This window comes from Tachypleus tridentatus, chromosome 8, assembly GCF_004210375.1.
Source record: "Tachypleus tridentatus isolate NWPU-2018 chromosome 8, ASM421037v1, whole genome shotgun sequence".
Lineage (NCBI taxonomy): Eukaryota > Metazoa > Arthropoda > Merostomata > Xiphosura > Limulidae > Tachypleus > Tachypleus tridentatus.
Genome location: NC_134832.1, coordinates 35,206,363 through 35,258,298, shown reverse-complemented (window position 1 = coordinate 35,258,298; position 51,936 = coordinate 35,206,363). Strand labels below are relative to the sequence as shown.

At 32.9% G+C, this 51,936-nt stretch overlaps 1 protein-coding gene across 2 annotated transcripts; it reads right to left on the bottom strand.

The window, feature by feature from the left end:
- Window positions 1-635: 635 nt before the first annotated feature.
- On the bottom strand, window positions 636-43,275 carry LOC143222160 (transcription factor Sp3-like). 2 transcript variants are annotated; one of them, XM_076448224.1, is made up of 8 exons: window positions 43,081-43,275; window positions 42,004-42,972; window positions 36,857-37,240; window positions 27,154-27,346; window positions 25,520-25,739; window positions 20,288-20,481; window positions 11,593-11,831; window positions 636-1,506 (listed from the first exon to the last, which is right to left on the bottom strand). In XM_076448224.1, the coding sequence occupies exons 1-7, from the start codon at window positions 43,141-43,143 to the stop codon at window positions 11,605-11,607; spliced, it is 2,250 nt and encodes a 749-aa protein (XP_076304339.1). In that variant the 5' UTR covers window positions 43,144-43,275; the 3' UTR covers window positions 636-1,506; window positions 11,593-11,604. The 2 variants fall into 2 exon arrangements, with proteins under 2 accessions (XP_076304339.1, XP_076304338.1); XM_076448223.1 differs by lacking the exon at window positions 636-1,506 and having other exon boundaries at window positions 3,184-11,831.
- Between the last annotated feature and the right edge of the window lie 8,661 nt (window positions 43,276-51,936).

The window sequence follows — 51,936 nt, the reverse complement described above, 5'->3', positions numbered from 1 at the left end:
CGACATTTGAAGTTTATCTAAATTTCCTCGCCAATTGTAATTGATATAAATTCAACCAGTTCGTAATATATATACAGCGACTTTCGATTATAAGCGGAATACTTGTGCTGGATTTTAGATTGCAACCTTTAAAACCAGAGAAATATGAAAAGGAATGAAAATAAGAGTAAAATAAAGTAAAACAGTGAAAGAATTACAACATTATTAAGACTTAAATATCTATGTTTGTCAGATGTGTCATGTACTATAATTTATCTCGGAAGAGTTTCCGATTTCTTATGTTACATATTACAATTTCAAATGGTTTGAAATTTTAATTTAGAAGTTAATTTATGTCGACATGTGTCAAATTTATGATATTTGTCAACAAGATTGATATACACAATTTCCTTCTTAACACGAATATATTTTAATATACAAACCATACAATTTATAATAACAGTTGTTACAAATAATAATTTATATAAAAACAATACTGAGTTGTCTATTTGATCTGGAACTGAATATTTTATGGACGATTCACGATAAACGAATTAATTCCATGTTGATATCAGTGCAGTTCACTTTAAACGGATAAGCAATCTCCCGCTGCTCACATGCTAGGTTTCCACAGACGAAAATACGTAATCTCCTCGTAGAAATATTAAGTCTGAAGTTAATTCACTGAATTTAAACGGTTTGTAGTGTTCGAAGTCTATAAACGTTCCTGGTCAAGTATCTGCACCTTTCCGACGAATAAGTGTTTATCACAACTATAGTTTCTGAGATTTATAGTATACTAATTGTAGCAAAACAATATTTTTTAACATTTTTTCTTGGCGCGTCGATTAATAAACTTTAGGAGAGTTTTCCGAAAGCTCAGTTATGAGGATGCACAATGGCCTCTATATTTATCTGATTTCAATTTTGTTACCTCCATACTTCTTTTCATGGAGTTATCTAAAAGATAGAATTTATGCCATCCCAAACCCTCGAACTCTTAATAAGTTCAAAGACAAATTTCACCAAGATATTTGGAACATTCCCCGAAATGACGAACAATATGGCAGTCCTATACTGGCAGTTTTGGTAAAAGTGGAATCTACATTTAGCATATGGTTTGAAAAGGAAATTAAAGGAACAGAAACTTGCACTGTCAGTAGTTTAGTTTGAAAGGAAAGTAAACTTTCCTATATGGGATGTTAAGCGGTAGAATTTTTTTTTATTTTCGTGATTTTGAATTTTAGTTGGGGTTGTTTTTTGTTTTTTTTGCTCAGTTGGTATTTGAAGCTGTAGTTATTTCAGAGAAGTGTGGAGAAAGAGAGAGAAGTCCAGTAGAATCAAGGTAGCCGAGAGAAGGCTATCAGGGCCAGTGACATGACAATGGCTGTAGAAGATCGTTGACATGGCTTAACAGAAGAACGAAAGGAAACAAGACAACGAACATTCAACAAAACATCCATCAAACGTCACGTGATCAGGATCACGGAGTGGCTGGAATCTGTCAATCCAAAGCCTTAGAATTTGCTGGGGGATGAGAGAAGGAAGCACCCTGAGAAAACCTACGTGTACATTTTTTTGGAACACCTTATATAAAAGAAACTATGAGATAATTATAAAGTTACAGTAGAGAAATGACATGTTGGTTTACAACAGCCATTTTGACATCAAAAACAACTAGAAAATCTGAGCAAAAGCAAAAGTCATAAGTTAAGTGGAGTAGCTGTTTGGCAACTACAAAGTCACAATAAAATAAACTAAAATAGCTAGTACTTAACAATGTGTCAGAAAATCATTATTCAGTAAGTTAAACCTTGTTTTTTAATCTTCTACAATTTCCAAACAATCTACAATCAAATTATAAAGTTTTTCGAGACTAATGAATAAAAATACACCTCCCAGTATTAAAAACTTATGGTAGGGATTATTTTACTATATCAAATGGTTAAAAGGGAACTAAGAACTGTTACTAAACTCAAGGTCAGCAAAGCATTTGTGAAAAGTAGGAAGTCACTGCAACTGAAAAATTAACCTAAAGAGATGATGAAATTGCAGGTTAATTAAGAAGTTTGTGTTTATTTTTATCATGGGAACAGCTGGAAAAACTGTTATTCTGAAAACTTAAAAAAAACAATAAATCTGGTTATCCCAAATAAACTTGTGTATCATTTATACCCGTTAAACAGATGATAAAATATTTCACTGTTACTCAAATTTCCACAAAAAGCATATAAACTTGTTGACATTCCAACCTTTGAAGATAGATGGTAAATAAGTTTCATGTCACTTTGTCTTATATTTTTAATTACAAAGAAAAGCAATTGCTTACTGAATTCTAGATTTTGAAGTCATAGAGGATTTTACAATTTTGGATAAAAGATTTGGCCATCTCAGTGACATAATGGTAAGTCTGGAGATTTACAATGCTAGCAATTCGGTTTTGATATCTGTGGTTGGCAGATATCCCATTGTGTAGCTTTGTGTTTAAACTACAAACAAACAAAATAAAATATTTCTAGGAATATGGAGATTATCTGATTACTTCAAAGTCCTCTCATTGTTTGTTTTTGAATTTTGCGCAAAGCTACACAAGGGCTATTTGTGCTAGCCATCACTAATTTAGCAGTGTAAGACTAGAGGGAAGGCAGCTAGTCACCACCACCCACCTCCAACTCTTGAGCTACTCTTTTACCACCAAATAGTGGGATTGACTGTCAGATTATAAGGCCCCCACGGCTGAAAGGGCAAGCATGTTTGGTGCAACAGGGATTCAAATCCGCAACTGTCAAATTACAAGTCAAATGCCTTAACCCACCTGGTCATGCCAGGCACCTCTCATTGTAAAACTACACATAAATTTAAATATGATGTTAGTAAAACACACAGGCATGCTAAATCAATTAAAGAAGAAAATAAGATGTGCAGTAACCTGAATTGTTTCAAGTGGTAAATCTCTCTTTAATAGTTTTCTCTTTATGAAGAAAGGTCTACTTTTTGAAAGTGCTTAAATTATGAATTTTCTTTTTTTTTACCAAGTTCAAAAGTTTATTTAAAAGGCCAACATAGCTTTAAAATGACCACTTCAATGCAAATAAAGTTCCTGAAGTATACAAATGAAAACATTTTAAAATAAAGATATCTAATTTTGTTTAGATTCCAAAAAGTCTCATACAATGTTCATAAATAAAACACAGGTGAAGTATATCATTGCAAATAACATCCTTTAATGTACAGTCTACAAGCAAAATTCTGCTTTTAGTCGTAAATCTCTGTTTAATATACATTCTAATTCCAATGAAATATCTCTACGGAATCCATTTCATGTTTGACAATTAAAATTTGCACATATTGTTTGACAACAAGTTATTATAATTGTTTTTAAATTTTACAATCAACTAAAAAAGAAATTCAGTATTTTTATCTTTACATTCATTCTCAAATATCCTTTTGTTAGTAATTTCTGTTTTACTGATATATTGGATATACCTAAATATTCAAATTTTCATAAAAATACACTTTATTTTCATGCAGGAACACAAAAAATGGAGTTCTAAAAGCATACACATATTAAATCTAAAAAAACAAAAAACATATTTTTTTATTTTACATTTCTTGCTCTATAAAAGAATGTCAGCTTCTTTATTACTTGCAAATGTATGAAAGTTATTTTTCCACGTACATGCAGACGAACTCACAGATTAAAAAAAAAAGTGTCACTCTTTGGTTAATTTTATCTCTAACAAACTGTAATCAACAAATGACTAAATTAAGTTTTTTTAAATGTAACACATAACAATTTGCAAGTTACCTTTACAACAATGTACAAAGTGGGAATTGGCTTTGCAATGAAAAGCTTGGTCACAAAATCATTCATTAACTTCTGGTTATTGGATAAAATTGAACCATGTTTAAACTTTCCAAACCGTACATGTTTGGTTTTCTCCTGTACAATCACAATTTCAAATAAACCCACCAATACTTCTGTCTAGTAACTGCATTTTCAAGTTTTCATCTACTCTTATGTTAAGTTACAAATCTTTCATATTACATGTGAATACTGCATCTATGAAAACTGAATTAACGCATCTTTAACATTATGGTTGTTACTGAATTTTCACTTGTAACTCATGATCAATTTAAAACAACTCAAAATATAAGTGTTTGTTTATACAGTTGAAACAAAATATACATAATACTAACTTCTTTAAATTTATTTTGTAGGTATGTTTTTACCTGGCCTTGTATCTATACTTTCCAAACCACATGTTCCTGCAGAAGGTACTTCCAAAACATTTTAGAGAAATGACAAAATCTAGTATATACATTAAATAACACAATTACACAGGAAGTAGGTTCCTTTCGCTTATAGAAGCGGAAAACCCACGTTACTATGTAAATACATCACACCCTACAAAGTGAGACACAAAAGTGCATTCAACTTTCTTTAACTTACACTAAATTCTCAACAAATCTTTCAGCAGTCTAAACAAAACAAAAAACAAACTTGTACAGAGATACAATACATACAGCGTCTAGTAAAATAAATTATATTAATTTTTCTCCATTGCTTTCAAAGATTTCCCAGAGTTTTAGTATTTCATAGACACACTCCCTCTTAAGTAATTTATGTTTTTCAAATCATTCTGAATTTAGTCAGATGGAAATATTTCGAAACATCACACTAATATTAACTTCAATTTCTCCATTTTTTCAATAATTTCATATTCTAGCATGTGATGTTAATAACTGTAACAGAAAATCCAATACAAAATATTTGACCACAATTCTTTTTATTATAAAAATATTCTTATTATTGAAACTATTAGTATAAGAAAGAGTAGAACCTAAGTAAAATAATTTGTATCAGTAAATTTTAATGTACTACAGTGGCTTATATTATAGATAGATGAATGATTCCAACACACTCAAGGTAACAATGATTACTTCAAAAATCTCTTGCATCAAACAAACAGTGTAATTACTTACACTCAAAACAAACACATCATCACACTTCCTGTCTACATTTCTTGTTCATCTTCATATGAGGCTGATTAAGTACACTACAGTTTTAAAAAGGATACTCAAACTATTAAACTTTACAAAAAAAAACAATATTTTCACTCTTTAAACTGTTTGGACATTATCAGGGATGGTTATCAGACTTTATATTATCAAAGATATACTGTATATATGGATTTGACTTTGTATTTTGTTTCTTGTATATTGTTATTGTTTGTTCATGTTTTTATCATGTTAGATTTCTGTTAAAGAACAAAAATCCTCTTTTTTAGACAGGCAAACAAGCTCACTTTCAAAGTAAAATTTTAAAAGTTTCATAAAATTCCTTCTAGTGCTTGACATCCAAGCAACAAAAATAATCTAAAGGCTTATCTAGTTGTTTCATGATTATAGGTACTGACATGTTTAATGGTAACTTAAAAGGAATCAAAATATTTTAAATCAGTTATATTTCTATTGACACATTAGAATATTACACACCATGTTAACAAACTGCCAACAAAACACAGCATCCTTGTGAATGTGTTAACTCAAGCTTAAAATTCATGTCATTTGTAAGTGTGAATTCTTTAAATGAAATGAAACAATTAACACATAAGATATAAACACTGTAGTCAGTAATACAGAAATGAATAATCATATATATACTAAAAAAGTAAAAGTAGTTGCATTATTATTAATGTTATCCATCAGTATTTCAAGCGCAGACAGTAAATGCCATATTGTAATCAGAGCATAGGCAATGTCTACCAACACTCTATACGTATTAGTACAAAGAGTAAGTAGACACTTGACTGAAATTTAAAGGACTCTGTTGTTTAATAATAGAGCAAACTAATTATACAGTTATTAAAGAATTAGTATTTTTAATTTTAGAATTGATTTTTAATGGGGAAGTTACATGACAGAAAAGTATCAACATCAAATTGTAAAATTGACTATACTTAGTTTTAATGTTTACATTTCTTATTTAATTAACATCAAATATGGTTTATAAACGTTCCAAATGTTTTATTAACCCTTTGAACTCTACAGGCTAGAAAATCTAATGGAGAGGAATATATACCTGAAAGACTGTTTTCTGGCCTGAAAATCTACCAGTATCATCCAGCAGATTGGTTGTTGGTTTGTTTGTTTGTGTTTGAATTTTGTGCAAAGCTACTCGAGGGCTATCTGCACTAGCCATCCCTAATATAGCAGTGTAAGACTAGAGGGAAGGCAGCTAGTTATTGCCACCCAATGCCAACTCTTGGGCTACTCTTTTACCAACAAAAAGTGGGATTGACCATTACTTTATAACACCCCCATGGTTGAAAGGGCAAGCATGTTTGGTGCAACTGGGATTCAAACCCACGAACCTCAAATTATGAGTTGAACGCCTTAACCCACCTGGCCATGCCGGGGTAACCAGCTGGTTGGAAAAGTGGCTAGTGCTAAATTATCATTTACTTAGCACACACTTCTGAGTCTGCTGGATTTTCTGTTCTAAAAAATAGACTGACTCTTAGTTGTTGTTGCACTTACAGTGTGAAAGGTAAAATAAAACACCAGATATTTTAATACAGTTTTGATAGCACTGTCATGCTGAAACATAAAATTTTAATCAAACAATCAAGTAAGACAGAAAGATAGGGTAAAAAAAACAGACAACAATGATGCAAAACTGTGAAAAAAACAGATTTATGGCCACACAGGCTAGGGAACTGTTGTTGAAGTCTGATCCGGAAAATATTCTAGACAGTAATAATACTGGCAATGATGCTGAAAGTGAATATAGTAATATCAAGACTTCTGATAACAAGTTAAATGTTTGTCGTCATATTCCTGATGACTGTCAGTCAACTTGGTCAACTAATATTATTTCATTTTCAGCTGCAGATACAGAATTTAAACCATTGAAAAATGTAGGTCCAAAAAATGTCCTGAATTGAATTTCAAGCATGAGTACACCACTGTATTTTTTGTGCTATTTTGGAACGAATCCATATGGAATCTACTCACACAGGAAACAAATTGTCAAGCTGAATATGTAAAAGAAGAAAACCCTAACAACTTCTATGCTAAGTCATTTGATACATTCACTGTTCCTGAACTAAAAGCTTTCTTCAGGTGTCAACTTTCCACGGAGATCCACAAAGACAGGTACGAGATCTACTGGAAGAAGAAGAATATCTAAATTAAATCTACACCTGGATTTTTCAGTGAGGTTTTCATTTCAGATTGATTTCTAGCTATCTAGTCAGTGTCGCACAGTGTAAATGAAAGAGATCCAAATGTTGACAAGTCAGACAAAATACACAAGAGCAGACCAATTTTTGACATCATTGTGACTAACTTTCAATGACACTATATGCCAGACTGTGAACAGTTACTGGATGGAGGAATGATACCCACAAAAAATGAGCTGAGCATAAAGCAATATATCAAAGAGAAACTGATCAAGTGGGGCCTAAATACATTTCTTTTATGCAAAAGCAAAAGTGGATAAATCATGGATGTGGAGGTGTATATGGGGAAATTTAATGTGGATCAGCCATTGGAGACAGTGCTGGGTGTGGCTCAGTTGTGCAAACCATTTGAAGGACACAGTCACTGCATATTTACTTATCAATTTTACACTTCTGTAAATGCTGCAGAGTACATGCTGGAGAAACAAAGGTATATGAATGTGCAGTACAGCTTTGACAAGAGATGCATTGTCTGAGCAGAGAAATACAAGCAGGTAAAGAGAGAGAAACCAGAAGCTAAGGAAAAGGACATGCTAAAGTGTACTAAAACAGTTTACTGATGTAAATAATGTGAGGTCTTCCTGTGCAGTAAGAACTGCTCTAAGGCTTATAATTTCACAGTTCAATTCTGGTGATAAATCACTGAACTATAGCATAAATGATGATATGCTACAAGAAATGTTATGAATAAGTAAATTCATTGTTTTGTACTATAGACCCAAAATTATCCGTTGTAACATTTTGTGATGTCACTTTGTAAGATATTCTTAGTTTTCATATTAAAAATAAACGTTTTCCAGAATGGTCAAAATTTTTGGGGGAGCCCAGGGTAATGGAGCTGAAAAGGCAGGGAGCCCAGGGTTCAAAGAGTCCTATAATGCATATTTATTGCAAAATAAATATATACAGCAAAACTAAAAACAAGATATACAAGTATTCAGATACTTTACTTTTAAAGTTAGCATATTCCTGCATTGAAAATGTATTTCTGATAGATTCTCACCTCTCTCACATATTAGCTTTCCTGATCCAGTGCTGCCCTCTATATGCACAACGTTTTCTCACCACTAACCTTTAAAACTTCCATTCAAACTCATAAGTTTCCAGGTGATACTGCTGTGTTGTTGCATGCAAATGAATATGCAACAACCCTCTACCAATAAGAACAACTTAGTACAACTCTATACTGATTGTTCAATTATCACTTCAAGATTAATCAAAAAAAGATGCACCAGAAGTGGGGAGATTGAAAGAAAAATGTAAGAGGTGGTAAATATCTATTGGAAATATATTTTCAGAGTAGGAAAATGTCAACTTCAAATACAATACCTTATTTCTTACATATTAGCTAGAATCCCACACTGAAGCAATAGAGAAATTGGAGTAAAAGTTACCAAGATGAATCCTCTTCCGAAAGCAATGAAAGACAACCAATGGAGTGTGAACATAATGAAAATGTATATTGGCACACTCGTGAGAGACAGTACCTTATCTTTACCAGGGCACACACACTGCTCATTTTGATTATGTGTCACTAGGCTGGATGGAAAATAAACACACTCTAAAACCTGAGTATGAAATATTGATATGCCAAATGGTGTAGTATGGCTCAGGCATGTCAGACTGTATATGGAAGATCAATGCCAGCCAAAAACCAGTGCCATCAAGTATTACTTGTCCAGTTCATGGTAGGAGGAGAGTTCTTAACAATCACATGAATGAGGACTTATGTTGGTTGGTTCTGGACTTATCCAGCATCAGAACACATAGGAACCAACATCCAGGTAGCAGTATAATGGAGAAACTGTTCTTGGTGAGCCATCTCCAGTCCAAAACTATGACACCATTGGGAATTTGGCATTTGTTCCACAGTAGAAAAGATTTTCCATATCATCTACATGAACAGAACACCACTATTCTAATCTCTACTGAGAAGCTAGGAACTGGTGAGTGGCAAGGACTTCTATACTTCACTAGAAGAAAAGAGAGGGGAACTTATTGGTAAGCCCATAGGAGCACAACACAGAAGACAGTGCAATAGGTGACCACATTTGTAAGCCCTATTTATTAAAGCAGATAAGACTTAGTTTATTCAACTACGACTGAAAGGATGGACAACTGTCCCAATGCTACTTTATTCATGGTAGACCACAATTTATAGGTCTGGATTGGACCTCATTTCGTAAATAAAATATAATACAAGTATTCTTCTATCAGTCTCGTGAAACACCTCATTTTACCAGTGAATGCTATCATGCCTAAAATGACCCTACAGTTCAAAATTATGTAAGAATACCCTGGCAAACATCACCTGTCAACTAGTAGGATCATGTGACACAGAAAAGGCCTGTAGAGATAAAAGAAAAAGAACTTACGCAGTCATAGCTGATAGGGCGTGTGGAGAATGGTAATAAGAGGAAGATTGTTAACATCTGACAAAGAAGAAACAGAAAGATAATGAAGATAATGTTTGATTAAAGTATGTGATGCTGTCCACATGCCAGCCTGGACATTCCTCTCCAATGAATAATGGAATTGAGTAGCCAGAAAGAAAGTAAGGTGTCAGACTTGGTGAAAGATTACTTTGAAGTGTTCACACAAATCTTTATTCAATGAAGCATAGGCTAAATATGCAAGTTGGCATAGCCACCCTGTGATAGTAATGGGAGATATATCTTGGGTTATGGAATAAATAGATGGGGGTAGGAACCTCAAAAAGGAACCATGCAGGCCAAATAACATAGAATTACATTAATAGGACAGAAAATGTAATTAGGATCAGATCAAGAATAAAGACAAGAAATGGATGGAAGAGAAACAAACTGAATATGCTGTCTCCTTCAAGACCTGCAGGATGTTTTAGGTAGAGAAACATGATCAGGATTAAAAATATAAGAAAACAGAAAATAATATGGGAAGAATCAATGGTATGGATGTGAAAATTTTGATGGCCTAAGCAGAAAAGTAATAAGAAACAGGTTTTAAATGAATGATGGTAAAGTAACAAAAGGCTAAAGGTAGAATAGATAAGGGTATGAAGAACATCATTCAGGACCTAATTAGGAAATACAGCAAGACAGAGAGGACGAAATTGTTGAAAAGAATGGAATAGAATAGAAAGAACAGTAAAGGGAAGAGCAAAATGTATTAGGTAGTGTTGCTCTTGTAGCTAGTGAAGGTTGATAGAGATAAACATTGGTACAATAGCTGGAAAAAAATTCAGAAAGATGCAGGACAGAAGTATAGACATATAAAAAATGGTTGGACCAGTCCTGACTGACCACATCCACACCTAGAGCTTTTGGATGAGATGAGCAGCCAGATGAGAATACAACCACATGAGCATGTGAAGAAAGAAACCACTCCATAGTTAATATCCTGTTAAGCCTCAAAATAAGGTTCAGGGCACTCAGAACATGACAAATCACTAGCTGTACTTGTAAAGAGGGGCTCAGAAAAGGAAATAGAGTGTGTGAAAAAAAAGATAAATCAAGACTGAGTAGTGTCCTAATAATTGATATGAACTGAAGAGTTGTTAGTAAAGATCATTACAAGATATCCACAAACCATCAGAAGAAAATAACCCAATGCTTAACGCACCACCAACAGTTCTAAGGGATGATTTTTTATGGGACCACTGACATGAAATCTTGAGTTGAGAAATGTTCTACGTACTGTTAGGATCACATATATAAACAGATGTAGGTCCAGATGAGGACGTAGAGGAATCCCACTGTTGTATTGGTTTTGTCAGGTTAGTACAGAAGGAGGACAAGAGATCCTAAAGTAATGTTCCACTGATTGTGCAGAGACCAGTGTAGAGGTCACACATAAACATCATTCCAAGAGATAAGAAACTTCATGATTTCTTGAAAGCTCAACAAACACATTTTGGTAAGCATTATTTTTTAACTCAAGGTCATTTTTATGCTATTTACCTTAGTAATTAATATTGTAAGTTTATAAAAGCTGATTTGCTGGAGAAACATTTTATAAATCACTGTTTATATTGTACTGAAATTTGTTTAAAAGCTTTATAACCTATTAGTTTGAAACACATAATTTAAAGAAGTTGGACAGGTGCATGGTTGTTACTCTTAGAAATATAGAATCAACTGTGGTGTATGGTACAAAATTACAAAATGAGTGCAGCATTTGTAAGCTTCCAACTTAAATTATATGACCACATCCGTTTTAACTGATCAGATAATAATAAGCACAAAAAGAATATGTTGGAAAATAAAAAGTAAAAAAGGTGTTTTACAAATAAATACATGTACAGTACTGAAAAGAAAATTAATACAACACCTTTACCTGTTCACACATGATCTTATATATATATATATATATATATATACATGCACACCTGATAACTAGTCTACTGACTTCCATTCAAAGCTTGATCACTGACTGACAGTTCAGGGTCTTGATCAGGTTCTACTACTGTCATCACTAAATCACAGTTCTCAGGAATACCATCCCCACCAACTCCTTCTGAAGATGAAGCAGTAAGTTTCTTGCTTTGATGGGTCTTCAGATGTTTTGATAAGTGGTCACTTCTCATAAAACGTTTCAAACATTCAGCACACTGGAACCTTTTCTCTCCTACAGTGTATTTGTATGTTAATGTGAAAAATCTCTGGCAGCATTACTATAAATATCTTTAATTCAGTGAAATTGGTCGTTTATGTTGAAACAATGCCTTAATGCAATAAAATCTACAGCTCAAAGAAGAAACCAATATAACTAACTTGTTACAATCAAGTAACTTATATTATTTTACCATCAACAATTTTGTTTTCCATATATTTTTACAATTACACAGATTGTTGTAAATGCTCAAAACCATCAGGAACAATTATTCACAACACCCTTAAAATGTAATTAAATTATTCTTTTAGACCCATGAAGTGTGTTAATAAATAAAAAAGTAGCAAAATAGTTAATAGTTTATTTTAATAGCAAGCTCTATACTGCTAGGGGCCTAACAACAGAGCAGCTAAATGAAAAAAAAACAAAAACACTTTTTCATTACTTATTTTGTTGTTAAATGATAAAACTGACAGAAAACCTGAGAGTTCTTCAATTACAAAATATAACATGAAATATATAAACAATTAATAATAATTTAAAAATACAGTACATCACACATGAAGATTAGACCAATAGAGACACCATTCATTTCAAAGCTAAGAATCATGAAATTATCTTGGAGCATTGTGTTACAGAATTTAAAATATTACTGTTTGTAATAAAGTGTAGCTGCAGAACTCTTTCTGATAGATATGAGATACTTGCCATCAAAGTCATGTAATCCTTAAAAAATAGTCAATCTTCAACTGCATAAAAGTTTCAAGACTTGAGAGTGATTATCAAGTAATAATTCCCAGAAATTAAAATAATTAATGCAACAGCTCTCTACAAAGTTAGTATAGAAATGAAATTCCAAGTTGTATTGTTACCTCATAAATCTAAACCATTAACTTCAATAGACAGAAGAGTTTTATCAACTGCTTAAAATTAGAAAGTTAACAATTTGTAACAAAGCTATCTCAATTTTGAGTTGTCTTTTAAACATTGCTAAAATTTTTAACAGCACACCAGTCTTTTATGCCTCTTCATTTTTGCATCGTTGCAGCAACACATGTTGATCATGTGACTACCCAGGAATGTACTAGAATGTACAATCTTCAGTTTTGAGAACTGGCAAATATAAACCTGAAACACCAGCAAATCAATGGGAAGGAAATGTGGGAAGTGGGTGAGAGGAGGTAAGTATCTATTAGAAATACATTTTCATTGTTAGAAAATGTTAGCTTCTGAAACAGTACTATCTTCATTTATCTAAAGCAAGAAGCCCACATTGCAAAGGTGGAAGGGTCAGAGAAGACAAAACAATCCAATCAGTGTAGGACAACTGCCATGAAAGAAAAAGTGTGCCATAATTAAAATAAGAGGCACACCAGTGAGATGTAGCACTACTTCTCAAACAGGTATGCTATTCACCGAGTAAAGAAGAAAGGAAGACACATAGGGTGAAACCAAATAGAATATGTGGCTAGGGCTAAAGGGCTATAAATGTATATAAATAGGCCAAGTGCAGCTCCTCAGTAGAAAATGTCCAGGAAAAGCATCTTGCATAAAAATGATTGTGATATATTGTGACAGTAACAAAATAAGAGATAAACAAGTACTTTCTGCTCAGACAGAAAACATCTAAGTAAAGTTCCTTGTGACAAGTAGTACTGTGATAAGTCTGGTCCATCCAGGCAGAAAACATTCAGTGGAAGCTTCTTGCAAAAGATTGTTAGTTTCATATCATTTGCAAAATATATTGAGAGATCAACAAGTGCAGTCTGTCCATACAAAAACATCTAGGGTATGTGCCTTGCATAAGAAAATAATAATGATTATGGGAATAAGTGCAGTCAGCCCATGCAAGAACATCCAGGAGAAGCATCTTGTAGTTACTGTGCATAGCCAAAAATATCCAGTGAAAGCACCATGCATTAACAGTGTATGTTATGATCAGCAAGTGTTGTCAAATTAGACAAAAACACTGGAGATAGGCTTCTTGGATTGATAATATTATGAAACAACAATGAGAGTCCTCTTAACAGAGTGGGTACACATGACTAGGAAGTTTTAATTACCATACAAATTTCACTCTTTATGAAACCTCCACAGTGAACCACTCCAGTGACTGAAAATCAGAGATGATAAGATTTTCTTGCTCCAATAGCAGAAAGAAGGAAAAATACACACTGGGGGATCCAGAGGAAAAACACACTAGAGGCAGTGCAATGGGCATTTATGTTTCTTTTTTGTAAAATCAGAAAGACCCTGATTGTAAGAATCATGGATCAGTAGAGATTGGCAAATATTTTTATAGGTTTTACTCATAAAGTCCATAAGTGACAATCCACAATATATCAAGTCATCCCTTAAGTAATGTCTAATTTTAGGTTCAGAAAAAGAGAAATGATTTCGAATGCTTTTAATATTATTTAATCAATAATGTATGTTCCATTATTACCAATTACTTCCTGCCAACAATTCACAAGCTTCTGAATGCCACTTCTATAAAATTATTGGGGTTTGGAGGAAAAGAATATAGAGAGGGTAGTTTTGACATCTTCATTTGTTCCAAGCTCTTTTCCATGAAGATAATTCTACAAACTTTAGAATAGATGATAATCAGATGGGGCAAGGTTTGGAAAATAAGGAGGATGTGGTTGTTCTTCCCAGTCTAGCTCTTCATTCTTTGCAGATGTGATCCTTGCTGTATGGGGCCATGCTTTATCCTGATGTAACACAACACCTTTACAACTGATCAAAGGTCTCTTTTCTTTCAATGCAAATTCAAGTGCTCTAACTGTTGACAATAGAAGTCTGATGTAATTGTTACATTGAGTGGCAGCAACTCAAAGTGGATCACACCAACAATATTCCACCAAACACTTAACAAGACTTTTCTAGGATGGAAGTTCATTTTGAGGTGAGCTTTAGCCAGTTTACCCGCACTGAGCCATTGTCTGTGGTGCTTAAATTTTTATAAAATATCCATTTTTCATCTCCAGTCACTAACCTGTCCAAAAAAGGTCCCATCAAATCATGGGAGACCCATTTTTCAAGTTTTAACACCTTTCCAATCAGTTGCAGATGACAGTAAACTGTTTAATGGGTGGTATTAAGTTTCTGTGCTAGTTCTTCAACTGCTACAGCACAATCTTCATCAAGTGCATCATTAAACTCAACAGGATGACCTGAACATGGCGCATCATTTAAGCTGTAGTCACCTGATCTGAACTTCTGAAACAATCTTCAACATTTTCTTTGATCGAGAGGCTCCACACCATAAACACCTTGAATGTTTCGTGTAGTTTCTGCTGCACTACTGCTTTTTTAAAACTCATAAACTCAAACACATCCATCTTCATAAGGGTTTAATCGATTAATGATCTGAAAAAGTGGAGTTGGGTTAGTTTCTTTTATTTGTCTGAACATTTTTTATATATGTCCTACTACATATTTTAGTCATTAAGGCCTTCTATAAAGACAGAAATTATAATGCACTTTCTGTATTAAATTTTTGGACATTACTCATGGAATGGCCTGATATACATCTTGATAAACAAAATGTGACATTCTGAAAAAGATACACCACCAGATAAATGGCCAGTGGTCTTACAGCAACACCTCATCTTCACAGTAAATGTTATAAAATATGCAGAGTTAGCGCTAAGATAAAAATCCAGCACACCTGACCAAGCAACACCTGTTAATGGTGGGATCTTGAAATACAGTGTAAAGCAACTGTAAAAGAAAAAGGCACAAATTATCCCAGTCAAAAGCAAATAGACAATACCTGACTGAGAAAGAAACAGTTAGGTTGTGCAAATCATATCTGATGAAAGTATTGGAAGTTATACTGGCTTGAATAATTTCCTCCAAAGAATGGTAGATACCAGCAATGAAGGACATAGTTAAATGGCACATTTGGCAAATAAATATTAAACAGTTGAAAACATTTCATACACAAGTCAAAATAAACTAGTTGTATGAATTGCCAAACCTAGCCAGTAAGAGTAATAGGAGAAAGATGAAAGGAAACAGAGGGATTTCACACAATAAAGAGAAAGAAATGGGAACCATGAAAGGAGTCAGTATGAGACATATAACAGGATTAAGACTATCCTGATCTAAATGAGAATGTACATGGGAAATGGAAACAAGAAAATAGGAATAAAAGGCAAAATAACCTTTATAAGCTGCAGATATTTTAGGAAGGAAGGAATGACTGCAATAAAGGACTATATAAGAAGAATGGTAAAGGGTGTGAGAAGCATTAATAGCATAAATATCAGAATGATAATGACAACAAGTTAGAAGGAAAAAAAAAAAGTCCTAAGAGACAGGTGGTACCAAGAAGCAATGGGTTCAAAGGGAGAATGAGCTAGGGCATGAAGAACTACACTGAGATTCCAAAGCACAAAGAGATGGAGTGGATAAACAAGACAAAGAGAACAGAAAAGAAGGAAAATATTAAAGTAGGAGATTTACAAAAATGGTTAAAACAGATGGTGTTAGACAGAGCAGTCCAATAACTATAAATAGTGAACACAGAAAATTCCTGATCAAATAACCAGGTAAAGAATTGGGACACATGAGGAATAAAAGGATGGAAAGAATGGAAGCAATGGTGGATGGACCACTGTCAGACTGTAGACCAATATCTCTGATAAAGATACAAAGAGGAAGGTTAAATGGTATGGGTAAGCATTTAACATTACATGAAGAGTGAATCCCTGAGTGGAGGTGATGAACTGGATGAAAGCCATGCATGAAGATGGAGTTTGGTGACATTGGGATAATCTAATCGTGGTTGTCAGAGGAGTGACTTAGACCGAGAAAAAGGCTGGAGTTGTTGCTTCAGGAAGAGATAGAACAGAGGAAATAATAATTGAGCAGGTCAATAGAAGGCTTATAAGAAGTGGTCTGGATGAGGGAAACTTCCTTAGAAATTAGAGGGTAAGCATATACAGATGAAGGTCCTGAACACACCTATCCATAGAGCTTAGGGACATGGTGCAAAAAATGTAAAAGGAAGGAAGTTGAGCTTTCCAGTAAGTGGAAAATATGTCTATATATATGTGGTGTTCCTACATAAAGATATACAAGCTGAAAAACCTGAAGATGAAGAGATAACACAGTAGGAAGAACTTGGTTGGGATGAGACAGGTGGTCTGCAACTATATTCATAATCACAGCAGCATGACACACCAAGATCATTATGTTGTAGTAATGGATCCAATACAAGAGGCTGAGTGTTTGAAAACACAAGACCTAGATGAGGTTTCCTCTTGTTTGGTGATAATATCTGACAACTGTAGAAATGTTGGTATGACCAATAACTACCCACTCCTGAAAGAACAGGAGGAAATGACTGAGAGCACAACATACCTACAAAAGTTTCAGAAGATTGATACAGAAAGTAACTTCTTTCCTCAATAAACCACAGACATGAAATTTCCTGAGAACAAAGGAAAACCCCTAACACACCAGTGAAGCATCAGTGAACAGATGAGAGTCAGGACAAGGCAGAGGAAGTAGAACCCTCCCTGGTGTAAGAGCTCAGTCATCTAGCAGAGTCATTCAAAGGAACTATTTAATGGATGATGCCAATACTTCTGGGATTTTACTCCTATCTGTTTGTTGTCCCCAAAAAGACGACAGATTGGAGATCCATCATCGATATGTGCTGGCTCAGTATCTTTTATAAAATGCCCCAATCCACCATGGAGTCCTTTCTCTCCCTTCAGCTCTTTGGATGAAAAATTTTGTGTGACAGATCCTTATTTTCATATTCCCATCATTCCAAAGCTATATCATTATCTTTGGTTCATCCATGAGGGACAACTTTCAGTTCCAAGCACTACCGTTTGGTCTTGCTTCAGATCTTAATGTCTTCTGTCATGTCTGTTTTTGCTCGTTATCTTCACTTGTTGGGTCTTCAGACACATTATACAGATGACTGGCTACTGTTTGCCTTTTCACAAGCCTATCATCCACTTTCTTCATCAGGAGTGTGCTCGGGTTGGGTTTCTCATCAAGTTGAAAAAGTCTTTTATAACCCTCCACACAATACCTTATTCAGTTGGGAATCTTTCTTAATTCACATCTCAATCAGCCCAGCCTTCTCCACTCTGGCTTCAGAAAACGGAGCAGGTGGTTACTCAAGCACTACCTTCTCTTTCTCTTTCTGCTCAAAAGGTTCTATATTTTGGGAGTATTGGCCTCTTTGAAAGCTCTCATTCCATTCAGTCAAATGCACCATACAGAGCATGTTCTTCACTGGTGGAATTTCTCCTACAATTTCTTAGACCTTTTCTTTAGAGATTAGAGCCAAAGAGGAAGAAGGGAAACCAGGGCAGAAGATAGTTTGGGGGAAACTGAAACTGAAGGCAAAGACCCTTTAAGAAAACCAGTAAAAATCATGGATCTGTCATGAAGAGTTCACAGACATTTCAAAAGCACCATAACCTGGCCACCACCTGCCTATGAAAAGAAATCTCCTCACTAATAATGCTGGCCCCTGAAGGAATGTAAAGAATGTGCAAAATGAAGAGAAAGCATGAAGAAGGGTAGAGGAGGGTAAGAGAAATAAAGTGTATGGAGAACCCAAATAGGTGAAGAATAGGCAACAACAGTACAATGAGAAAAAATAAAAAGGCCAGAGAAGACAAGAAGGAATGTAGCCTTACCACCTTGACCCTGGTCTCTAAAGACTTAGGATGACCCCAAAGAAATAGAACTTAATGAAGATCCTTCAAAGAAGAAAGAGAAAGACAAACCCCACCAACTAATGGATTATGCACCAGCAACAAAAGATGCAGGTGGTGAGAGACAGTAATGAAGCCAACAAATGGGCTACGTAATACCAAAGGAGGGTCCTGAGTTCTGTTAGGAATTGATCAGGAGACTGGTAGAAAGCTTGATATAACAATTGTATGAAGGAAATAATATGTAAAAGGGTGGTCAAAGTAAGCCAACTTTTAGAAAAATAGAACTGATTAAAATGAATAAAAGCATTAGAATATGAGTCTTAAGTCCAAATAGGGATACAAGGAACATTGGTAAGTGACAAGTTACTGGTCCAATAGCCAAAAGGGATCAGACATACCCACAACTGACTACAATTGATCAGCAAAACATTGAGCATGAACAAAAATGTTGGGTGAATGAGGAAGCAAATAATAATCAGGACAAGATTCATCACCCAGCAAAGATAGGAAATAATAATCAAGGGCTTATGGCAAAACATGTAAAATTTGACATATCTGATCAGTAAATTCTAGAAAACATTTGGTTGACAAAGTTTCCAGATTATCAGCATTATGTAAATGGCCAGGAAAAACAAGAGATTCAAAATTGTTCTCAACTTAATAAAAACTTCCTCAGAAGTTTGTTCACAGGAAAAAGAAAAAGAAATCAGAGAACTAGCAAAAGTATACAACTCCCTCCAGATTAAAGCTTAGACCTTGTCAGCAGACATTGTTAAGCTGCTGTGCTGAGGACTAGTGACATTACCATTGCCCATATTGGCAGGAACCACCACAGTAAAATTAAAATGCATAAGTAAATTTTGGTTTTAAAAAAAAATATTGAAAAAAAATGTAAATGAAATGTGGAAATTAACTCAAAACATGAAGTTGAAACTGTTATAAATATGGATCAAGCACAATCAAGATTTCTGTAGTTGAATGGAGAATGAGTTAAAATGCATGTCTATACACTAGAATTCCAACTAAGGAAGTGATAATTGTGCTGTAATGGTAGAGAGAGCAACATGCGCGCTAGTATAGGCAATGCAGTGTGGTTGGTAGATAGTAGTCACATGATCAACATATGTTGCTGAAATGATAACAAAATGAGGAGGTACAAAAGACTGGTACACTGTTCAAAATTTTAGTGGGGGCAAGATAGCATTTGGAAAACAACAAGAGAAAAAAATCATGTAGCATGTACAAAAGTTGTGTATAACATTATGTAATTAGTTGATAAATAATATTCAAGAATTTTTATGGAAAATGGTTTAAATGCTTAATAATACATACTACCTGAACACCATCAGTTATATGTTTTCATTAACACTTTTTCTACATATATAAAAATTTACTTACATGTTTATAATCCATTATATGTCATACTCTAATTTTTCTCATACCATTTAAACATAAATAATGGCTATTTTTATAATTCTGTATTATGGGGAAGTTTTCAGTCTATTTAATTTGAAACTGTTTCTATAAGACTATGATATCGTTAATAATATATTTAAGTTGTTGTAATGAGAGTTTACATTGATTTCAAATATTTAACATGAAAGTGTAAAAGCTACCTAGGTAAAAATTATTTTATCAATTCAAGGCTGTCTGAAATTGCATTAGGTAAATAAAATTCAGAGCATGACAATGTAAATAAGTTATAAACATAAGAGGAGGGTTAAAATCAAAATATGTGGAGAAGAAAATGAAAATTACCGATATAAAAAGACTCACCTGTATGTGTTCGTTTATGTCGCTGAAGTTCATCAGAACGAGTAAAACGTTTTCCGCAAAACAACCAGTTACAGACAAATGGCCTCTCTCCTGTGTGCCAGCGAAGGTGTGCTCGAAGATGAGATGTTTTACCATATACTTTATTACAGCCTGGAACATGACAAATGTGCTGCTTCTTCTTTGTTTCACTATTTCTGAGTGACAAATTACCACAAACCAAATATATCTAGATCCACAGTTATCATATATACAGATGAAATTTAATAGTAGTAGTAAAATTTTTCATAAATTTTTCTAAATGTAGAAATTAGACTGACAAGTTTTTAAAACTTCATATATAATTAAATGAAAGATACATGGAATTCTCACCATATTTAAAAGTTATATTTAGTATAACTGAAGTGCAGCTATCAACATTAATCCGTACCCTTTCTAATAGGTCTTACTTTTGCTTTTAATGAAATAGTTTCTACTAGAGGTGTTCAAAAATGTATTACAAACTTTAGTCATTATGTTTTTAATCATTTTGTTCAACAGCTAAAATTTTAAAAATAATAGTATTTTAGCAAATGCATTTCTCAAGCAATACTATCGACAATATCAAGCAGCAATGTTAACTAAATAGACCATGTTTCTCATCAATACTTACTCTCTACAAAACCATGGATATAATCACTAAAAAAATGGTTAGTGCTATCTTCCATCTTAAAATCAAATAAATTACATGATAATTTGCAGTCTGAATCTGTAAAGGGGTAAATGATATTTGTTGCCCACTTGTAAACCAAACCATGAGTTGTGTGTAGAGATCTTTCCCCTAAATATTTTCAAACATTTATATGCACAAACAGTTATTACAAAATATTTAAAAAGTTTAGTTGTAGCACAATGAACAAGTGCTTAATAGTGAAAAGAGAGAACAATTTTATAGAGATTCTGTAGATTAATAAAATGGAACAATAACAACTGAAACCAGAACATGAATGTATGACAAAAAAAAAAGAAACAATCCTTAAAAGAACCTATAAATAATTGTTAAAGCATACTATGGAAATAATTAACTAGAAAAAACAGCTATTATATAGCCTGAATAAACATCTTTCCTTACTTTGTTGCAAGTTTCAATCACTCGAGTTATTGTCAAACTTGTCAATGGAATTGTACATAAAAAATAAACTGGTATGCATAATTTTTTCCAAAGAGATTAGCTCTGTTCATGACTATTAAGCCCTGTGTTCTCTAATTAGGTTCTATGATTTTTTTTTAATATAGCTCTACTCAAAGGTTTTTTTTATGATCTTTGGGCTATGTACAGGTGCTTGGATGATTTTTGAGTTGTTTACAAATCATCTGAGAGAAAATGGCTATGGAAATAGTATTGTATTACTTTTTGCCTGTGATGTCAGCTCTTGTACCAGGTTGATACTATCTGGCAGAATGAAAATTAAGAAATATGTAACTTCATTACCTTATTGACCATGTTCACTGGGTTCTTCAATTGTTTTTTTGTTTTTTTTTAGAGGGTCAGGCCACATTATGAAAGTGGGCTTATAGGCTCAGTGAGTTTATGGAGAGAGAATTATTGGGAATCATATGTTAACATTATTCAGACCTTTCTATATTATCTAAACTAGGTGGTGATATTTTTCAAAAATATTTGGAATTTGTGATTTTATTTATTTAATCATCAAGCAGCTCAATCTTTCAACAACATCCATGTAACAACTGCATGCAACTTTGCAAGAAAACATATATTTGAAGTATGAAAACTACCAATGTTATTTTATTCTAAATTATTTAAAGCTTCTGAAGATATTTTTAATTTACTGCTATGTTACATCACTGGTGCAGATTTTTAAAGTTAACAAGTTTAGAATTCAACAGCAACTTACAATAGGTATCCTCCAGTGCTGGAATCTAATTATCAACTTTACTTTTTAAATATTTTCTTATTATATAATCTTCGCTTATCACTATTCAACCATCAATGCTGGTTATGAATAAGTCTGTTCACAAAACACTGAGTGATTTTGGTTAATTTCAAGTGCAAATTGCATGGTATAGCTTCTGCTAGTATAATATCTCATCCACCCTTCTTTATTCATAGCTCTAAGAATTTTGTATCATTATTCTATAAAAGAATGATAAAACAAGAATATGAAATGCAAATGTACGCACATAAAATCAAATGTCTTATGTTACAAATATCGAAGACCACAAATTTTCAGTTAAAATACTTTTTAAAATAAGATAAATCACTACATCCAAATTTTAATACAAAATTAATAATTCTGATTCAACCTCGCTAGCACCTATATTTGCATGTCTGCATTAAAACACAAAAACAACTGTGAAATCCTAAAATATAATTCCATTGTACCTACATAAAATTTTTGGAATTATTTTTTTAAATGATAAAACCTGAAAAAATATTGCAAATAGGACTTAAATTGTATTTTTTCCAAAAAAAATTTAAATTGCTAAATATATATTTGAACATTTTAACTCATGCTGCAGTTAATACAGTATTTTAATAATTTTATTCTATGAAGAAATTATATGGGATGTAGGCCCCACAAGTTATTAGTCCCTGGGCCCCACAGCCTTATATCCACCACTGTGTGATAAAAAGTTCTTATATAAAAGAAAGTTCAAAAGGATATTAACTGTATAACATGATGAATTTTTTTAAAAATCACTAAACAGTCTACAAGTAATAAATAAGGCTTATGCTACATGGTTATTTGTTATAAATCTACATTAGCTTTCTTTGTCTTTAATGAAAATAGCTATACCAATATTTTTAAAATACCTTCAACACATCACAATGATGTCAGAATTTTAAAGTTGATGCAATAAAGACAGATATACAAAAAAACAGGAGAGTTTTTCTTAACTTTCAGCAGAATATATTTGTCAACATTTAATTTCACATTTATGTCACTTTACATCAGTGAATTTTGATTAACTATTATTTAATAATAAATGTTTTACTTTAACAAAAGCTCATTCAATTTGGTGTTGACCTGGCATGGCCAGGTGGTTAGAGTGCTGGACTTGTAATCTGAAAGTTAGAGGTTCGAATCCCCATCACACCAACATGCTTACTATTTCAACCATGGGGGCATTATAATGTGATGGCCAATCCCACTATTCACTGGTAAAAGAGTAGCCCAAAAGTGAGTGGTGATGACTAGTTCCCTTCCCTCTAGTCTTACACTGCTAAATTAGGGATGGATAGCACAGATAGCCCTCACTTATCTTTGCACAAAATTCAAAACAAACAAACAAACCATTTGGGTGTTAACTATTTTTAGCAGTTTCTCACATACCTGTAATGTCCTGCTCTGTTAACTTTTTTTTTGACAAGAATATGACATAGTAATCTCTGTACTCTATCCTAAACTCTGATATTTTCATGTTGAAAATACCAGTGGATGAATAACTAGAAGGCTATTGTGCTATAGAAACTACATACAGCTAAATAAAAATGTTAAAGCAAGTTTGGAAAAAAACAATTCATACTAAGCTAATTGAGTATGTTTTTAATTGATATCTACTATGTTGTTACTGTTTATTTATCAGCCTTAGAAATATTTTACTTGCAGTTGTGCATCTTAAATTCCATGAAAAAATTTAATGCATTTTTGAAGCAAATATTTGTATCATCAAACCTTTTGCTAGCTACGATGATACTCATGACACTTATCAACATTTGCTTTAAAGTTTATTTAAGCAAAGGTTCCATGCAGCAACTATAATCAAAGCATGAGAAATGAGCCATTAGCTATGTCAGATACTTTTTTATAGTCAAGATGTCAGAAAAGCATGTAGGTTCAATAAGTCTTGATACAAAGTGATAAAAACCCTATAACCTGAGTGCTTTTAAAAGGCAGATCTTTCTTTTTTAAAAGCAAACTGGGAATGTTGGTGTTATTGAATTAGTGAAATATAGTGGGAGTTGTCTCCTTCCAAAAAAAAACCAAAAAAACTCTGAAAATCCTTGTTCACTCCAAAGTGAATTACATCCCACCGAAAAATGATTGTCATTCATGAAATAAAGCTCACTGTCAAATGTAAAAATTAATGAAAACTACCAATTCATTTTGGAACTCACAACACCATTTATCTTATACAGTGAGAAAATGTAATCATCAATGTGTAGGACATACACAAACAACTCTTAGAGAATGTTTCAACAACCATAAATCTTATATTATCACCAAAAAAGATTTAACCAACCCAGTCATTCCACTGATGATGTTACTATCACTGGCATTGAAATAGTACTCAAAACAAAAGCTGATATAGAAATAAAATAAATTTATTGGATTGCTACTGTAAACACTGTTCAACCTTGTGGAATCAATATAAATCCTGGAATCAGTAACCTCTGATCACTGGTTTCATCCCTGTCAGAAAAAGAATTTTTATTTTTTGCTTATTTCTTTCATGTAGCATGAGCCCTAATTTTATGAAAAAAACTTTACTATCTATTTGAGATAATTTTCCATAACTATTTATATAAATCAATTAGCTTAGCATCTCTTTTTCAATCAGTCTCCAGGCATCAATTTTATTTTACTTAAACACTTAAATATAGTTTTATTTCCTTTTTTTTTTTAACCTTTTCTAGAGCAAAGTATCTCTAATGCATTCTTACACAATACTCTCATTGCTGTAACATTATTCCAGAAGTGGAACACACTTACAACAGTACATGGAAAAATATACTAAACATTTCCTTGAAGACCAGGCAACTTTCATGACATCACTCCTTTTATATATTACTAATTTAATTACACTGCTGTTCCTAGTTTGCCCCTGAAGAAGAAAGGTCCACCTTTCAAAAGTACTTGGGTTATGTGGTTTTCATCATTTTGTATCAAGAATTCTTATACAGTGTTATCTACCTGAAGATTTTAAGTATTTGAAGTAGACAGTGCTTATAATTATCATGGTGATAGTTTGAAGGCTTAGAATGTAGCTATTAACATTACAAATAAATTGACAATCTTACATTTTACTATAGCCTTAACAATTAGGACACATATAAACTACTCAACTTATCCTGAAGAAGTACAAACTTTTATTTAGTGTTACAACTAAAACAAGTTTTATATTTCCTTCAGTTTGATAGTAAAAACCTCAAGCCAAAAGCAGAGTACTTAAGAGTATTGTGAAGGCCTAGAGGGTATTCTTTAATGAAACAAAAAAATGTTTAAATCCTACCTTCCTTCTCCATCTCGACAATTAGGACATGTACATGCTACTCGACGTATCCTGCGTGGATACTCTGGAGTGTTGCTACCATCAGTGGAGGTAGAAGTTGAAGAAGTGGAGACTTGTGCTTGTGTTGTGGACGGTTGAGGCTGGGTGGCAGAGCTTACAGGAACTGCTGCTACTACTTGCCACTTGGTGGGGTCACTAGGATCAGGCTGAAGTTGTTGAGCTACACCAAAAGGCAGAAACAGAAGTATAATTTTGGAGTGTAAAAGTATTGTAATTAGTTTATGGTTATTTTTCAAACCACTCCAAATTTTTTTTTAGTTTTTATATTTTGAAGATACAGTATACTACATTTAAAACCATAAATTCTTTTTTGAACAACTGTAAATGTAAAAACATAGATAAGAAAACAATCTTATTCCAGTTTTAGTCCACACACAGCACAAAAGTTATTTCTAAGTTCTTTTGTTATAATTAGTATTTATTTGTTTCTTTTTAAGTGCAAAGCTAAACAATGGGAAATTTGTACTGTGCCATGTTCAAATATCAAAACCTAATTTTTAATGTTATATGTTCTCAGACTCAACAGTGAACCACTGAAGGGCATACAATTAATATAATTGCTATAGTGACAGCATAAATCGACTCCAATGAATTTGTTACTCATTGAAAAGATAGTCATTTTCTGTATGATGACTAAGATGTTTAAATAAAACATTGTGATAGTAAGAAATGGAAAAAAAAAGTCATCCAGTTATAAAACATATTTATGTGTTTTACCAAAATTATCTAAAAAAAATTGAGACAGTTAGCTATATCAGCATGGACATCCACAAAAAATAAGAAACATAATTCTTTCTTTATTCTTCAACATATGTATATTAATTTTTTAATTCACTTCACAATTTCACACTACTTTGTCCTCCCCTCCAGGAAAAGTTCTGCAGATGCTCAAGTATATCAATTGTTGCACTTAACAATTATACATCTGAATCTGTGCTTAAACTTATGTACAGCACATCTTCATTAATTACTACATCCAACTGAAATACATTTGAATTTGATTTAACTTCTAATCATTACATACCTATTTCTAAATACATTCAATAATTTATTTATCAATATCCATCTGTACATTCAACTATCTTTCACCTGTATTTGTTGTCTAGTATACTTGAATTTGCTTTGATCAATATTAAGATTAATCTAAATCTCTTATCAGATGCTATTATATCTAAATCATTCTATACCAATCCTTTCTCACTACATTTATAATTATATCCAACTTGTGTATATCTCTGTTGTATGTTTCAACTTCAGGATAACCATTATACACATCTTTCTACATTCAACTAAATATAATGACCAGACTTATATTCATTGCTTTGTTAATACACAGAGGATTGTTGTCACCTACATCTATTACATCTAACCACTACATAACTAAATATTTTATCTATATTTGTTATTAACAACCTAAGTACCTGATGAAAGGTTCAAGTTTATTCTTCTTGAGAAATTTCCAAAGTGTTCCAAGATTTTTACAAACAACTGTTGACATACCTTTAATACCAAGAAAAAAAAACTTTCTAGTTACTAACAAATGTTAGTAACACAAGTTACATTCACTAACTTACCAATAACTTGAGTTCCTCCAACTGTTTGTAATGTATGTATTGGACTCATTGAACCAGTCACTTGAGATTGTCCACCTGTCTGGACATGTGAAGCAGCAATGACATTTCCATTAGGAGAGATACTCAGGTACTGACCTTGTTGCCCTTGAAGCTGAACATTCTGGATCCCACCCATTGCTGGGATTCCCTGAACCTAAAGTTACAAGGAATGGTGCTTGCATTAAAATAATATGCCATGTAATCCTGCAAACAAGTGTTACTAGAAAATAAATGTACCTGATGAAAGGTTCAAGTTTATTCTTCTTGAGAAATTTCCAAAGTGTTCCAAGATTTTTACAAACAACTGTTGACATACTTTTAATACCAAAAAGAAAAACAAAAAGTTATGACTCAGCTTTCATTATAACAGAACATGAAAAAAAAAACTTGTAAAATGATAAACATCAACTATAAATTTTAACTTCCTCATTTTCTTTTAATACAATACTTTCCTAAAAGTTATAACTTCAGTGCTTTTGTTGCCATAGAACTGTTTTAAAATTCTGCACTCTACAAGTTCATTGAATTTTAAAAGGTTTTGTCCAGAAAGTAATCTTAAAATCATACAACTGGAAGTTCAATTTATAATAATCTATAATACTTTGTTCACTTTTTACAATTAATAGGAAGTTATTTTATCTATTCATAGATAGAGTTAGTGTAAATAATTATCACGTTCATATCAATAGAAGTCATAGTACAATTAATTTAAAATATACACAAAATTTTAGAAATTTTGCTAATACTGAGTACACTTGTTTACAGTCACAAGTTATGTTCTGTATTCTAAAGAGCTGTTTTGTTCCATTTATAGGTATTTACATGGGTTTCAAAACACTCATCATTTGATACAAGCTCATCCTAATTCAGTGAAAAAATTTTTTATCTGGCTTTTTAATTATTATTCAATAGAATTCATTGTGATGAAAATTTATAGAAAATGATTTATGACGTCTTTTAAGTGCAGCTTAATCAGGTATTATTTTTTTCAGTTACAAATCTAAAACTAAAAGATTTAAAGCAAAAACTACTCAAATAAGTGAGTTCAGCATACAGTTAGTGGCCATTTCATGAGGTACACCTGCTCTTTAATGAAAATAGCCAATCAGTGAATCATGTGGCTGCAACTCATTATATAAAGCATGCAGACATAACCAATAGATTCAGTCGTCTTTTTAACCAAGCAGAAGAATGGTAAAGATGCATGATCTAGGTGACTTCGACCGTGGTTGATTGTTGGTGCCAGACATGGTGGTTCTTACATTTCAGAAACTGCTGACCTTCTGGAATTTCTCTAGAATTTACAGATGAAGGTGTAAAAACAAAAAATACACTGAGCAGCAGGTCTGTAGACAAACATACCTTGTTAATAAGAGAGGTCAAAGGAAAATGACCAGACTCGTTCAAGCTAACAGGAAGACCACAAATACTCAAATAACCAGTCTTTACAACAGTGGTGTGCAGAAGGGTACCTCTGAATGTACAATGCATCAGACCTTGAAGCAGATAGGTTACAGCAGCAGAAGACCATACCATGTTTCATTCCTGTCAGCAAAGAACAGGAAGATGAAGCTACAGTAGGTGTGGGATTACCAAAACTGGATAATTTAAGATTGGAAAAATGTTGTCTGATCTCACAAATCTCAATTTTTTGCTGCAACATGCAGATGGTAGGGTCAGAATTTGGTGTAAACAGCAAGAATCCATAGATCCATCCTTCTTTATATCAATGGTACAAGCTGATGGCGGTAGTGTAATGGTGTGAAGAATGTTTTCTTGGCACATGTTAGGCCTCTTAATACCAATTGAGCATCATTTCAATGCCACGGCATACTTGATCATTGGTTGCTGACAATATGCACCCCTTTATGGTCACAGTCTACTTACCATCCAATGGTTACTTCCAGCAGAATAATGTGCCATGTCACAAAGTATGCATCATTTAAAGCTGGTTCCACAAACATGACAGTGACTTCAGTGTACTCCAACAGCCGCCACAGTTTCCCGAGCTCATTCCAATACAGTACTTTTGGGATTAGGAGGAAAGGGAGGTTTGCAAAATGAATGTGTGACAGACAAATCTACAGGAACTGCATAATGATACTGAGTCAGCATGGACCAAAATCCCTAAGGAATGTTTCTAGCACTGTATCTAATCTGTGCTTTTCTGGAGATAATAGAGGGTCCTAGCCAGTACAATAAAGGTGTACCTAATAAAGTGACCACTGAGTGTATATTCATTGTACAAATACATATATATTTGTAAATATACAAGTTATGATTTACAGATTTAAACTTTAAATAACTAAGTTGCATTACCATAACCCATTTTTTGATGAAATACAATTAAATGTCATACAATTAAAAAAAAACATCAAACAATAAATAACATTAATACAAAAAAATTATATATACATATGACAATAATTCCTGATCTTACTTTTGGAGGCACTAGATAACAGTTATCAATTTTGTTTATCCTATTAGCAAATTAAGAACTGCTGCTAGCAACAACATTATTCTTGTTTAAAGCAAATTGTAACTGTGTCATAATTAATTACTTTATGTATTAAACATTAATAAATATGTACATATCCTATGTATGTGTGTCAGGTTTTATTCTCAAGTATTTTTAAGTACTAAAACTCATTTCAATTATATCTTAAATGTTTTTATTTTCACTGTTTCACAAAACTTAAATGATGCTTACTTCAAACTAAAACTGGTGTAGCTAGGCCATGAGTACCTTGATTGATAGTGTACAGTACTCTACTGCTGATGGCCATTCTGTATTTAAAAGCATTTTATTATTAATGTATTCTCAAGACAACTGGTATGGGTATTAGCACTTTAATTAAATAATGTACAGAACAATATTTTCACTTTCTTAGGTCATATTCAGGTTAACAAAAATGCAATCTTGAAAAAACACCCCATCTCCACAGCAAGGTACACAGATTTAGTGTTAAGATAATATTCAGCATACCTGACCAAGCAACACCCACCACAAGGTAGGATCCTGATATATGATGTATATTAATTAAACAAAAGACAAAGTAATAATATATCATCTTACTCCAGTCAAAGGTGAGCAGATGTGTGTGCAATCACCACAGGAGAAAGATGATATTCACTTGAGGAAGACACAACTATGTTTTTCAGATAAAGAGCAACAAATGTACTAAGAATTGTTCACATACTGGCCTGAAATATCTGTGAAGAAACATTATGTAGGTGGAGACTTATGGACACATCAGAATACAGCAGTCATAAGAGAGCTGATGAACCAAACCACTGAGTATTATACATGAAAGGTTACAGGAAATAGAAAAAATCAAATGAAACAAATAGACAAGAAAATGAACCATGAAAAGAGACAGTATGAGCCATATAACATAGCAGAAAATGAACAGGATGATGAAGATGATACGGTTGTTTGGGTTGGTTGGTTGGTTGATTTGGTGTTTTATGGCACAAAGCAGCTAGGCTACCTGCCCCAAACATCCAGTAAGAAGTTAAAATTAAAGTGAAATTAGTAAAATTCACATAAGGAAATTAAGATAAAACAAAATTTAAAAAACATAAATAGCATAAAACCAATGTTTACATCTAGTCTACAGCGTTAAGAGAAAAACTACAGTGATACAAGTTGTAAAGAACTTTCTGTAGCATAATTGTAATTATCATAACTCGTCAGGAAGACTAACAGGTAAGTATAAAAACCACCATCAGTCACCTGAAGTAGGCCTTTCCAGTCTGGTTTCAAGTTATTTGATGTTACGGCCATTTTCTAATTTCAAATCAAACTAGATGGACTGTGATTCTTAAAAGAGAATCACATAAAAAGGTCTAATGTATAAATTAATAAACTTAAATGTCATTAAGAAATTTAATGGCCTTTAAAAAAACTAAAAACATTTCCAAGGTGGACAGTGTCACCATCACGATTAACATTGTCTAACATTCTGGATAAACCTTGGGACAGAAGATGTTTAAAATGGTGCCATCACTGAGAGTCATAACAACAGCAAGAAAGTAAAATGTGGCTTATTGTGACCAGAGTGTTACACAGACTACACACTGGTGCATCAGTCCCAGATAAAAGCAAACGATGAGTTAAAAAACTGTGACCAATGTGTAGTCTAGTTATGACAACTTCCAACCATTATGGAAACAAGACAGCCAAAATCCAATAGAGGGTTTTATCTGGAAAAGCTTGTTATCACACTGCTCACTCTAAGTCGATTGCCAACTGGCATGGAGCCAAGTCTTGAATACAGTACCTTAGTCCATGTATAAAACAGGCACAGCAGTGAGAGCACCAGAGCAGACAGACTTGAAGCTCAGGATTGGGATAAATTCCCCAATGAGCAACAAAAATTCTTAAAAATAGTTTTAGAGAGAGAAAAGTTAAAACCATTTTGAGGAATCAAACAAGACAAGCAATAACCATCTTTTCTAAGGTTTTACAGAGACAGCTTGTCAAACCAAATGAGTGGTAGTTTGAAAGAATCTTGGGATCCTTCCTAGGCTTAGAGAAAGGCAGAACAATAGCTTGGTGCCATGCATTAGGAAAAGCATTCTCCTGCTAGATCCTGTTAAAAAACAACCAGAAAAATAGCAAGAGAGGAGAAGAGATCTGGCAAAACATTTTGTTGTGTACATCATCCAGTTTGACCAATATCTTGCCAGACCAATGAAGAGCAAGCTTGAGTTCTGCCAGTGTAAAGGGGTGATAAAAAGTAAGAAGTGATCATTCTGCCCAAGTCTTGATGGCTAAGAAGATGGAAGATGAAACAGAAGTGCGATATACCTGGAAAAAGCTTTTGCCAATAGTATCAGCAATACTCTGAGCATCAGCAACTTCCTGATCATCACAGAGCAAGATCAAAAGGGGGACAGAATTATAATGCCCATTGATCTTCTGAATCTTATCCCATATGACTATGGAACTGGTGGTGAAAAGAGATGCTGGTTGTGAATTTGATCCAAGATTCCTTCTGGCTTTAACATCTTACCTGCCAAGAATGTGGAAGGGCCTGCTGAAAGGTGGTGCAGTTCAAAAGTGTAGAATACATATGAAAGGTATCCCAGGGCCATTGGGGATAGACTCATGGAAAATGTGTCAAGGTTTTAAAAATACACTGAGCATCTACCTGGATGATACAGTCAGTCACTGGTGCCATGCAGTCATCTATCGATGGCTTACAGAGGATGGCAGGATCAAATTCGAAGAGAGCAGTATAAGAGGGCCAATTGGCATGGTCCAGCTTCCATTGAGGTACATGAGTCAGCCACATTGACCACAGCCAGTCTCTCTCAAATTGACAGGAAAATGATCACTGCACTCTGAATCACAGTCAACCATCCAAGAAAAGTAAGAGAAAAGAGAAGGGGAGCAGATAGAGAGATCAATAGTAGTAAAAACTGACTAGGTACATAAAAATAAGTATAACCAGTATTGAAGAAACAAAGGTTGTGATCCGAGAGAATATGTTCTATGGAGCAACCCCTCCCATCAATATCAGTAACTCTCCAGAAAAATCCTCTTGAAGTAAAAATGTATTCTCAAGACTGCTGGTAAGTACATAACAACATTTTAACCTTCTTAGGTCATATTCAGGTTAAAAAAGATGCACTTGCCCATCACATAACCCATCATTTCTTTACAAAGAAAAGGGTGAAGGGTGACTGTATCAGCAGGTTCCATAAATGTTTCCCATTAAGGAAAGACACACAGGATGATAGGAATCAATTAGCACCTTGATATCATCTAAATTAGAACAGAAACCTCAACAGTTCCACTGTATCAATGTGGCTATTTTTATTTAGTGGAGAAGAATTGAACATAGGGATCTTCTGTTTTCAACCACATCTCTTCTCTTTATTAGAAGGAGGTCTATTGACCTCCATGGATCCTGCCCTGGGTTAAATGGGCAGGTCTCTGTCATTAGAAGATTCCAGCAACTGAAGGCATGAAAAAATAATTGTTGTGCATCTCAGGGTTGGAGAAAAAGATGGACCCAAGGAAATGTTCAAACTCAGAATCAAAGAAAGTGGATCCAGAGATCTGCTGGAAGGAATGATAAGGACATAGGTGGGTGTTAACGTTGGCTCATCAACTTCCTTAACCATGTAGAATAAAAGACTTTTCACCTGGTTTGAAAACAATTTTTTTCAGAGGCATGAAGAGATCTGTTTGCACTCCCACTGTAGCAATGTAGCAAAAAGTAGCAGCACATATTTGAGATGGAGTAGTGTACAGTAACCTTGGCATAAGAAGTTTTGTGAACCATTTTCAAACACTTTACCTCTTTTTCTTCCAATCACCTGGAACGAATGAAAGTAAGATGGGTAAGAGCCACTACAATTAATACAATGAGGGTCCATTTTGCATTCACAGGCATTATGGTCCTTGCCACCACAACAAGCACATGTCAAGGAACCACAACATGATGTTTCTGAGTGACTGAATTGCTGACACTGGAAACATCTGAGAGGGTTTAGAATATATGACCATACTTTGCAATTAGATAGCTTGCCTTGAATGCAGTAGGTGGACATGGTGATGTGAACATCAAAATTATGATACTGGCTGGCATCATAATTCCATCTTTGTGAGTGGAGATACACCTCACTGCAGAAACTCTTTGGATGGAGAAACCAGTGAGGATCTCTGACTCAGGAATGTTCTTCAAATCCCTATGAACAATAACTCCTTGTGACAAATTCAAAGTAGCACAGGGAGTATATCCCCAATGACCTTTGAATGCAATAGGAGTTCACTATGTTTTGGAGTAGATGTTTCCACTAAGATATCCCCAGAAAGTAGCTTTTTGACTGACTTTAGACAGCCACAAAGCCCCTCTAGTCTCTTCTGAATAAAAAAGGGAGTTATTTGCCCTAAAGATTTGTCTGATAAAGAATGTAATATTAGGAAATGAGGTACAGTTGTTGAGGAGTACTGTTCAGAATCTTCAAGACATGGTTGTCTACCTATCATCTGTTTTTCACTATTTTATTTTTATTTGGAAGATCCATAATAAAGAAGGAATATTTTGGTGCCCTCTGACCCTGCCCAACATGGAGGCCTATGAGGGGACACATTACAATGACAAACAAAGGCACTACAGCAATGCTAGGGTTTTTTGAACACTATACCCAAACACCAGCATCAGACACAATGTTCACAACACCTGCTGAGAATGTCCAACAATCATACTTGGTTGACCCTAGACCAAGTAGACCAGCCAACTAACCCTGGGGAGGCCACTCAAAGGTTCCCATCTACAGGAATTCAAGGCCAGAGTGGTGTGTTAGGGTTAGACCACCAGGATCCTCTCCTCCTCTTCATGGGTTGCCACACACGGCAGACACAACACGTGGTTGGATGTTTAGCTCCCAGAGGAGATAAACTGAAAGAACAGGACCTTCTCTGGCTCCTACCCTTAACACATACAGGAATCCACACCAAGATCCTCTGCCCTATTAATGTCCTCTAATATTACTGTCTTACACTATCCTCATATGGCAACCTTTCCTTCCCAAGTATTATCCTAATAGCCATCCTCTAAACTCTTTTCCAACAATTAAATGTTTTTTTTATATCTCATCACACGCTCAGTTGATTCAACTGAAATCCTGACTCCAAACTGTCCTTCTGAGTTTCCATATTATAACTTTTAATGTTCTATGTATCTTCATAAAATTTGGCAATCCTTCAGTAAGCATTATAAATGTTTTATGGATGAAAAATATTAATTTTCAATGAAATAGTTTTAATAAAATTAGTGATGTTGAGAAAACCCACTTGTAAAGAAAAATATTATGTAAAAACAGCTCATTTGGGTTGAGAAAATATTTTATGTAGAGGAGCAAACAATGTTTCAACCTTCTTTGGTCATCGTCAAAGAAAGAAATAGATAACTGACTGGAAGCTGACCATATGTTTGAAAGGGGTTATATAACTGAGTGTCGGAATGTAGAGGGCATGCTTAGATGTTTGAATATATAATTTTATATTATTTATTATTATTATTTATTATATTACTTTTTAATATAGGTATAAATGTGTTCCTTTATAAACAAATGCAAAATTAAAGAAACCTTACTTATACAACAACTCAAGCCCAAAATAAACCAATACAAAGGAATGCCTTTATACCTATATTAAAAAATAATATAATAAATAATATAAAATTATATATTCAAACATCTAAGCACGCCCTCTACATTCCGACACTCAGTTACACAACCCCTTTCAAACATGTGGTCAGCTTCCGGTCAGTTACCTCTTTCTTTCTTTGTGAACCTGATGATGACCAAAGAAGGTCGAAACTTTGTTCGCTCCTTTACAGTAGGTGCAGGTGACTTGTTGGCAATAAATTTAAACTATAAACAAACCACAACACACACACACTGCTTGTTTTATAATAATATATTAAAAACAATATACAAACAATCATTACACTGTTGGATTCCACAAGTGTATCCAGAGGTTTAAATAAACTGTTTCTTTTTCATCAAAGTCCAAACACAACTGACAAGACAAATTATTCCTATATACTCTGCTATTACAATACAGTCTGTGATGATTTCACTTACAAATTGCCATTATACACTTTTTACCACTAAAATCATAATCACACAGTCTATAACTAGAACTAAATAATGATTTTTGATACATATTTTAGTCTGACAGAAATGTAAAGCATTCCATGCAATACTCAATTAAACTGATGAGAAACTCAAGATGATGAATAATGATGAATAATCTTACTATTGTAAACCACTGTTAATTCATAACAATTGAACCATACAAGGTATGATTTATAAACAGTTGCATAAACAAACTTTTCATAAAATATCTCTTCTAGGAATGACTAAATACAACATTCATGATATATAAACAAACTAATCAAAATGCATTAAAACTGAACTGAAACAGTCGTGTGTATCTATAACTAATATAAAACTTATCAGATGGCAACAATTCTATCATCAAGTTTTTAAAAATGGTATATGATTTTGAGTAAAATGAACATTTTAAGATCTTTTTAATATTAATAAGTGAAATACTCTCATAAAATTACATCAAGATTTTTATCTTTATATAATTAAATTTTCTGAAATGCACCTGACTGACAAGTAGTGAAGCTTATGTGTGCATTGAATGTGGTTAAAAAAATTGGGTTAGGCAATCAAGATAAGCTATGATAATGATGTTTAACTATTTTTCATGATAGTTACATTTGAATTTTGAGTTTTAGAAAATAGTACACAAACAAAAAAACTAATAATCACTATGACATAATGAAACCAAAACACAATAATCAGGAATTACAGTGAAAAAAGTGTGTTTGTGTGTGTGGAGAGAAATAACTTCTTTCTTTCAAGAACCAAGAACTACTTGAACAATTTCTGGTGGCACATCTACCAAATTCAAGTATCATATATAATATAATCACACTAATAATAAATTTTGAAGAAGTACTAGAATTTTATTCTGTTGACTATAAATACATTTACATTTTACTCTGATGGGTACATTTTCATTGTGTATATACTATGAACAGTCAAACTCTTATGTGTGTGTAACATTCAAATACATGTGTCAGAATAACAAGTAAAATAGTACTTATAGTTTCAACAAATTTCTTCTCACCTGAATAATGTTTGGTGTTCTAAGTCCTGCCAAATTAGATACACTGATTGCAGATGATGGCCACCAGGTAGCAGCACCACCCTGTGTAAGAATTTGGCTCATTTGATGCCCTTGGACAATTTGACCATTGGGTAGTTGCAGGCTCTGGACATTTACTGGTTGACCACCTGAAACTACAGTAGTGTTGGCTGATCCAGATGGAACAGTAAGTGCTTGACCCTGGCTAGTAGCAGAAGCTTCTGTGGATGAAATAGAAGTAACCACTGGAGTTACAACAGCAGTTGTCCAAGTGGTTGATGTATTTTGAGCTGGATTCTGAGGTAGTTGCAACACCTGGAAAGGTGTTCCCATCTGTAGTTGTTGCAACTGTCCTTGTGACACAAGCTGAATAAAAATATTGTACTGATAAGATCTTACTTTACTGGTTACCTCATGCATGTATAAGAGATAAAAGTTTTCTAAAACACACACACACACACACACATACACACACACTTCATTTAACAATTTCAGAATTTTCAAACAATTAGTGCATGCTAGTTTTGATAAGTTATTAACAAATGCACAGCTAGAACTAGAAAATTAAATATTTTCTACAACAGACATAACTTAAGCACACACAAAACCTCTGTTGGGTGGTAACTTGAAAAAATAAAAAGTGTGCACAAACCAAAAATCAAGCATCAGTATCACAACAAAAAGAAAGCTTAAATCAGGTTTGTTAATCAAGTTACACTTAAGGTTACCATTTCCTTCAGGATAAATAATAGAGAGAGGATTTTGTTATGTTTCTATGACAACAAATACTAACCACTTTATATAACCTCCAATTCTGAATTATTCTACATTATTCCCTACATGTTCAAGCATGTTAATTTGAGTTTCTTAAATAATACATTTTTTTTGCACTCTAAAAACACAACCTGAAGAGACATGACAAGCAATATTAGTTACAAAACAATTTTTCTATTATACAATCTAAAAGGGTAGATCTCCTTACTCTAGTCCACATTGTAATTATAACTGTAATATAGAAGCCTACAAAAGTATATATGATGCAGAAATTGCTTAAATTCTAATACTAGAGTGCACCACCTGTAACGTTAAAATTTGTAAGAGATGTCACATTCTGCTGGGTGGTTACAGAAGGTGGTACTTTCACACGTAAATCTTGTTGTGTCACAGCTCAGCAAAATATGCACATATTGGTATTGACTTACCCCTCCCACAACCAATTGCATGAAAACATACAGCATGTAAACATGAACATTTGATAAAAATAGTAGCATCAGCTCACTTCATCCTTCTCTTTCTATCTATAAAATACTTATAAAGAATGAACATATATCCTGTGACCCTTGATTAGCCAATCCTGTGGTAAGCAGTACTGAAATATGTAAATCTAACAAGTGGATGATTATTTGGTGTATGTATTTGGAAAGGTGGGGGTAAAGTAACATACATAATTTTCTTTAGTAATTATGATTAATGTTCACCCTAAGCTCACTAAGTACATGTCATTTTTCGATTTATTTAACAAACATTATCACTAAAAAGAATAAGATAGCATTATCAGAATAAAATAGGGTACTGTTTTTCAACTGGTAGGTTGCAGCCCAACAACAAACTGCAAAAATGTTTAAGTAATATTAGATAATATTATTTTATACAGTAGTATTGCAAAACTGCAAGAATATAATGCAAACTATATAACACTTTGCAAATGCTAACTATAAATAAATATCAGATGTATCAATGTAGCACTTTACGAAATAACATTGCCATACACATCATACTTCTATAACTTTTTGTAGATTCATTTTCAAACAGCTTCTTTATGAACATAAATAATAGTTAAAGAACAATTCATATCTTTTAAATTGATCAGCCTGAGAAAGGAATTTCTTCTTCCATTTTATCATTAAAAACTCTTGTAAAAAGTTTACAAAAATAATTACACTTATGAGTTGAGAGTAAATTACTTACATGGGGGTTTTTGTACTCATGGTTAGTAGAGCACAGATAGTTTGTTGAGCTCAATAACAAGCAAACATAATGCCAATATTGCAATTATTTTTACAGTTGCAATAATCAAAAATAGTAATAAATGCAACTCATTTTTAGGAGTTATGACAAGAACAGATTAAAATTTAATGAATTTGATAAAATAAAAAATTCTAATGGTGATAATTCGATTAGTGAATAACTGGAATAATCAGAAACAACAGTTGATTATTTTCATGAAATTTATCAATTTGATCACAATTACAACTATTTTATAGGGGACTAATTGATGCTCATTAGTAATTTTATTATATCAATTAGCCAGCTAGCTCTAATTCCTAAAGTCAATAGTTTTTGGTCAAGAGACTTTCATAAACTATCTTAACTTGCACAGTATTTTTTAGACATTTTTTAATTATTTCAACAATATCAGCATTTTTCTTTCAATATACTGTAAAAAATTAAGTTAGCATTATTTTTCTAAAGGTTAATTAAACTGTACCTTGAATAACTTCATGGCTCTGTCTTTGCTGAGCTGGTCAAGAATATAGTAGACAGTTAATTACTAGGTTATAGAACTATATCATTGAGCTGTAAATTTAATTATTTTGTAAATCAGGAAGTTTCATTTATTACAAGTAGCAGTTTGATTTCTCTGTCATCAAGAATAACAGCACATAAGAGAATTTCATTTTGAGAGAGAGAGGACAGTGTGTGTTAAGTTATGTGATCTGTGAAGTTGTTATGTAAGGTACTTTATTTGTTAAAAAGATGTCACTGAAAGTAATCATTCCATTTTTTTTGCAATTTAAAAGTAGGTTTTCTTCTTCTGGTTCTTTCTTTCTGATTTTTATTATTATTATTATTATTACTATCACTATTTAGTGGTTTAAAAATTACTTAATTTAAAAATTAAGAGCATTGTTTTTCTTTTTGAGTTTGATTTAGATATTAAATTGTTTATTTACAAAATCCTGGCCAAGAGTTCTTTAATTCATGTTTAATACTTTGTAAAACCTGTATTATATTTGATATATCTCTTGGCAGTAATACCATTATTCTACAACTCCCATGTAAAGTGAACTTATTTATGCATTTTTGTGTGTACACGTACGTGCCAGTTAAAAGTATGTTATAACCTTGTGAAATATAACTGAATGTTAACAGTTTGTTTCTTCATTATTAAGCTCCTACAGTTTCTCTTAACCAATCTAATATATAGAAAAGTATAACAAGAGGCATGATGGGAGACAATCTACTGAGATCACCTTATGCAAGAAAAAACAAAAAACACTATAAGATAAATTTTACTTAATTTTAACACAACTTTACATCTATTAACCTATCCATCAAAGTCAAAAATAATTAAAACTGCCTATAATACATAAGCAGATAAATTATTTCACAAGGTTATACCCTTAAACAAAAGACATCTTCGTTGAGAAATAAGTCTGTGTCAAGGCTTTGAAAGATTCACCATTTCATCTCTACTATTCGAGATATATTTATAATTTTTCCTTTCCCCTCTCAGAAAGATAATCACCATGAAGACTGTCCAAACATGTGAAAAGTTTGAATGTCAGAATCAAGTTCTCTCCCAGTTCTTCTGCTTTCCAAAGAAAACATAGCCTTTACTCATGTGTTAAAAGTTAAATTTCCTATGCTATGTGTCATTCTAGAACAGAGGCATGTCCAATAAGGTAATATGGGGATAGTCCCAACTGGAGAGTTCTGCCTCGATCTGGTTGATATGTACTTTTAATATTTTTAAATTCTCCACATTATAAAGAATTAACAGCAAAATCTTAATTCTCTTTTGCCTCCTTACATTCCCACAAATAATGAATCCTAGAAATGCCACTTATCTTACAACCTTTTTCGTGCACTCTATTATGTTGCCAACAACACTTTGACAATGAGCTCACATTTCATGGAACACAGATTAACTTTCATAAAACTAGCTTCTATATGCCTCAAACATTTAAAAAGCTGACTAGTAGCAAAAGCATGCATTAAATCCTGAAAGTAAAATAATGTTGAAATGCAAGTGGTAGAATTTACTACCAATATTACTATTATAACAAAAAAATACACTATTTCCTTGCTGATAGAATAATTTCAGTTTCATAACTTCCCCACCCACAAATAATATTTTCAGTAAACACCTATGTAATTTTCATACAAATATTCACTGAATAACATTTAACAACTCATGATTATACTTATTTAGCATTAAATTATCAATAACTACATTGTGCTAAAATTTATCATGTTTTTCTATTGTTTCACATATATAAATCTAATTAAATATTTAGCTGGCACTTGCACAAGATTGTTTTGGTAATGTTACAAAACATTATTGGAAGTTTTTGATACCTCTGTCTAAATAGTAACCATTCCTTGAGTATTAATGGCCAATCGAAAAATAAAGTTTGAATAAACCTGTTGTCATCTTTTATAGCTAGATTTTTCTTGTAATAACATTTTTGGCGCAATGGAATATTTATTTAGTTGGTTAAATTCTGACAACCAGATGCTATTTCCATCCCTGATGTGCAAAGTTGATAGGAAGTTGCCTGGTTGTACTTGTTTGTTCAGAAAGAGCAACAATTAAGCAATATGGAAAAAGGTACTGAAATGATTAGGACAACAAATTACACATTTTGATAACTCAGCTGATAAGAAATACATCTTAGAGCACTAGAGAACAACATTTTGAAGTAATAAAATCATCACAGTTGATTTTATAAGAATCCAATTTGTTATGAAATACAAAATTCACAGGCACAAGATTGCATTCTAGTATCACTAGCTTCTAAGTCATAAATATTAGGTGCTGTGAGAAACTTGTAAATTCAAGTTTCCTGAATCAGTAAATCAGACTTATGTTTTAAATACAAATTACAATAGGGTAATGTTCATATAACAGAACCCATAACACTGTTTAAGAACCTTGTTAGTAAGAACTATTTAAGGATTAACTTGAAAATTAACTGACCTTGACACTAATTAGAAGTAACCCAGATAGTCAGAAAAAAAGAATGAAAATTTTGAAAAAATTAAGGATTAAATATCTCACACAGAACACTGAAAATAACTGAACGAATTCTATAATATGAACCTAGTATATTAATCAATTGTACCTGTGCTAATTGTGTTGGCATTTGTGCTGCAGCCAGCTGAGTCATCACCTGGGCAGGTTGTCCTGTAGTGGTCAGCATATTTCCTCCTCCAACACCCTGTATGACTTGAACAGGGAGATGGATAGTATGAAGTACTGTCTGACCTCCAGTTGTTGATACAGGGACTTGAACTGGAATGGTCTGCTGCACAGCACTGAGTGGAAGCTGAAATGCTTGTAATATGCTTCCATGGCGAATTGCCATATTTTGTCCACCCAGAGGAGCAAATGCAACATTGTTTATGTTCCCAACCCCATGAACTCCTTGCACCTGTTGAAGCACTGCTGCAGCATTATTTTGCACAGCCAATGAAGGTGATGTTTGGGCATTTTGAGAACGAATAAAAGTTTGCCCACCTGGAGCAAGTACACCTTGGTTTCCATTAATCTGAATAGGTTGTGTTTGACCAGTAGCTAGTTGGTTAATGTTACTGATGCCAGGAATATAAATTGCTCCTTGTCCATCAATTTGCAGGTTCTGCAGTTGGTCTGCTGAAATAACGCTATAAGTAATGTTTCCACTTGCTTGAGGCTGTGCTACTATTGTTTGTGCTCCAGGATACAACTGACAATTGACAGATGCCACAGAAACTCCTGTTTGTGAATTATGAGGTACAATAGAAACTGATGTAGGAAGTGATTTGATCCCAGTTGCCGATACAGTCACAGCCGCGGGCTGAGCCGATTGTCCGTTCACGCCCGCGACCTGTGTCACAGTTCCATCCGGGTTCAACAGCCCTACAGCTTGTGATTGAACTGGTATAAAATGAGCTGGTCCTGCGGCCGTTGCGATTATTTCTCCGCTTCGTAAAACCTGATTTTGGCCTACCACCTTGACGTTTGATGATCCCAGAGCACCACCCTCATTTACTGGTGACCCTATCTTACTACAAGTAGCGGCCAAAAGCGCCAACGGGGACGGCTGTATTTCCTACATAGGCGGAGTTAAGAAAGAAAGGGGTGTGAGTGAGAACGGCAAACAATAATATATCAAACGCATAATTAAGAGTTAACACTTTTTAATTAGCTCACAACTTACCTGCGATGCACTACTTGGTACTACGTAATCTTGCTGCTGTCTTCTGACAGCAACTGTGGTCATTCTGTGATATTTGACACTAAAGGTTTGCCATGAAACACAAGCGCGTCACAACCGAAATCTAAGATGGCGGCCACTCACACCTGCGATAATTTCCATTTGACGCACTGGTATAAGCAACATGAACTATTAAGTACAAGTCCGCGGAATTGATAAAGTCTGAAATTTCATACAAAATGTTCTGACTTTATTTTGACAAATTAGGCCAGTAGTTATATTTCAATAAACTTACTTGTAAACGCGATGTCTGAACTGTTTATCAAATATGCTATTTTTTTTAAAAGCATATGACATCATATAGCGGAGTAATATATACATATATATATATATATACATGCGTACACACACACAAAGAGAAAGAGCGAGAGAGATACTGTTCAGTGATACTACAGCTAAAGCGGTCATCGCAGTAGGCGTGACTTGCAGGCGGAACACAAAAGCATGCAGCCCAAACAACAACACCGCCCATATCAGAAACTAATATTCAAGGACGCTGGTCTATCTCGATGAGTGTGGGGGGTGTGGATATTTAAATCCCTTATAACTAAAGGGCGTTTAAGCTCATCCCACACTCTTTTCAAGTGCGCCTTGTTGTAATATCCTACAGCAGACAGTCAGAAGACGGAACAAGGAAGTTGAAAAATGTTAGTTTGAATGGTATTACAATTTAGTATATTTTTCAATCTCAGTGTGGATGCAGACTATTTTAAGCACAAAATAATTATATACTCGAAAGAATGTGTACTGCTGTCTAAAAACACGCTTAGGAAACAGATGTACATAATTCCAAATATACAATAGTAAAAACTGTGCTTTAGAAGATACAAGTTTCATTGAGTAAAGTTTTCTATGTTTACTATTTGTCACCTTACAATTGTTTATAATCGACGCTTAAAAGCTTAAAAATTGATATTTTATCCTACTTGTACAACCAAGTATGATTTTAATCTGTACAAAGCAACTTAAAAATAATATACATCGATATCATGTATTGATCTTAAATATATTTGCAGGGCACCACTTCTAAAGAAGTGAACCAAACTATATTAACGCAACTAAGTTTTAATCTAAGTATATATTTTACTACGATACCCTAAAACATCTGTTAAATAACGTTAATAGCCAATAAATCACGTCAAAAACTCCTTACAGGTATTTAAGTGAGCCTTGTTTATGAGCACTAATAGATAGGATAGTACTTGTTTTTGGGTAAATGTAATCTAAGTTGTCAGTATGATTCTTGGAAAGGTATGACCCAGATGAAACTGTCATATATTGTGAAATAAATTAAGAAAAATTGTACATCTATATTAACCACTTTTATGTCATAATTGCGAAAGATCAATTATGTTGATCGGTAAGTATTAAAACTAAACAAACTAGTTAAACATGTATGATTAAAAGCAATAACTATAGAATGAAAAGATAAAGATAATATAAACACTAATCGGGTTATACTTTTCTCGTCGAAAGATAAACAAATGGAATAAACTGAATGGAACTATTCCATTTTATTTTATAAATAAAATAACACTGGGTATGCTCCTAGGAGTAGTAAACCCGACTAAAGGCTATCTCAAAGTAACCACTATGTCCACAGGTAAAGGCAGCAATTTTAATACCAGCGGTGACAAACGCTGCTAAGAATATTGACACCCATGGTTGACTTACAGGGCGTTTCCAATAGTCTATCTTCCGCGCCCATACCGACCCACCCCTCTTATCCATATGGTGTGTTCGATCCATTTTCACAATAGTTGAAAGTTGAAGAGTACGTTATGAAACGTTATTCGGTTCTGCGTTGAAAATATGAGAATTAATTGCAGAGCAAATGATACATACATACATATATCGCCAGATAATTTCCTGCTACACTGTTGCCTCAGTTTCCAGAGAAATTATATTGGTCACTGAGGCACATAATATTGTAACATTTATAAAACATACTTGGATACACACTCTTTTTTATTTCGCAGTTCACATCGCAGTATAAGACTTTCGGATTATAACAACACGGTACGCAGACTATTAGTATCACACAATCCCGATTATGTCTGTTCACGACCGTGACTTGTGTCACAGTTCAATCCGAGTTCAACTAGGTAAACTAGTTATGATAGCCATTCTTGAATTATGTCTGCTTAGTTTAGATGCAATTCCATATACGGCTAACATTATATAACAAGTAATTTCCGTCATTTTTTAAATATATTTATTGCAGCCTCATAATGTTTTAACCTTAGCATTTTATTTTGTTGTCTTTGACCACCATTCTAAATATGTTCGTAAGGTGATGTTTTTAGATATATGTAAAACATATATTCACATTATAGAGACATAATACGTATATTTGAATGAAGATAATGACTTCAACATATTCATTTCAAATCCTAGGGATCCTACTGAATACAATTTTATGAGAAGAAGATTAAGGCTAGTTTTGTAGATTATATATAAAGTAGTCGCATTATGTCCGTACGCAATGTATAATATATTACATACTAGTTAATTTATAGGATATTATAACAGAGTTCCCATCTTGCTGTAAGCGTGAAAACTCTCATGATAAGAAAGACGTTGGAAAAATTATGAAATAACTTTTACTACCTGCATTAGATGGTAAGACGTGGAACATACGATACAAATTTCAAATGTTTGACATGCTGTATGTGTTGCCATCTAGTATCGATAGTAAAAATTAAATCTCTCTGATAATTGTTGCTTGGTTAAGAAATTAGTTGGTAAATAAAAATTATGTGTATTAAACATAGAAATCATTTGAATTAGAATTTGGAAGAAATATATATTGATTTAGAATGCGCTTCGTACTTTGATGCAAGCACATGATTAATCAAATTGCATTGAAATAAAATGTAGCATTGTGTTTGTTACTGATGAGTTTATTTTCCAAACATCTCAGTGAGTTAAATTTTGTAACAAACTTTTTCTCAGATAAGTTATCTTTCGCATTATCTACAAAATTCCTTTAACTTAGTAACTGAGTTTGATATAATATAGTGCACGGTAAGTAATTTTACAAAGAGGTTTTAACTACTGCGCTCTGTTCATTTGGAAATATAATTATGAGTATAGTTTCTGTAACTATCAGGGCTTTTCCTAAGGATTTTTTTATAATAGCACTATTGTTTTTAAATTTGTATTTTTTTTTAAATACATGACGCCTTACCTCAATAAACACATTTATTTATCAACTCTATAATGGAATTTTATCGCTTTAAATATGTCATTTTTCATATTTTTTCATTTGAGCTCACTTATATAGGTGAAGTTTTAACTGCACAAATATTTTTACAGGTACACAATTTGTGGCCATCTGCACACTAAGAAAATCCCTAGTAACTGTGCACTTCATACGCGTAATGTATTCTGAAGTACAACAAATCACCTAACAATCATTTTGTCTAATATCAATTAACGAAGCAATTACCTTTTTCTTTAGTTTTCAAGAGGTAAATTTGTAAATAGTAATGTAATTTACATTTAGGTTTACTCTTTAGGACCCGCATAATTATATATACTATTAACTTTATTTTGTTTGAGAAACTTGATCAATATGAAAACATTTGATATATACATCGTAATATTCGATTACTAGTTAAATATCTTAATAAACATAAAAAAGACTGTAAAATTTATTATTCTAATTAACTGTTTGTATTCGTCTTAAAAGGTAGGGTACAATGGATATATATATCATAGATATTTTGTATTAAGCACACTCTTAAGGTGTTTCATCGAAAAATTATGAGACGTCGTTTAATGTTTAGCTATGGTTGTTTTCATAACTAGATTTTTTGCTTCTAACTAAATTTTGTTACAATATCTCCAATTTGGACGAAATTAAACATATCTATACATAAAACGTAAAGGAATAGTTAACAAAAAGATCGGCAAAAAATAAAGAGGTTTTCCTATAGCACTTTCTGGTAGCTGACTTTTTTCCAGTTTTTGTTTTGTTTTTTAAATTTCGCGCAAAACTACACGATAGCTAGCTGTGTTAGCTAACTTAGCGGTATAAGACTAGAGAGAAGGCAGCTAGTCATTATCACCCACCTCCAACTCTTGGGTTACTCTTTTACCGGAGATTCAAACCCACGACTTTCAGATTACAAGTCAAGCACTCTAACCACTTGGCCATGCCAGGTTACTTCACGGATAAAGGAGTGTGGGGAAAATAAATGTAGACGTGAGGAGGAAGTGTTTGTTAAGGTGACTATGAAAACTAACCATTCTCGATTTTTAAAAATCTCATTTTAAACGATGATGGAAATCATAGAGTATTATGATGGAGATGAAAATAATTATATACTCATATATTTGTATGTATATCATACTAATTTTGTTTACTTTTGGTTTTTAAGTGCAAATGTGCCAACCACGTCTACGAAAGCCGATTTTTAGAGTTGTAAGCCTTTTAACTTACCACTGAGCCATAAAAAGTATATATCAGGGTAACAAATATTTGTAATGTAAAAGAACTTTATAAGCGCAAAAGCACTTTATTCTTGAGAACGAAATCGTAAAAAGTATAACTACGAAGATGTAAGTGAAAACCCTCCTTTTAAAGCTATTTTGTTTTATTTATTTGTTTTGAGGTGTGAAAAATTAATAAAGCAATAGAAAATAATAAAAGCATGGAATAGCTCTTGTAAGTTTACAAAAAATATTAATAAATAAGTAAAGAACAAAAGATAACTAACTGTAGTTTAAATAAAGAGTATTGAAATGAAACAAGTAACTGTTTACTTTTGTTAGAAATGTATCAAAATAATCCCAGGATTACAAATTATGTTATTGGAGGTTCCAGATTACAGAAAACTTCCTTTTCTCTGTCTATTTCTGGTAAGAAACAAGTGGCTCAGCTAATGAGCTTAATGACATTGAGGGAGTGGTCGGGCTTGTTAAAGTGTTTAGCTAAAGGAGGCTTTTGATGTGAAACTACTGTCTGTATATATGAGTTAAATATCGTTAAAGAAGTTGTGTAGCCACAGGAAATATTTGACCCATAACCACAGTCTATAACTCTGAGTTTAATGCCATGAGAGAGTCGTTCTAAGTTGAAGTGTTTAACCGCTGAAGGTTTCTGATGAGAAATTAATGCTTATACATTCCTACAAGTTTAATGTTGTGAAATCTGTCTTTATACCAATAAGTTTAAATCTGTGGAGAAAATAGTCGGACATTTAAAGATGTATCACCACTAGCGGAATTTGATGTAAAACTTATGTCGATATATTTGAGTTTAATGACATGAAGGGAGTGGTTGGAATGTGTAGCAACAGGAAGTTTTTGACATGAGACCAGTGCCAATACTTATGTATATAATAGTACGGTGGAAGTTTCCCGGCTTGTCAGTGTGTCTAGCTATAGGAACTTTCGGCTGTGACATCTATAACCACAAATTTAATGTTTTGAAGAGAGTGGCTGAGCTTCTTAAAATATTTAGCCACAAGACGGTTTTTTGTTTTGTATTTTGTAGCTGTGAAACCAGTATGTATACTTATAAGTTTAAGTTCATAAAATGAATGGTCTGTTTTCTTAAAAAGTGTAGCCACAAAAATTCCTGATGAGAAAAAGTGTTGATACCAATGAGTTCAATGCCGTGAAAGAAGTGGTGAAGTATACTGAAAAATGTAACTAAAGTTAAAGGAGGCTTTTGATGTGAAGCAGGTGTCTATATATATATGAGTTTAATGACGTTAAGAGAGTATTCTGGCTTCTTAACGTGTTTAGCTAGAGGAGATTTTTGATGTCAAATCAGTCTTTATACCTGTGAATTTTATGACATGATTGGAGTGGTTGGACTGGTTAAAGAATGCAGCAGCCACAGAAAGTTTTTGATGTGAAATAAGTGTGTAACCAGTAGTTTGTTTATGGGGTTTCTGAATTAAATACAGCGAAATCAAACGTTTTGTTTTTATTATTAATGCAAAAAGAAAATGAATTGACTTTCCTGCAGTTAATTCAGAAATTCCGTATACACACTGCTAAAGTACAATTGTAATTAATATCATGGGTAAAAAGATGTAGAATGAATAATTTCTATAATCAAAAATAGGCTCCATTTACCATCCTATTTTTACTTTTATAGAAGCCGGAACCAAAGATATAAGTAATTAAATTTTTCGTTTGTTTTGAAGACAATGATATGACTGTTAGTATTATAAACAATGAACAGATCTCTATTTCATTCAAATCTTCAATATCTTTCTCAGTTAAATTTTCAATAAATCGATCGTGTAAAAATATTTGGAATTCATCTATTAGTACAGTTATTAGTTTCTATCACCAAATCGAATTTTAATTTTTTTTAAAGATTTGATATAGAGTATCTGTATTCTCGAATTAGTGCATTCATCTTACTAATTCCAATATTAAAGTAACCAATAGCGTTGGACCTTTTTAGTGCTTTCATTTAAATAAATCCTTTTTTATTAAAATAAAATGAAAGTATTAATGTCTAATACTTTAGGTCTCAGTCAATTTAATTCATCGGTTAATTTGTATATACTTACATAATCTATAAACTTTTATATTTATAATAATACAGTTCCTATTGACTCTTAGTTAAAAGTATTATCAGGAATTATATGAACCTTGTCATTTTTATGAAGTTCAACAAAAAATAATTTTAGGACAATGAGAATAAGCTTCACATTCAAACGGTTCATTTCTCTATCATCAATATTAATACGTAAGAGAAATCTTGTACTCGTTCTTCAAATCCTATAATAACGAATATTATATGAATATAATACGAATCGTCTTTAGCCACCATATTCGTATCTATAAAATTAATAGCAATTAATCTCATAAAAGAAATAACGTTTTTCATTAAAAACTCAATAGTAGAGAATGTCCTAGATACATTATTCATGTAAGATTTAGTTGCAGCATCGTTTTCTGAGAATAATTACTGACATTCATAATTATATTATTTTTATTATTTGATATCAATGAATTTCTAAAATTCTAATTTACCATACCAGCACTATCATATTGAAATATATTAAAAAGTAATACATTAATTTACGTCTTCCAATGTCGTATTAAGATCTTCATTTTTTTTTCGATATAGCTTTTGTTGACTGTATGAAAGTTTTCTTCTGATTTCATAACATTTTTAATGTTATTAGCATCAAATTATCATTGATTAGTAACAATCCTTTGGGTACAGATAAGCCATATTTGCTTCTTTTAATAATGTTATTTAGAGAATTGTTATCAATTTCGGTTTTACTAAGCATTAGCGATAAGTTAACAACAACATTGTTACCTGTAGCATATTTAACATTTTTTATTTGATTATACTCAATATAATAATTACCACCGTCAGATAATTTAAAATCGTTACCAGGCGAATCTGTAGGACCCTGAGATTATTCCTTATATACATTATCATATGAAAACCAATAACTCTTTTATTATTACTAAAATGTTCTTATAGTTTCGTATCTTTTATTGTAAACATTTATTATTCCTTTTCTTTTTCTAAACTAATAAGAAATAAAATTTATATTCAAATTAGGCATATTATAATTAAGAGCGTGATTCAAAACGTTAAACACATTGTTGGATACAATCTTCTGTAATTGGTATAGCTTACAAAACATCCAATTTCTTTATTATCATTTAGTCCAGCTGCCAAGAAAATTGAGTAACTTCTAGAATAATTTATTTCTCCAGCTTCAAACGAAGCAATATACTATTTAGCACGATATTTATCATTATTAATTTCAACCCACATGATTAATTTATTAAGATTATCAAACGTTATGTTGTTTTGATTATTTTCCTTTTCTTGAAATGGGGGAAGAACAAAGACGCATACGCAGAATTCAAAGAACTTGCTTGCGTTATGTTTAGAATGATGAGTGTGAAAATTGCAAGCAATTAAAATTTAAACAAAAAAAAGGAAAAATAGAGATCTACACGAAAGAAAATCCTGAGGTTATAGGGTATTCAGGTTGTAGATTAATCTTCTTTCCTGCCGTTCTCTTTCGTGAATGTCATTCTGAGAACTCATAAGTTCCAAAATTTAAAGGGTCCTCAACCGTATGGTTATTGATGATGAAATGTTTGCCAATAGGCGTATCTTGGTTCTGTAGTTTAATATGGTTTAGATGTTCTCGTGCTTGATTACTGAGTGAACAGTCTGTTTGTCCAATGCATAAGATATTGCATCTTTTGCAAATTATACACTAAATGATACATTCAGTGGCATATGTGAAGGACTATCTTACGTCAAAAGTTGTGTTCTTTCCTCGTTTATGGTACTGTATATACGTTTTTTACTAATATGGTATCTGGAACGGAGGGATTGTCATATGAAGATAGATTAAAATCCTTAAAAATGTTTTCTCTTATAAAAAAGAATGTTTAAAGGGAATCTTATTGAAATGTTTAAAATTGTAAAAGGAATTGATAATGTTAACACATCAACACTTTTCATATTTAACAGCGAGGATTATAGATCTCGGGAAAACAGTTATAGGTTTGAACAAGGTTGAAGCCGTCTTCAGCTAAGAAAATTTTATTTTTCAAAAAGAGTGGTTGGCCTATAGAATAGGTTCATTTCGGTTATTGTGAAGGCAGTAAATTTAAGTGAGTTTTAAAGAAAGCTTGATAGATATATGAATCATAAAGGCTGGATTTAATAGTTTTTATTTAATAGTTATAGTTTGGCTTAGAGGATGGAATAGCTGAAATGTACCGACAGGTCCCTTGTTGTCCCTAAACATTATGTTATGTAACATGTGGGCATGTGACACACCT

Excerpts from the sequence above, each read along its gene's own strand:
- LOC143222160 (XM_076448224.1), bottom strand. The coding sequence starts at position 43,143 with ATGACCACAGTTGCTGTCAGAAGACAGCAGCAAGATTACGTAGTACCA. Across the intron at positions 25,740-27,153 it reads TGGAGGAACTCAAGTTATTG|CTCAACAACTTCAGCCTGAT; the intron begins GTAAGTTAGTGA and ends CTTTTGGTGTAG. Across the intron at positions 11,832-20,287 it reads ACATAAACGAACACATACAG|GAGAGAAAAGGTTCCAGTGT; the intron begins GTGAGTCTTTTT and ends AATACACTGTAG.